The sequence below is a fragment of the Bubalus bubalis genome, chromosome 6 (assembly GCF_019923935.1).
Source record: "Bubalus bubalis isolate 160015118507 breed Murrah chromosome 6, NDDB_SH_1, whole genome shotgun sequence".
NCBI lineage: Eukaryota > Metazoa > Chordata > Mammalia > Artiodactyla > Bovidae > Bubalus > Bubalus bubalis.
The window spans coordinates 6,961,056-7,033,144 of NC_059162.1; the positions used below are offsets into that span (position 1 = coordinate 6,961,056).

At 39.6% G+C, this 72,089-nt stretch overlaps 1 protein-coding gene across 1 annotated transcript; it reads right to left on the reverse strand.

The window, feature by feature from the left end:
• Positions 1-4,896: 4,896 nt before the first annotated feature.
• UHMK1 (U2AF homology motif kinase 1) lies at positions 4,897-31,412 on the reverse strand. Its single transcript, XM_006054491.4, has 8 exons — positions 30,968-31,412; positions 29,412-29,704; positions 28,456-28,647; positions 26,465-26,559; positions 20,900-20,976; positions 20,653-20,751; positions 16,027-16,115; positions 4,897-11,996 (listed from the first exon to the last, which is right to left on the reverse strand). Exons 1-8 carry the CDS (start codon positions 31,233-31,235, stop codon positions 11,850-11,852), a joined length of 1,260 nt encoding a protein of 419 aa, XP_006054553.2. The 5' UTR covers positions 31,236-31,412; the 3' UTR covers positions 4,897-11,849.
• Positions 31,413-72,089: the final 40,677 nt, after the last annotated feature.

Below are 72,089 nucleotides of genomic sequence, written 5' to 3' on the forward strand. Positions count from 1 at the left end.
GTGGGAAGATTCACAGACTGGAATCAAGGTTGCCAGGAGAAATATCAACCTCAGGTATGCAGATGATACCACTCTAATGGCAGAAAGTGAAGAGAAACTAAAGGGCCTCTTGATGAAAGAGGAGAGTGAAAAAGTTGGCTTAAAATCCAACATTCAAAAAACAAAGATCATGGCATCCATGATCTTCAAAAAACGAAGATCATGGCATCCAGTCACATCACTTCATGGTAAACAGATGGGGAAAAAGTGGAAATAGTGACAGATTTTATTTTCTGTGGATGTTGACTACAGCCAGAAAATTAAAAACTCTTGCTTTCTGGAAGAAAAGCTATGACATACCTAGACAGTATATTGAAAAATAGAGACATCACTTTGCTGACAAAGTTCTGTACAGTCAAAGCTATGTTTTTTCCAGTAGTGATGTATGGATGTGAGAGTTGGACCATAAAGGCTGAGCACTGAAGAAATTGATGCTTTTGAACTGTGGTGCTGGAGAAGACTCTTGAGAGTCTCTTGGACAGCAAGGAGATCAAATCAGTCAATCCTAAAGGAAATCAACCCTGAATATTCACTGGAAGGACTGATGCTGAAGCTGAAGCTCTAATACTTTGGCCACCTGATGCAAGACCCAACTCATTGGAAAAGACCCTGATGCTGGAAAAGATTGAGGGCGAGAGGTGAAAGCGGCAACAGAGGATGAGATGGTGGATGGTATCACCAACTCAATGGACATGAGTTTGAGCAAACTCCGGGAGACAAGTGAAGGACAGGGAAGCCTGGCGTGCTGCAATCCATGGGGTCGCAAAGAGCTGGACACGACTGAGCAACTGAACAACAGGAACTGAACACAGAACACTGATTCTGGAGGAAAGTCAAAGACCTGCTATTTCTGAGGGCGTGAAAAACATCCTTTGGTTTCTGTGGTTAAAAACAGAATTTTCCCTAACTTTTCAAATTATTAAGTATGATTCAAGTCTAGAAACATTATTAACCTAATAATATTGTAAGTGATGAGTAATGGCATACAGTTAGAAAGAAACTTCTACATGCAAAATTGACATAGTAGCATTTATTTCAGACGAGCAAGAATGTTCATGCTATTTTCCATCTTCTTTCAGGAAAACCCAGCTACTAGTGGACAACTTTGATCCCCTGTCACCTAATTTACAGAATACAGAAAGTCAGGATGCAGTACAACTGATTTCACTAAAGAGTTTGGGAAGGATTTCTCCAGTTAGCTACAAATGATGACCAGAATGCCTCATGGAGTCAAAACTTTACCACACCTAGTAAATTAGCAGGGCCCCTGGGATGTTGTCTGGTATGATTCCCAAACATGTGTTAAGCATTATTTGTCATGGAACTTTGTGCAATAAAAGTTTATCTTTTTTGTTAAAGATCACTAAGACATCTGTCAATTAAGATGGTTCCTTGGATCTTACTTGTTCCCTCCTTTTCCTTTTAAAGTCATATATTCCATTAAAATATTTTTTTAAAGTTTAGTCCCTGAAGCATATGCCATTTTCAGCATGCCAATTCTTCTGCCCCAAAAATGACAAGAAACATATTTTAATTCTTCCAGGTTTTCTTTGACCATGGAATTTATGTCATTAGAAATAGAATGTAAAAAAATCTACTTGCCTGTAAATTTAAGAGGCAGAGGGCTTCCCTTGTGGCTCAGTGGTAAAGAATCTGCCTGCCAATGCAGGAGACACAGAGTTGATCCCTGTTCTGGGAAGATCCCGGAATTCCCTAGTAGCTCAGCTGGTAAAGAATCCACCTGCAATGCAGGAAACCCCTGTTTGATTCCTGGGTCAGGAAGATCTACTGGAGAAGGGATAAGCTACCCACTCAAGTATTCTTGGGCTTCCCAAGTGGCTCAGCTGGTAAAGAATCTGCCCACAATGCAGGAGACCTGGGTTTGATCCTTGGGTTGGGAAGATCCCCTGGAGAAGGGACTGTCTACCCACTCCAGTATTCTGGCCTGGAAAATTCCATGGACTATATAGCCTATGGCTGACTAAGAGTCAGACAGGATTGAGCAACTTTCACTTTCACTTTCTGGGAAGATCCCACAGGCCATGGAGCAACTAATAAGCCCATGTGCCACAACTACTGAGCCTGTGCTCCAGAGCCAGGGAGCACCAATGAAAGAATCTATGTGCACAGCTACTGAAGTCTGCATGCCCTCCAGTCTGTGCTCCACGAGAAGCCACTGCAATGAGAAGCCTGCACACCACAGCTAGAGAGCAGCCCCTGCTCACTGTAACCAGAGAAAAGCCCACAGAACAATAAAATCCCAGCACAGCCAAAAACGAATACTTTTTTTCAAAAATTAAAAGACATAGTCTTGAAAATAGTTAATTTTCTGTAGGATATTTACTATTTTGTCAGACATAGTCTTACTATAGTTCTCTACTTCCCCTGTGGATTGAGAAATCCACAAGATAAAAGATACAGTACAGGCAGTATCGTTTCCCCTAAAAACACACATTTTTAAATTTTTTAATTTTTTGGCCATGCTACATACCTTATGGGATCTTGATTTCCTGACTAGGGACTGAACCCATACCATGGCAGTGAAAGCAATGAGTCCTAACCACCGGACCACCAAGGAATTGCTGGAAAACACATTTTAAATGAAGCGTTAGCATTTATTACAAGAAAAGGGACAGATTTAAATATAAATCTAAGCAAGTGTTTTGCAAACTATTCTGCAGGACACTAACATCCCACAAATTCCCAATAGGCATTTTTAAACATAGAAGAATTTTGATTGGGTCTTGCTGCTGCTAAGTCGCGTCAGTCGTGTCCGACTCTGTGCGACCCCATAGACGGCAGTCCAACAGGCTCCTCTGTCCCTGGGATTCTCCAGGCAAGAACACTGGAGTGGGCTGCCATTTCCTTCTCCAATCATGAAAGTGAAAAGTGAAAGTGAAGTCGCTGAGTTGTGTCCAACTCTTAGCGACCCCATGGACTGCAGCCCACCAGGTTCCTCCATCCATGGGATTTTCCAACCAAGAATACTGGAGTGGGGTGCCATTGCCTTCTCCATGATTGGGTCTTAGGGAAGAGAAAAAAAAAAGGTTATAAAAGATATTGAGACAGTTGAGACAAACTGAATATAGACTGTGTATTGAATATTGCTGTATCGATGCTAAATTCCAAGTGTGTGATAAAGCTTTCATGGTTGTCGAAAGGTTGGGCAGACTTAGCTTCCACTGCAGGTCCAGGTGATGACGACAGCCGTCCCTGTGCCAACCTTAGCAGTTCTCCACCAATAGGTCTGCACTTGTATGCACGGTACCTGTCCTCAAATATAGGAAAAAGCATGGAATGTGTAACAAGATGGGTAGTTTAGTATAGACAAAGCATAAACACAGAAAGGGAGGAAATGCAGCACGATTTGTAGAAGCCAGATTGTGAAAAATCTTATGTGCCAATCCAAGGGAATTAGATATTATTTTGAAGGCAAATAGGCAGGAAAAGAGATAGGATATAATATGAAGAATTTTTGAAGTACAGAGTAGCATGATCAGGTTTATTTCTAAAAATTAAAACTGTCAACATTGCAAAGTAGAGGCTGGAGAGCATGAGACTGAAGATGAGGATCTTGTTAGAAGATAAAGTAAGGAGATCAAGGACTAAAATAAGTAGCATCAGAGGAAATGGAAAAGGGAAGATGGACCAGAGAGGAATTGTTGAGCTGCCTAGAAGGCAATCCAGCATAGTGGTGTTAAGAGCACTATTTTAGAGCCAGGCATTCATTTACCTACTGTGTAACCATCAGCAGTAAATCATCTAAATGAGCATTCCACCCCACCACAATGAAGTGAATACCAGTTATCTTCTTCACAGGCTTGTGATTAAGGATAAATGTGGGGTAAAAAATGATAACGTACAAACAAGTGTGAGCACAGTGCCAGGCACAAAAGAAGTTCTGTTAGTTAATATTATTACTGCAATTATCAGGGAGAAGAAGGGATTGAAAATGATTCCCAATTAGCTAGAATCTGGTCTGGCTTTTCAATCCTACAGCCCACACCCTTTGTTCAGACCAATGCTTCTCAAAGTATGGTCTCCAGAGCACCAGCAGCCGCATAACCCAACAACTTGGTAGAAATGCAAATTCTCAAACCCAGCGAAAACTATAGTTATAACTCTAGAGCTTAGGGTCCAACACTCTACATTTTAACAAGCCCTCCCTGGTGACTCTGTTATACACGGAGTGTGAGAATTACTCATTTAAATACTCCTTTTCTCTAGTCTGAGCTCTTAAAACAGTCTCTTAGGGTATCCTTCTCGGCAGTCTCTTTCCCTTGAATTCATCACACAGAACAGCCATGTTTTTTTCCTAAAAAACATGCCACACCAGGATATGATTACCATCTGTAAGTCACAGTAAATGTTGGCAAGTTTATTTATCCTATTTGGGCTTTAGTTTTCATAAACATAAAAGGGAACGTTAAACATGACATAATCTAAAATAGTACCATCATCTAGGAGATGCTCCACACTGATGGTTGAACCTACGATCTCACATTGTTGTCAGAAATTAAGTCACTTGATTAAAGCCATCCAACTTGATAAAAGATCCAAGATTAGAACACAAGTTTCTCAATTATGAATTCTGGTTCTTTTCATGAGATAAGGCTCTTTCTACATAATCAAAAACATTTATTCCAAAATAAAAAATTACATTTTGGTATTGTCAGTTTATGCACTATTTTCAAAAGTGAAAAATTATATTCTTTAGAAATGAATGAAACAAGCTACATGAAAAGTTTTCAATGGTAGCTCTCAGTAAAAATTAAATCATAAAATAAGTATACTTACCTGTTATCTAAACTTGAATATTTATACTAAACACAGAAATAGTTGAAATATAAAAAGCAATTCATTTGTTTTTAAGCTTTATTTTATCACCCTTATCAAACACACACACATCAAAAAGCATATCAACAGTGCATCTTATGGTAAGTCAGTTTACAACAAAACTGAACAAGGCAATCGTGTTTACAGATAAAGTTTTCAGCAAAAAAACTATATGCAATTCAGTTAATTGAAATGCTGTGTCCATACATTTTTAGCATATAGGAAAGTGGAAAATAAAAGTTTTTTGCTACTCAGCAAGAAAAAACATGTTTAAAAGACTTGAATAGAAATCAGAAATATAGAGATTTGAGAAAAGAATTTCTTGGTACTGATACACATCTACATTTATAGTCCCACTCAGTTATTTATTTATTTTTTTTAATCACAAAAAAGTAAGACATCACCGAGAACAGAGAACCATAGTGCCAAGAAATGCCAAGAAATACCACTGAAACAACTGGTAGAAATGTTACAGACAGCTGTTGTGTACTGTAATATTCTTGTAGTTCTGAGGTGAAGGTAAACCAACAGGAGAGAATACTCCTTATAACTGGCTTTGGTTTAAGTGATCGTTCACATTTTTCTAACCATACCTTCTAAGCAAGAACACAGCTATTACATGTTATTGAGGGAAAACAGTAGTAGGTTTTAATATTCACAACCAACCACTCCAGTGCCAATACAGGAAGCCATAAATTCTCAAAATCTATTGATCATAACTGGATTTCAAAGAGTGAACAAAAGAACAAAGATGGAGTCCTTTGGGGGGAAAAATCTGTTCTACCCCAGATTTGACACTGTTTGGAGGATATAAAGGAATGTTAAATTATTTAAGATTTTTTTTCAAAAAAAAAAAAGAACGAAGGAGTTAAATTCTGCTGGAAAGAGACATGACAGCTTTACACCCTGCAAAGTAGATATTCCCCAGAGATGCATCGTAACTTTTTCTTTACCGTACTTAACACGCCTTACTTCCGTGAGGCGCTGCAGCACTGCAGCGAGTGCATGCTAGGGCCACCCGCTGAACCCATGTGCAGGGACACGCAGGCGGCTGGTCCCCAGCTGCTTTCTGAGCCTTGACGTGCATAAGTGTTGATGTGTACCAAATACACAAAAGATCGAGTCCCATTTAAATATTTATTTTTAAAAATCTGACCAAACTGAATATGGATATTTAATCTGGTCTCATACACTCTTAAAATAATTTTTTGGGGAAACAATGATGAGGAATGTATAGAAAAGGCAATGTTTCTACGTTACAGGTACCAAAGTTGGATTTTTAAAAATAAATATCATTTTTAGGTCATAAACTATATGAACAATTAATAACACCTTAAAAAGGAAGCCATTTTCTTCCCCTCATCTCTTTGTTTATATTACTTTTCTCTTCTTTACTCTTAAATCTGGGAGATTTTTGACAACCCATGCTAATAAAATAGCTATAGACAATTCAAAAAACTGAAAAGATTTTGAGTCCATAAATGCATGATTTTGGATGTGTAATACAGAACACCTTACTACATTTTCTTTTACACACTCACTATCCTGACATCATGAATACTACTAAGGAAAGAGCTTAGAAAGGGAAGGGAATTCCAACTGGGACAGAACCAACTACATATAATTCTCTTGCTGACAATCAAGAGTTTATGATAAGAAATAGCTCTGATGTTATTACCTAAGAGTTTTGCAAATAGGAATAAAAATTCTGACAATTCCAGTTTGGGGTTTTTTCCTTCAGAGTGTGACTTATTCTCATCATACAAAGTAGTATAACAAAATAAGCTCTTTTACTTCACAACAAGGATCAACAGTCACATGGATCAATAGTCACATAAGGCAAGACGAGACAGAATGCTCTGTTCTCTCTGATCACAAAGCTAATCATAAAACATACATGACTTTCAAAAAAGCCCTCGGTTTCCTTTAGGATGCTGTGAAAGTTACTTTATTTAATGGGAAATAACTTGCAGTCATTTGATAAATTTCCCATGAATTCTGGCATTGATAGTGCCACAAACGTAACTGCCATGATTATGACAACTCTCTGAAAAGCACAAATAAAGCAAATAAAACATTAATCCTTCTAAATAGTGTAATGGACAACAAAAGTGCTGAGTTGTAGGAAAATGAATACAAACTTCACATCAGGAGAACAAAGGTTATGTAAACTATGTATCTCATATCCTGAAGATCACCTTCATGACCACCCATAAACAATTTTCTAAATGCTCTCTGGTTTTCAGGTACTTCTTTTACAGCCCATTTCTCCTATAAAAGCCCAAAATTGCAGCAAAAAGGTAAAACTGTATGCCTTCTTAAATGTCCATAAGTGCTTGTCAATCACATGTCACTGTGTTAATCTACTGGTCATTCACTGTGTGAATTAAAACATTTTTCACTGTGTTACCCAGTGAAAAACACTGGATAACAAACATGATATACATCCTGTGGTGTCAGAGAAGACGCTAACCTAAAACAAAACAAAATCTCTACAATTTTGGGTACTTCAGAAACTAAAACCATACTCCTCTATCACTAAGAAAATGTAACTTACCCAAATATACCACAAGAGGCTCAGATGAATTCCATTTCACAGAGATTCAACATTCTTTTATTCATTGAGAAAGCTAGAAAGGGATACTAACCTGAAAAGGCTAACATTTCAAAAGTAAAGGTGATTTATTGAGCACCTTAAGAAATGGAAATTCTTTTGAGCTGTGACCAAAGTTTGGTCTGTATTGTGACCACAATTAACAAGAAATTAATTTTATCAGAGAGCTAGAGTAGTAAGATTTGAAGAAGGAACATAGTATTAAAAATGGAACTACATCCAAGGAAGGATTAGATTCTGCTAGACAACTGTGACTTTCCATTATATGTAATACTGGGGAAAAAAACTAAATATGAACAGTTTTACACATACAAAAAAAAAAGGCAAACCAAGGATGTGTTGGAGTTTTATACTACATGACTCAAACTAAAAGCTATTCCAAGGAAAAGGCAAAGGAGCAGTAACTACTATCATCTGGGAAGGTTGCACCCAAATGAGTTTTAATATTTTCCAGGAAACACAAGGCACTTGCTTAAATCTTTGAGTGTCTACACATCCACCAGACTAAAGTCATGATGCGATTCCATCTGTACCCTAACCTGAATAAAGCCACCTAGCACGTACCCTTGCATGAAAGTCCAGGTAAAACATGTGGTTACTGAGTGTCTCCCCCACCCCAACCCAGTAACTATGTCAGTATAATTACCATCAGCTACTATGGTGCTGATTTTCATTAAATTATAAAAAATAAAATGTCACGCTGCCAAATATAACTAATAGCAGAAATTATGTAAGCTAGGCCTAATTTTATACGGTTAGGATAAAAGCCCAAGAAAATGATGCCAAAATGTCAGAACCTGCATTTGAGAAATAACTCAAATGAGTCATAACACAGCATCTGAGTATTGTAACTCTGACTATAATTTATTTCAGAAAGGTAACTGACTCCCTTACCAGCGTGAAGCACAGTGAACTAAGACAGAAACAAACCTTAGCCCATAGTTTCTCTTCAACTTCCTTTACACGGCAGCACTCTTTCTGGCAACATTCCTTATAATAAATTTGCAAGTACAAGTAACTGGATTCTAGAAAAGAAGTTAAATAATAATTCAGATTTTTTTTAAAGGCTAATTTAACATAGCTCAGCACTCTTTTATTTAGCAGCCAGAGTACCTTTAAAAAGAAGGCAATACCTGTTTCAATGAAAACAGGGAGAAGGATGAGAAAAACTGTACTTATGGTTTTGTTCTAAAAGCAGCCATAGCAGTGGCTCGAGGAGGCATAGCAGAGAATTTTCTTCCTAAAGATGTGCTATGCTGATGGCCACAAACAAGGAAGACATCCAGTAATAATAAATGCAACCAATCTCTTATTGCAAGAGGCTCATTTTGTTATTATGCCTTTAAAATGCAGCAAATAGTTTCTTTTGGCTAGTGCTATCTTTTACTGAGGCATCCAACCCCATTTATTCTTCTCTAAATACAGCATTAAAGTTTCGAAAGTGGCCAACTAGCCATCTCCTCCAAATATGTTTCCAAAGAACCAAAGATTTCCTACAGAATAATCAATTTACATGCCTTTTCTGGGACAAAAATGTACCAGGACAACATCATGGGACAATAAAGAAGAAACCTGAAGGCAAGAGGGAAGGAAGGAAGCACAGATATTAATTTAGGGAAAGAAAAATTACCTGAGATAAAATTTTCCCAAACTGGTAGGGGCTAAGTGAACATGAACCTTTGTTATGTTTACCCTACCTCTCCAAAAGAAAATTTTTTTAAAACTTCAAGAAATCAAAATCTCTGTGTACATATTTCATCCTAAACGATGATGAAAACTGCATCTTTTAATATTTGGTTCAGGTTTTAAAAAGTTAGCAAGATTAAACTTCTTATAATATTAGAAGAGGGAGAAAAATCTGCAAATGTCATCTTTGGTAGTAATGGGCTAAGAGCTATAAAATAACAATTTAAATCAAAGGAGGCATCTTTTTTCAATTTTGTGGCTCAAATATAAAACATTTAATTCAATGCATGATTACTTAGGCTCATCAGTTATTCCCTCAGCACACTTAAAATCTAGTTAGCATCTTCTGTAATAAAATTCTACAGTGTTAAACACTACATATACTCATGATGAATACATCAACAATAAGACGATCAAAGAATGCTGTGAAATTCAGCATCAAGATGTTAGCAGCACACTGCATCATTAAGCTTAGAAGCCCACCTGCAGTTTATTTGTAAGGACTTTTCTTTTTGGTGGTGGTGGGGAAGGGAAATGAGAAAGGTATACGTGCTAACCTAAAATACTTGCCCTTGAAAAGAACTCATTTGCACTGTGTTCATCAGTATGTATGGAAGGACCTGGTGCTTTTAATCACCACAGAAGCTGCTACCCATACAAACATTTATGTTTTAGGAAAGCTTAGGTCTCCATAATACTCTCTCAAATTCTCACCTGAAACCAAACCAGCTAATAAACCTCTGAAAGGGCCAAAATGAAAAAGAATAGCTCTTCCTCCTAAGGGCACATATTAGAAGCTACTTATACAATTTTCCCTCGGGCACCAGGCCACAAGGTCTTTTGGCAAGTCATTATTTATCCTCCTTATACCAAATTTGGCTTCATAATAAATATTAAGGAGAGTTCTGAAGAATTAGGTAACTATGATTAACTAAAATATCAAATAGTAACTGTGTGAACAGGGTAAAATAATTCATCTTCTAAGACGTAAATTCTTAACTGGGCTCTCAATAACCTGCATGGCACCCACAGGGAAAACTATGAGGAGCCTTCCAGCAGGGAAAGATATAAAAGTGTTTTCCTTAGGAAAATAAATAAATAAATAAATTTTTCATTTAGTTACGAAAACAAAAAATTCATAACCTGTATATAACTTTTTTTGTATAATCAGTGCTTTATAAAGATTTCCTAAGATTTAAACCTCTGAAGACAATCTACTGTAAAGTGAGAGGAATCCATAATTATAATTCCTAAGAGCATGTAATCAACCTGTGCCCATGAACTCATGAATACTAGTAGCTTCTACCTGGGGTCACGTTATATTGCTATAAATCTTTTTAAGAATTCTTCATGAGTTTTTCTTTCTTTCTACTTCCACCTTATTATAGCTACACCTTTCTTAACTTCCTTGCAGTCAAAAGTCAGACCACCCGACCAGCTAGGATGCTTTCCTCTAATTTCTCTTCAGCTAAGGATAGACATAAAGAATGGAGGAAGAGGAAAAGAAGGTGTGGGAGGGAGATGAGAGAAAAAGGAAGAAATACAGAATCCTTGATTATGCACCCTTCACCTATTGTTTTCTTTTCCCTTCACTGAACAACTAATTCTTTCTTTTTAATCAACATGAATTTTCCATCTTAGTAGGCAGAACACTATCTTGAGAAATCTTACAATGATCCTAGAAGAGTCAGTACAAAACAGATGAGCTAATACAGGGTCAAAATCAGACCCTGAAAGATGGGGCAATCTATGTATACCAAAACTCTTACAAGAGTTTTCTCACTTTAAGAGAGTTTCAATGTAATCCAGTCTAGACTTGTGTGTTCTGGGCCTCTCAGGAATGGACTATTTTCTCATTTCATTGTTTCAGACACACCAACTCCCAAAAAACCTGTATCCTAAATCTTATAGACATTAAACAGGTAGGGAAGAAATGGGCATAGACTGTATTAACCCACAAGATTCACACTATAAAGAATGCTACTCAAATATTCTCTAATCTTTCATACCTGCACACTCACTCGAGCATACATACTAGACATAAAAATTGTGCAAGATCAAGCATCAGCTTTCTATTTTAAAAGCCTTAATTAAAAAAAAATATATAGATAGGCTCACCGCAGTTTCTTTAAAGGAATATTCAGTACTACAGTACTCCTTTAAAAAAAATCATAACTCAGTGTTAAGAACACAGTAGGGAACTGCTGCTTGACAATTACTTAAAATTACCGAGAGCATCCAGTGCCAACTACGGATATCAATAAGGAAGAACCACCTAACAACATAAAGGAATAATCTGTAGGTGATGTCACCAACGCTAACAAATTTGTTAATATTCCTATGACAGGATAGTATTCATCCCTGCTTCATGATCACATGAAATAGTATCTTTTTAAGTTACATACTGAAGAGCAGCACTTGCCCTACTGCACAAATAAAAGATGCCCACATGGATGCTCTACAACCCCTCAATGAATAGCTAAGAGGGCTTGTCCTACGCAGTGCCTAATGTCTGCAACCCTGTCGCTGCTTGAGCAATGGCTGCACATTAGCAGGATTGAATAAAGATACAAAGTATTCCCTTAAAATGGTAAGGGGGGTACTCCTGCATTCAGATGTAGAATAACCCAGGAGATGGAAGAGGAGAAACAGGAAACAGTCCTCAGGTTACTGATTAAAGCAAAGTTTGATACAGATATCCCCTCTTGTAGGCACTCAGTGGGTAAAATGTAGCCACAACAAACTTTCCATCAAACATCCTTCCAGTCAGTAATTTCTGAGCAGCTTTGGAATCACCAGCATTGGCATACTCAACAAAGACCTGTAAGAGAATAGAGAAAACAAAGTAACTTCATTTTCATCAAAACTGTTTCAGAACAGTGCTTCTCCAAATTCGTGTGTGTGTGTGTGTGTGTGTGTGTGTGTGTGTGTGTGTGTTGTATGTGTCTCATAACTATTGTAAGGAAGAAATTTAAAACTAGGTAATTTCCTTTCCTGCTGCTGCTGCTAAGTCGCTTCAGTCGTGTCCAACTCTGTATGACCCCAGAGACGGCAGCCCACCAGGCTCCCCGGTCCCTGGGATTCTCCAGGCAAGAACACTGGAGTGGGTTGCCATTTCCTTCTCCAGTGCATGAAAGTGAAAAGTGAAAGTGAAGTCGCTCAGTTGTGTCCGACTCTTAGTGACCCCATGGACTGCAGCCTACCAGGCTCCTCCGTCCATGGGATTTTCCAGGCAAGAGTACTGGAGTGGGGTGCCATTGCCTTCTCCGAGGTAGCTGAAATACCTTACTTTATTAGTCTAATTTAATTTATTGTGACAATCTAAAGCAACAGTTACAAGCAAGTGAAATAACAATCTAAAGCAACAGTTACAAGCAAGTGAAATGACTGTTCCTCAGTTACTATGTAAGTATGTGAACCGGGATAGAACTGCCTCTCCCACCTCAGTTGGATGCCTCCTTTGTTACATCAATATTCTTCAAACTGAGGTGCGAGCATCCTAGGACACTCAGAGACTTTCAAAGTGGAGGCAAGAACAGACAGACATCAATCTCCAGATTCTTAACTTTCATTTGTACATTTCCCTAAAATTGGATCTACCGATAAGTTCAGGCAGGTTATCCCTTTTCATTTCCCCTCTCTTAGGAGCCCTTTTCCTAGCTGAAAAATCAAAGTATTTCCAAATCGCATAAAAATTTCCAGTATATAAAAAGAAACAACTTTAAATTCAATACTTTTTCTTTTTTTAATGAACTCTGCCTGCATTGGTAAACAAAGTTTCATGCCTTGCCTATGACTGGTCATGCAAATATTTCTGTTAAGGATAAAGTGTGACAAGGAGACCTAGGACATTTTGGCCTATGATGGGATTTTTCTAAATTCATTAATATTATAAAATGGACATGTAGAACTGATTTTGCCTCTTCCGTTCTATGCACTACTCTTAAAGACAAAGAGTAATTAGCATCAAGTGCTAAAAATTGATGCTCATTTTACTCATCTTAGATATAGCTGATATTTTATATCTGCTTTTCTTCCAAAAACCAATGTGTTTAGCTATAGTTTCTAGCAATAAATACTTCTTCATTAAATATAAAAGGAAGATTAGATGATGTCCAATGAGAATATGAAGCTCTTTCTGATTTTTTAAACTAATTAGTAATTACTCCTGACCAAAGTTTAAATGAGTAGACATGCACTCATAGAAGAAATACAATGCTTCCTATCTTACTCCTTGCTTCATAGATAACCTACAGTTTTACACATTGTATCACTGTAAACTAAATAAAAAGGAAACACATTTTATAACTTATTATGTAATTAACTACATAAGAGTTCTATCATTTTAATCTTGACTACTGTTTATAATTGTAGGAAGCATCCCATAATCTATTTTCCAGTATTTTTTGAATATTCCTTAAAAAATTAACATGATCGAACTGAAAAATTCATGCTGACTTTACCAACTAGGCAACATCTTCAATAACTGAAAGAAGTTAAATCTGTGATTTTAAGAATTTATCAAAAGTTACATTCACTCTCCACTTAGAAGCTTATTTCTTCTGCTCAGTCGTGTCAGTTCAGTTCAGTTGCTCAGTCGTGTTGAACTCTGTGACCCCATTGACTGCAGCATGCCAGGCTTTCCTGTCCATCACCAACTCCCAGAGCTTATGCAAACTCATGTCCATCAAGTCAGTGATGCCATCCAACCATCTCATCCTCTGTCGCCCCCTTCTCCTCCTGCCTTCAATCTTTCCCAGCATCAGGGTCTTTTCCCATGAGTCAGTTCTTCACATCAGGTGGCCAAAATATTGGGATTATCACTTTCAGCACCAGTCCTTTCAAGGAATATTCAGGACTGATTTCCTTTAGGGTGGACTGGTTGGATCTCCTTGCAGTCCAAGGGACTCTCAAGAGTCTTCTCCAACACCACAGTTCAAAAGCATCAATTCTTCAGCACTGATAAAGCCAGTGTCTTTTTGCTTATGAAAATAAAAGTGAAAGTTGCTCAGCCATGTTGGACTCTTTGCGACCCCGTGGAATGTGTAGGGATGAATTCTCCAGTCCAGAACACTGGAGTGGGTAATCATTCCCTTCCCCAGGGGATCTTACCAACCGAGGGATGGAACCCGGGTCCCCTGCTCTGCAGGCGGATTCTTTACCAGCTGAGCCTCCAGGGAAGCCCAAAGCCACACTGACAGCAGAGGATGGTCTGGCCCATGGACCTTCGGTCACAGGCCCAGCACGCTTCAGGGCACCATGCTGCTGTTACTCTTTTTGGTCAAACTTATTTTTTTCATGACCCGGGTTCAATCCCTAGGTCAGCAGGATCTCCTGGAGAAGGTAATGGCAACCCACTCCAATATTCTTGCCTGGGAAATTCCATGGATGGAGGAGCCTGGTAGGCTACAAGATGGACACTTTTGCCCTGAAAAGACTTTTCCTGTTTCTCTATTTTGCCACTCAGATTGAGTCCGATCATGTTAATTCTTAATTCAAAATCTTCCAATACCTTTCCTTCTCATTCCTTGATCTGTCCTATAGTCCCATACTTCCTTGATCTAATCTCCCATTATTCTCCATTCTTCTCATTTTGCATAGCCACACTGCCCTCCTCAAACCTACCAGGAATACTCAGGGTCTTGAAATTTGCTGTTCTCTTTGCTAGAATTCTCTTCCTTACCTCCTTCAAATTTTGACTCAAGTGTAATCCATTATGTTCTTCCTCACCTGCTTATTTAAAACTGCCATCCACCCCTCCACAGCACTCTTTATATCTCTGCTCCAATCTCTTTTTCTCCATAACACTTATTATTATACATTCTTTTGTCTGCTTCATTCACTGTTGTATCCTACCTGTTGTGCTCAATAAATACTGGTTGAAAAAATAAACAGCAAGGATGCAGTTATTAGTATGCTCCTGACACTGAACGAGGTAAATGCTGTTATCAGTAGACTGGCAATAATAACTTTTCACTAAGACGAGAGTGAAATTTCTTTCACTTTTTTTCAGTTGCCAAGAATTTTCCTAATATTTAACCATGAAAGACAAAATCCACAACCAGAAGTGATTTCACCAGGGGACACTTGGCACTGTCTAGAGACATTTCCGGTGTCACAACTGAGAAGGAGTGTGGAAAGAGGCTAATCCAGTGAGCAGAGGCCAAGGACATGTTACACATCCTGTCATGTACATGACAGCTCCCCAAACAAAGAATTACGCAGCTCAAATGTCAGTGATGTTAAGATTAAGAAACAGAATCAAACAATATTCTATTTTCTGAGGGAAAAAAAAAACACCTACAGATAAAAGAAGGACTTAATTTAGGATCACAGAGTTTTCTTCAGAAACTGTGATCATACTTTTAGCCTATACATTCTATAGATGAAAAAACTAAGGTCCCTCATAAAACAAGCCAAGTTGAAACTTGAACTCAGCTTTCAGGATTCTCAGTCCAGTACATTTTCCTTGTTTAAATTATCACTGATAATTCTATTACAATCAGAACCTAACCTAAATGGTTTTCCTACTGTGCTTAATTAGAGAAAACTGGGCCAAATATTTCTGTAGCTGACCCTGACCTAAATTAGCATATGATTCAGCTGGCTGTATACAATGGCTTAAAAAGTAGATTAACACTTAAAAAAATTTTTTTTAACTGATAAAAAGTACATGCATATTATAGAACTTTTGGAAAAAGAAAGGAGTACAAAAAAGTAAAAACCGTGATAATGCAAATTCTTAATTTCCAGCAACATTTTGTGTGTATCTTTCTTTAAAATTAAAACATTTTGTACAGGATTTTAATAACCACTGAATCATTTTCAAATTATGAAAAATATTCACTTACTTGCCCTCTGCCAGGATTTTCTTTTGGAACAAGCAGAGATACCACTGGTCCATATTTTTGACATTCTTCTTTTACATCTTCTACAACATCTGGTTATTAATAAATACAGAAGTAATCACTTTGATGTAATTTGCAAGCATTCATTATTTTCAGATTTTAAATTCAAGAATCCATAACTAGGTAATGAAATCATTTTCTGTAACTTTTTAAAATTATACTTAAGTTAAGACTAATATAAATGTAATGCATTTAATAATTTTTTTATATTTTAAATCTGTTTTAGTTAATACATTCAAATAATTTGAAATCCAAAAGAAAAGTCTTCTTGCAACTTTCCAAAATGTCATTCTGTCCCCCCCCCGAAGACAATAAGCATTATTAGCTTCTTCTGTAACCTTCCATAAACTTTATAAGCTTACACAAGCAAACATAATCATATATGCTTTAAATAAAAAGTCCCAATCTTTTTTAAAACTACATTTTTAGACCTTTCAATATCATTACACAAAATTTTTTCATTTATTTTTATGGTGATTTAATATTTCATTCTATAAATTCTCTAATGTGTCCTACTGATGAATAATTAAACTATTCCGAAACTGCTTGCCATTATAAACAATACTGTAATAGATAAACTTGTATATACATCTCATTTCACTTGTGTACTTCTAAATTAACTTTTTGGAAATGGAACTGCTAGGTCAAAATTCATATGAATTTGTAATTGCTAGAGTTACCAATTGGCTTTTCATATAGGTTCCAGTGACATACAAGAATATGTTTTCCTATACCTTACCCACATCTTCACTGTCAATGTGACAAGTGACAGAGATATCAAGAGTATAGTATTAACATTTCAACAAATGAGAATGAAATATGTGTGTGAGATATATTGTACATCCTTTCATATAAATTGTTTGTGTCCTTTACCCACTATCTACTGGCTTGCTTTACAGGGGTTCTTCCTGTGGTAAGAACTGTCAATATTTTGTCTATGGTGGTTCATGTCATGGTAAAATTTGCTGAATCATTATGTTGAATTCTGTGCACACTAGTGCACACTGTGCCCTCTCCACTCCAGGAATATATGTATTTTAATCTCCTATGATTTTTTAGCTAATTTTTTTTCCTTTACTCTCTCCTGCCTGCCTGTCCTTTTTCCTTCCCTCCCCACCCTCTCCCTATTTCCTTGTTTTAATACTCTAATATATACAAAACTTGCAATTCATTTTGGTCTCAGTGGAAGGTTCGAATCTAACTTCTTCCCCACTGCCAACAAGATTACAAAACAGCTGTCCTCACACATGATTTCCAGCAAGGCACGCTTACCTAAAACTAGTGTAATCTGAAGCTGACCTTGCTAATCAGAACTGACAAAGGTATTTAATGCTACTAAAAAGTCTGTTGCACTTTAGTTCATGTAAGACTCTTAAATATTAAGACTTAATAGCATGGACTGCAAGGAGATCCAACCAGTCCATTCTGAAGGAGATCAGCCCTGGGATTTCTTTGGAAGGAATGATGCTAAAGCTGAAACTCCAGTACTTTGGCCACCTCATGCGAAGAGTTGACTCATTGGAAAAGACTCTGATGCTGGGAGGGATCAGGGGCAGGAGAAGGGGACGACAGAGGATGAGATGGCTGGATGGCATCACTGACTTGATGGACATGAGTCTGAGTGAACTCCGGGAGTTGGTGATGGACAGGGAGGCCTGGCGTGCTGCGATTCATGGGGTCGCAAAGAGTCGGACACGACTGAGCGACTGAACTGAACTAAACTGAAGCATTTAAATGTTTAAATGCCATTAAATGTTTAAATTAACATGTCAGCATTTAAATGCTTAATGTATTTAGAAGTAGAAAAAAAGGTGTTACACAGCAAGATACACAGGAAAGAACAGATACAGTCTACCCTAAGGTTTACTCAAGAAAGTTGATGCCTGAATTTTATAGCAATCAAAATGATTAGGAGACAATTAAATACAGTAGGTAGATACTTAAAAGACTTAATAATTTGAAATAGATGTCAAGAGATTATTTAGAACTTTTGTACCATAATGACCTAATTAAAACAATGCTGTTGTTGTTTAATTGCTAAGCTGTATCCAACTCTTTTGCAACCCCATGGACTGCAGCCCGCCAGGCTCCTCTGTCCATGGGACTTCCCAGGCAAGAATACTGGAGTGGGTTGCCATTTCCTTCTCCAAGGAATCTTCCCAGCATAGGAATTGAACCCACATTTCCTGAATTGCGCATGGGAGGTTCAGTGGTAGAATTCTCGCCTGTCATGAGGGAGGCCCAGGTTTATTTCCTGGCCCATGCAGCCACAGTGACCCCTTTTTGGGCTTCCCTGGTGGCTCAGCTGGTAAAGAAACTGCCTGCAATGCGGGAGACCTGTGCTTGATCCCTGGGGTGGGAAGATCCCCTGGAGAAGGGAAAGGCTACCCACTCCAGTATTCTTGCCTGGAAAATTCCATGGATGGAGGAGCCTGGTAGGCTACAGTCCCTGGGGTCACAAAGAGTCGGACACGACTGAGTGACTTCACTTTACTTCACCCACTCCAGTATTCCGACCTGGAGAATTCCATGGACTATACAGTCCATTGGGTTGCAAAGAGTCAGACATGACTGAGTGACTTTCACTTCACTCCTGCACTACAGGGGGATTCTTTACAACTGAGCCACCTGGGAATTCCAAAACAATAATGAGGGTAAGAATATTATTTCAAATAAAAAGGCATCCTAAAAAGTATAGATTGGAGATTCCTACAACTGTCACAGATTCAGAGAAATTAGGTTTGTTTCATTTATTAGGTAACTATATTAAGCTGAGGTACATAAAATGATTTACCCTTACAAGAAACAGCGTGGTAAAACTAGCTCCATCAGTAACGGTTTAATTTTCCACAAAGAAAATGTTCAGTGCTAAGCAACTGATATTTCTGAACTTCCCGAGCAGGGGAAGTGGTAAGAACGCACCTGCCAATGCAGGAGACGCAGAAGACCTAGGAGACCTGGCTTCAATCTCTGGGTCGGGAAGATCCCCTGGAAGAGGGATGGCTACCTACTCCAGTATTCTTGCCTGGAGAATCCCATGGACAGAGGAGCCTGGAGGGCTGCAGTCCACAGAGTTGCAAAGAGTCAGACTGAAGCGACTTAGCATGCGCACAATTGATATTTCTAAGTTTGGTCCTGACTTTTAGTCCATTCACCACTCTGCTTCCAGAATTCTCTTATTAAACCCAAGTTTGACTATAACACTCTCCTAGTTTAAATTTTAACGGCTCTTTATTGCATTTTACAATGGACAAATATTTATTGAATACTTATCAGAAGCCAGGAACTTTTCTACCCCTGATACAAAGTTCTTTTGTGTAATTTACATTCTAGTGTTACTATCTCTGGGATTAAAGTCCAAATTCTCAAACGTATCAAACAAGTCTATTAGATACCTGTATTCTGGCTACCTTTTTAGCTTTAACTGACTGTTAAATATCCTAAGATACAGCCATCCCAAACAATTTACTGTTCTCTGAATATGCCACATTTTCTCTCATCTCTGTGTCTCTGAGCTACTTTTAGCTCAACCCCTCAACTTTTAGTTAAGCAACTTCAATTACTAACAGAACTCAGATATTACATGTCTGTAGAGATGCCTATTCATGCATCACTCAGACTGAGTTAAATAGCCCTCCTCTCTGCCTCAGTACTTTACCATAAGCTTCAGATTTATATAAGTAATCATTTATATACTTGTAGTTGTTTATATAACTGTCTCCCCTATTACACTAAAGACAGGAAATAAATCCACAGTGGCAAGTGCATACTCAGTAAATATGTTTTGAGGCAATGAATTGTTAAAAGCAAAATAAATAAATAAGAGCTAAAAAGAAGTGAAAGCGTAGTGCAGATTAGCACAGACAGAAAGAAAGAAGCTGCTGGGAAAGATAATCTTCTTTATTTATTTAGTAAAGGTTTATCAGATGTAAAAGAGTTGAAAGGACCTTAGGAATTGTTCCAGTCTGCTGGGACTGCTGTAACAAAATGCCACACACTGAGTGGCTTAAACAACAATCATTTGTTTCTCACAGTTCTGAAGGCTGGAATTCAAACATCAAGGTGCAGGCAGATTTGCTGCCTGGGTGTGGACAGCTGCCTTCCTGCTGTATACTCTCATGGGCAGAGAAAGAAAGAGAAAGACTGCTCTCCTGTCTATTCTGTTTTAAAGGCCGCTAGTAACCCACTCCAGTATTCCTGCCTGGAGAATCCCATGGACGGAGGAGCCTGGGCGGCTACAGTCCAAGGGGTCACAAAGAGTCGGACACGACTGAGCGACTTCACTCACTCACTCAGTTCCATTAGAAGGGCCCCAGCTTCATGACCTAATCTAACCCTATTACCTCCTAAAGTCTCCAACTCTATCACACTGGGGCTTAGAGCTTTCTCATAGGAAATTGGTGGGGGACACATTAAATATACAGCAGGAGTCAAAAGTAAGTGTACTTTAGAGATGATATAGTTCAATATCCTCACTATACAAACTAGCAAAATATGAGAATGCTATGAAATGGTATGTCTACTCTACACAGGAAAGACACATTAAAATAAAATTTAGGAAGCCCTGACCTTCATATTCTTCTTCATTCTCAAGATAATCATCGTCCAGCACATTCAGCAGTCTTAGCACTGGCGTAGGAAGCATCACCAAATCTTCAATATGAGGGGCTGTTAAATTCATTACAACATGGTTAAATGCAAACTCCTCCAATAAACTGATGAATATTAGACAAAGGAGCTTGGGAATATAAATTAGTTCTGATATCTTATTTGATTACAAAATAACCAAGAAAAAATAAAGATGTATACAACTTACCAAAAGGAATGCTAAAGAATGGGCTGCACAATGCCATTTCAGCAGGAATTCTTCTGCTTGGATCATCATGAAGCATGCTAAAACACAAAAATAGGTATCTTTACATCAAATCTTTTGAAAATATAACCAATAAAGAAAATAAAAACGTCTAAATATTCATCACAACATTAATTATATTAGCATGACTTTCTGAATCATTCAACTACAAAAAATATTAATGCCATGTATGAGTAAACAGTTCAGTAAATTCTTATACATACCTAAGACATAATACTATATTTTAATGTAAAATGTTTTTGATTAATAAATACAACATAGGAAAATGATCCACATTCTGTAACACTAACCGAAAAAAAGCTAGACACAGATTTACGGTAATTGAATTAAAAAAAAAAAGAGGTGAGATGACTTTTGTTTTATTAAAGCCTCCTAATAATAAAGCAACTTGATAGCAAAATAAAAACAATCTATGGACAGCATCTCTAACAAAAGTAAGTAATCTCACTAGACAACAAAATCCGAGTGGCTAGGGGCAAACCATCAATAGCAGTAAGACTTGCACCATAAGGGCATCTATGAAGACGGAACTTCTTCCGTGGTTTGTTTCTTTCTCTGAGAAACAACAGTTAATCTGATGACCCAGAGAAAAAATAATCCCCCAAAACAGGTATTCACTAGAAAGCACAAAAAACCAATTTGAGAAAAGCAGTTTAAACTAAACTAGGGGTTGTACATTACAAATGAATACAAGGGGTCCTCTAAAGATTTGAGGGGGCTGAAATAATCTAGACACTGCTGCTGCTGCTAAGTCACTTCAGTCGTGTCTGACTCTGTGCGACCCCATAGAGGGCAGCCCACCAGGCTCCCCCGTCCCTGGGATTGTCTAGGCAAGAATACTGGAGTGGGTTGCCATTTCCTTCTCCAATGCATTAGAATCTCTCAAAACCAATTGGCTGAAGCTCCCTTCTAAAGCAGAGTCCTTCCTGCAGAGAAAAGAAATCTTGGGACGAGAACCCATATTGATGGGGTAAATGAAAATTGAGAGAGAAAGAGACAAAGACATCAGGAAAAAGCAAGGAAAGGGAAGAGCCAAGAGGATCGCAAGGAAAAAAAAAAACCACTACATAAAACAACAGAAGAAGGAGCTATGCATAGTTAGAAAAGCTACTGCTGCTGCTGCTGCTAAGTCACGTCTGACTCTGTGTGACCCCATGGACGGCGGCCCACAAGGCTCCCCAGTCCCTGGGATTCTCCAGGCAAGAACACTGGAGTGGGTTGCCATTTCCTTCTCCAATGCATGAAAGTGAGAAGTGAAAGTGAAGTCGCTCAGTCATGTCAGACTCTTAGCGACCCCATGGACTGCAGCCCACCAGGCTCCTCCATCCATTGGATTTTCCAGGCAAGAGTACTGGAGTGGGGTGCCATTGCCTTCTCAGAGTTAGAAAAGCTACACCTTCCTAAATTTAGGAAAATGAATTTCACATAAAAATGAGCCACATACAAAGTATTATAACAAAGTTACTAGACAAGGAAAGAGGACTGCAAAATAACCTGCCCTCAGACAACAAATGCATGCAAGAAAGACATGACCACAACACACAGGAACACCATAACCAACCATCTGAAAATGAGGCCAAGGCATTTTTTACAGATACAAGATATTAAAGAGTAACATAAATCAAAATTAGAAAATATCAAAAATCAGGTAACAAAACTCAGGAAAGAATTAGGAATAAAAGGAAAAAAATCATTACATAAACTAAGCTTAAGCTAGAAGTAACATAAGGATGAATAAAAACAAAAGATGATGTCCAGAAAGGAGAAAAAATTGTTAAATCAAAAAGAAATAATAAAATAAATAAAAAACTATTCAAGAGAGTGATAATACTGAATAGTCAGAGAAAATCTATTAATAATGCATATAGAATGGGAGTGCCTGAAGGAAAAAAAAGCAAAGTAATGGAACAAACACTAAGAATTGTAACTTAAGAATACTTTCATACAACAAACAAAAAGATCTAAAACTACATATTTCCTGAGAATTCAGACCCAAAGCAATCAAAATCTATTATTCTGGTAAAATCACTAGACTTTTAACAAAAACATGAAATCCTCGCAGCATTTAGACCAAAAGACCAAATTACTTGAAAACAAAGTGTCATCAGCACTCTGCTTTCAACAGCAACACTATTTGCTACAAGAAAATCGACTACAGTTGACCCCTGAACAACTTCAGGTTAGGAGTACACCCTCTCCCCAGTTGAAAATCCATTTAACTTACAGCTAGCCCTCCATATCCAGTTTCTCTGTATCCACAGTTCTGCACCGCAGATTCAACCAACTGCACATCATGTAGTAACAAATCTGTGTATAAATGGACTCATGTAGTTCAAATCCATGTTATTCAAGGATCAACTGTAATATGTTTAACATGTTCAAGAAAAATGTCTACCAAGGATATTTATACTCAGCTAAACAGAGGCTTAGAGGGTAAAGCATTGCCTGCAATGTGGGAGACCCGGGTTCAATTCAATTCTTGAGTCAGGAAGATCCCCTAGATAAGGAAATGGCACCCCACTCCAGTACTCTTGCCTGGAAAATCCCATGGACAGAGGAGCCTGGGAGGCTGCAGTCCATGGGGTCGCAGAGTCAGACACGACTGAGCGACTTCACTAAACAGACTTTCAAGTGTAATAACATAACAAGCACGAACTCAGAGAATATTAATCCTACAATCAAAAGAACAAGCTTAAGTACACTAAAATGATTAGAATACAAGGACCAGTGATGAACATTAAATATCTAGTTACATACAGAACTAAGACTAAATCAGAGTGTTTGAAAAATAAAGACTGCATAGCATGTAATAGCCATATAATCTGACAACACAGTTATAACTATTTTTCAAATGGGAGAACAGGAAGAGCATATGTAAAACCAACTGTTTTTAGTAATCTTACTATAGCTCTATTATTGAGACTGTTTTAGTGTAATGTGGAATAAAGCAAATGAGTAACAACGAAATATTCTAATCTGGCATTCTCTTTGTCCTTAAGAACCAGAATTCTTGACATAAAAGCAAAGAGATATATAACAGAAGTAAAAACACTGTGGTATTGAATTTAAATGAGAAATATCAGTGTGAACTCCACCCACTTAACAGGCCTAGAATCAATGATCACCCCATAGCAATGTGTATTCTTAATACCCAGACTGTAGTTTTGAGAGCTTGTTTGGGCTTCCCTGGTGGCTGAGCTGGTAAAGAATCCACCTGCAATGTGGGAGACCTGAGTTCGATCCCTGGGTTGGGACGATCCCCTGGAGAAGGGAACGGCTACCCACTCCAATATTCTGGCCTGGAGAATTCCATGGACTGTATAGTCCATGGGGTCGCAAAGACTCAGACACGATTGAGTGCCTTTTACTTGAAGGTTCTAGCAGAGAGCACAGCTACTCATATACCCTTGACCAAAGACTGGTTCTCTTCTATCAGGGATGGTCATCCACTTCGACCAAGCGCACAGCTTCGGGAGGGCCACACATGGAGCTGTGCGGGAGGGAGGAGACACCTGCCCAGTCAGCCAGTTTAGCTGAACAGCGTGACAGATGTCACAACCAGATCGCCTCACATCCCAGACTGCGGGAAATACTACTTCCTACTAAAAGAAACCAGGCTTCTTGAAGAAATGGCTACTTCCAAGTCTGGAGCAGGAAATGTATACTTTGAACTGGAAACATCTTCTCATACCAGATAGTGATGAAGCTATTAAAGATAGCAAGGTATGCCAAAGCTAACCTGCAGAGCCTCAAATTCATCAAAGATGAGATAATTTCAGTTTCAATTAGGATAAGAACTGCAACGGATTGAACTATACCAAATGTATTTAGATTCATTAGTTAATAATGATATTGTGACCTTTCAAAAAGGAAATGATCCACTTTGAAAGATAAGGAATCAATTCATTATGAAAACAAGCTAATTAAGAGAACCAAGCGCTTATTTCATCTTTAGTTAACTAAACGAGGAGACTAAGAACATCACTGTTCTACAATTCCTAACAAAGTAATGGATATAGGCATTGAGTATTAACAGCTGTTAACACATCAAATGGAGATAGCCACCTTATGTGCTAACCTAAAAAAACACAGTACCATATATACAACCACCAATTTACAGAAAATAGGGCAATATGTTAAACTATACTACAATAACACCATCTGTAAAATTCAGACTGTGGACAACTATACTGAGTCAGCAATCCAGGCTGTTCAACAAATAAACAAGGGAAAAGGAGGGTAGGAGATGGAAAGGGACCTTTTAAAGTAAATGAAACTTAAAAGTGTTCTTAATAGAAGAGCAACATTAAACTATAGTATTTAGGGATGCACACTTAGGTAACAGAACTATAATAAAAACAAGGAAGTAATAACCATGAAATCAGGGCAGTGGTTCTTTGAGGAGGAAGAAGGGGCTTGCGATTGGGATGGAGTACACAGAGGACTTCTAGAGTGGCTGGTAAAGTTCTATTTCTCAACCTAAATGGTAGATATAATAATATTCCTAAGTATTCACTAAGCTATGCATTTTTTTCAGTATTTATGTTTCAGTCTAAAAAAAAAAGGTCCGAATGATTTGCATGCATACACAACAAAATACGAAGGAAAATACTGAAAAGAAATAGAGCAAAGTGCTAACACTAGAAAATGAGCTTATAATTTCTCATGACAATTTTTTATAGCTTCCAAATCTAGTATTAGTTGCAGAAAGAAAAAGAATAAAGTTATCATTAAAAACAAAAAAACTCTCAAGCTAAATAACAAAGTCAATGCTAGAACTGAGACTTCTATCTTAGACTCCATGATATAATTTGACTTCTATCCTAGAATCTATTATGTAATTTTACACCGCCTTTTTTCAATGTAAAATGCAACATGCAATATCTAGTATCAATCAGCTACTAGCAGCTGCTTAAAACTACTGTAATTTGTAAAACATACACACAGACACACAAATATGTGCACGTAAAACTGGTGAGATCTGAGTTCCATGGACTGTAATATCAATTTCCCAGTCTTGACATTGTACTCAGATTTTTAAGATGTTACCACTAAGGGGAATGGGTGAAAGCGAAACACTCTATCTGTCCCCAAAGTTTTCAATGGTAATTATTTAAAGTATAATATATAATTACTTTACATGAAACATTATTTTGGCATTCCAAAGTAAACTTGGTCTTTAGTTAGTAAAGACTCTTTAAACACCTATTCTCCATTTACAGAACTGGCAGCATTACAGAAGACCCAACATACAGTGACTCGTCATCTATCTTCCACTGAACAGCGTAAGAGCCTAATACCTGGTACTTGCCATGAAAAAAAGAACACTTTTGAAAATAAATTTACTACAATGACTTGACTACTTTGTTTCTTATTAGAAACCAGTCTGTATAGAATATCTAAAGATTTTTAATTCTAAGGAAGCAAAACCTCTACATGATGAAGCAAACCAGAAAATAATATAAATCCATTCAGGAAAAAAGCAAGTTTAAAGTACATGGAATGTACCTTTTGATAAGGTCTCTTAGGTGATAGGCTGGAATTGCGGCATTCACCACTGCTTTACTGGCAAATATGTGATCAATAATAGCAGAACTATTTGCCTAAAAAGACAGAAAAGTCCTTCTTTGGTTATCCAGTTCAGTCCTTATTTGTTGAGTACTAGGCACACAGCACTGAACAGTTTGATAAGTTAAATACAACAGAAAACACTCTCATCTAAAAGTTTATAACCTTAATGAAGGAGATTACATAACATTATTATAAAACTTCTAGAGAAGAGAAATTTTTTCTCTATTCTCAGTATCTAACACTGTGTGAACATTTACTAGGTGAATGAATAAAGAAACAAATACCAAGGCAACCACACAGAAATGTAACTTAATGCAAACTGAGAAAATAAAAGTGTGCTAGGTGAGTCAGAGTGTCCTCATAATGAGTCCTCAATTGGTTTTCAGATGGAATAAAATCAACTATCAAGGAGAAACCAGGGCAGAATTTAAAAATTGCACCTGTCACATTATTCATACCTTAAATCCTTGTGGAACATAACATTTTCTCCAGGAGTACTATGGAAGTGTGTACATGAGTAAAAATACTCAATTTATCATCATCACCAAATAGCAATACTTACCACAGGCCACACACGATGCTAAGAATTAGATACCATTTCAACACTCTTATCATCATTTTACTGAAAGTAAACCACAGTTTAGTAAACCTAAATAAGTAACTTAGAGGTGAAGGGAAGATATAAACCCTAGAGATTTAACTTCAGAGCCTAAGCTCATATTTGGTAATTGTGCCTCCACAGAAAGTGATAAAATACAGAATGATACTTTTATCTAGGGGGCAAATAGTGGGGACTGCTTTAATACACATCAGCCTCTAAATTTCACCAAAAAAGAAAAAAAATTAAATGCCTAAGTTAATAATTAACTAGATCACTGAATGTGATCTAATTCTAACTGGCCCTGTCCTAAGCAGAAAAGTTCAAAGAATTCAAAGTGAGTCAAGCCTAATGCAGGAAATTGATGTGTTTATCTGTATAAGCACTAGAGAAAGTACCCCCAAAGTACACTGGACTGTGTGCAGGTACTAATGACAAAGAGTGATACTGGTTTTACTCCCATAGCAGCATTTTTTTTTGCCAAATGTAAGGTACAACTACTAGGCTATTAAAGTATTCCTTCCAAGAACTGTTTCAACAGACCTAGATGACTAAGGGTTTAAGAGAAATAAAACTCTGTAACAGCCACACACTAAGTATTATATGCTCAAAAAAATACTTGCTTCTTATCAAAATCAGTAATTCCTAAACACTGTAAGCTTTTCAAACACCTAGTATAAAAGAGATTGATACCACCACAACATTCAAGCCCCAATACGTTTGAAAAAATTCTTAACTCACAAATATGCACAAAGTAAATTCCTATGTCAGCTGGAACTTAGAACCCATGTTCCCAAGCAAACAATGTTATAAGCAGCAGTCACTTTCTCAGGACAGTTCACATACAGAGCACAAACAGGAAGCAGTGTGAACTGTGGACAGAACACTGAACTTCTGACTACGAGGGGCAGAACATCCAGTTGTATGACCTTGAGCTACTGGTTTTACATATTCGTGCCCCCAGGTTTTCACGTGTAAATAACCAATATCTATTCTAACAATCCTCACAGAATACTACTGTATTAGTAATATTTTAGAATGTAATACAATTACTTTACTAAACAAACCACTTTTGCTTCCTCAGGAAAAGGCATTCATTCAAACACTTTATTAAGCACTTACAACATGCCAGGCCTCAGCTAAAAACAGTGAGCATGCAATGCTCCCTAGCGCATCTGTAGCTATGGGACTGAGGAGTAAGTAGCATTAAAGGTAGTAAGGGGAATATGGAGGCGATAAAGCAATCAGAGTCCTCAACGAAAATCATTATAAATTGAGTACTCTTACACTGGGATTACGGACCTGAAAGCAAAACACGGGTTCAGTTTACCTTCCATTCCTGAGATCTGACTGTATGTTTCAATTTCATTCCTGAGAACATTTCCAGTAAAATGATTCCTAGGCTCCACAGATCAACAGCTGAGGTACATTCTGTATCACTCTGCAGGCCAGCCTGGGCCAAGCAATTCTGCAGTTCTGCTTCCGGAGCCCGATACCCGTCTGTCTGAATATACTTTACATCCTAAAGAAAATGAGTAAGTATTATAACCAATCAAAAACTGCCCACCTTCCAGACATCTCTACAGTGTATTTACCTCTCAGAATGTGTGATAAGCCAATGTCACACTGAATGCCAGAATTTTTAGTCCTTGGCGATTATAATTCTTTCGTTCATTAACTGGATAGTTCTCAAAGGCAAGCTGCACACTTTCCATACAACTGCTCATTTCTTTAGATACTCTCTTGCCTATGAGGCACTGCTGAAAAATAAGGACACTCTGCAAAGAGCAGATAAACTATGGAGAATGGGCCATTTGCCAGAACTGTCATGTGAGTTCTTCCATTAGAGTCCCAAGACTGAAGACGCCAGTAACAGTAATTCAACAATTAACCAAACGCTCAAAGAAAAATTGTGTTCTGTGTAAAGTACTTTTAAAAATTTCAGAGCCCTCTTGTATTAGCTCTCTCCTACCTGACTCAAACATGTGTATTAGACACTCAGTTGTGTCCACCTCTTTGCAACCCCATGGACTGTAGCCTGCCAGCCTCCTCTGTGCATAGAATTCTCCAGACAAGAATACTGAAGTGGGTAGCCATTCCCTTCTCCAGGGGATCTTCCTGACCCAGGAATTGAACCTGGGTCTTCTGCATTGCAGGCAGGTGCTTTACCGTCTGAGCCATCAGGGAAGCCCCAAATATCTCTTAAGTCTCTACTAAATCACCTCTGTTATTTAAAAATATTTGTTTTAGACCATTGAGGGGCTCGGGAGAGAAAGTATGTCTTACCTGATTGCCTTCTTTGAAGCTAAGTCCAAAGTCAATGAGTTTAAAACATTCATTCTCGGCACTCCACAATATGTTACGTGGCTTGAGGTCTGCATGGACATAACCCTCATGATGAAGAAAAGCAAGGGCCTCTAGAACATCTCTGGCACAATGCTGTATCATCCACATGGAACAACCCTGGTGACTGGAATATAAAAGCAATTCCGAAACACTGACATCCAGGAGTTCAAGCAACAGACAGCGTGATGGCACATTTGGAGAGAAGTGGATTGTGAAGACTCCATACAAAGTCACTAGAAAAGAAATTAATTACAATACTTTAAAAACCAGACTCAGAATGAGTGACTATTAAAGTAGATAAAAATCGGGGGAAGTCTAGAGAAGGGTAACTTTAATGAGCAAGCCGCTGTAATTTATTTTTCCCATGAGTAAGATTTTTGGGCAACTCGGTTATTTTAACAAAATAAGATGAGATGACCTTCAGCAGCAGATTACTACTAAAAGATATTAAATATGACACAATAATTCAAACTGTTTCCCAAGCACTCAGTGATGGGTGAATATGCACTTAGGGTGCCAAGCCAAACTGATCAGAAGAAAAATCCAAATACTAAGTACTCTTAACCTAAATGTCACAACATGCAAAATCAAAACTGAAAATCCTTTCCTGATTCAGAATAGCGCTCTATTATCTAAATATTAAAAGGAGAGATTAAGACACTCAAGATGACATTTTAACAATCTTGTAGAGATTTATCAAGTCCTTAGGCCAAAAAAATTCCCTCCTAAATAGCCAGGTTATATACACCATTTAGCAACCCCTGAAAAAGAAAAGGGAAAAAAAAGCAACACTAATATTCAGGCATTCTTCTTTAAATGGTGGTATTAAAGAGGTCACTCTTCAAATTAAATATGGATCATGTCTGCCGGGAAGTAAGACATTTATAAAGCCATAACTAATTACAAGCTCTCTGTTGGTATAATAAGAATGAAAACTGTTTTCGTAGATCAATCACCAGTAATCATTACATATCTTACATTCTAAATATCTGAATGATGAAACATGGTCTTACCTGGCTAAAAGTATAAAGTTCACATGTATAATTTTCACACTTCCATACGAACGTCTATGTAAAATTTAGGAGTCATTTCTCCCAAATCCATACCAAATATGTATCAAGAACAACCTATACGAGTTATTAGTATTGACGTCACAAGTACGAGAAATATTTCCCATTTTTCAATGGTGTGCAAAGATTCAAAACTTTCCGTACAAGAGATGACAATCTACCAAAGATACACCTTCTTTCACTTGAGAAGACAATTCTCCGTGCAACATTCTCTAATGAGAACTGAAGCAAAACAGAATTTACTGAGCATCTACTACGAGCAAAGCAGACAATCTTCCCCGTACTGCAGAGTGAAAGGGGGATGGGAAACGGCCTTGTACCCGGTGATGAGTACAGGGCGAGACCCACTTCTCCAGCCTAAAAGACGGAAGACGGAACGCCAGGCTGAGACCTGGGCAAGACAAGAAGGGAGACAGCGGCAATTACCGATGTTCCTGTGACCCTGCAACTGCTCCAGCGCCGCCCTCTCTTTGCGGAAACCATACTCGGCGGCCGAGGCCGCAGCCCCGGTGGTTCCTGGCGGTAGGAACTGCTTCAGCGCTCCTGGGGGCGAGCCGGGTGTGCCGCAGCAGCGCACCCGATACACCGAGGCCGAGGAGCCGCTACCCAGGCGGCTCTGTACCTGCCACAGCCGCCCGAAGGCTTCCAGAAACCGCGGCGGCTCCGCGCCCCACGCGCAGCCGGATCCCGCCATCGGTGCGGACTGAGGGGGCTGACACGGAGCTGACTCGACGCCCGGGGCAGGCCGGCAGGGCCTGCGGTCACATCCCCGCCCGCCGGACCAGCGGCTCCGCAGGGACGGGCCTGCAGCCGCCTCACCGACTGCCTGGACCTCACGCCGCCATGACACCGGAAACCGTCTCCTGGGGCGGGGTGGGGAGGGAGGTCCCAGAAGCCGGAAATAGGGGAAGAGCCAATCCTGCCGGCTGAAGGAGGCGGGCCTAGCGGGGGCAGGCTTCCTACTGGCTCAGACGATAAAGCATCTGCTTACCTGGGATGCAGGAAACCTGAGTTCGATCCCTGCGTCGGGAAGATCCCTTGGAGAAGAAAATGGCAAACCACCCCAGTACTCTTGCCTGGAAAATCCCATGGACAGAGGAGTCTAGTAGGCTACAGTCCATGGGGTCGCAAAGAGTCGGACACGACTGAGCGACTTCACTTTCACTAAGAAGAAATGCAGGAAAGCTTGCTTTTGATAGGGACAGAGTAAAGGGACAAAGGAGGTGATTAAATAGTGACTCTCACTAGGGGATTGTAAGTAGAAAAAATATGGGTTCAGTTCAGTTCAGTTCAGTCGCTCAGTCGTGACCGACTCTTTGCGACCCCATGAATCGCAGCACACCAGGCCTCCCTGTCCATCACCAACTCCCGGAGTTCACTCAGACTCACGTCCATCGAGTCAGTGATGCCATCCAGCCATCTCATCCTCTGTCGGCCCCTTCTCCTCCTGCCCCCAATCCCTCCCAGCATCAGAGTCTTTTCCAATGAGTCAACTCTTCGCATGAGGTGGCCAAAGTTACTGGAGTTTCAGCTTCAACATCATTCCCTCCAAAGAAATCCCAGGGCTGATCTCCTTCAGAATGGACTGGTTGGATCTCCTTGCAGTCCAAGGGACTCTCAAGAGTCTTCTCCAACACCACAGTTCAAAAGCATCAATTCTTTGACGCTCAGCCTTCTTCACAGTCCAACTCTCACATCCATACATGACCACAGGAAAAACCATAGCCTTGACTAGACGGAATTAAAGATTATCCAAAAAAACAGGTTTACTTAGAGCAGGCTTGCTTAGCAACAAAACCATGCAACAGAAGCGTGAGACGTGCCCCCAAGCAATAAAACAATGGTGGCATGAGACCCACATCCTGCCCAATGAGCTCAGTAAGTTAATGATCTCTAGGCTATGCTCTCTGAACACATGAAAAACACTAATTTGTGGACCTAACTTGACCATGTAGGGACAAGAAAACCCCCCTGCTGAACCTGGAGGAGAAGCTGCTGATAGAAGCATGACATCTACTCAAGAATGAACAAGAAGTTCTCCCCATCCCTGCTTTTCCTTTCATTATAAAGTTGTAGTGCAGTAAGTTCTTGGGGCGAAGCATTTCTCGCCTGTCTGCTTGTAAGCCTTACAAGCGTCCTGTTCTAATCAATCATTTCTTATCTCTCACCTTGCCTCTCACTGAATTCTTGAGACATAAACGACTGTGTTACCAGAACTCTTTGGAGCCCTGGAAATGGCACCAAATGGTTTTACCTTCTCCTTCTGCTCTCCATTGTGTGAGGGCACAACAAGAATTTGGCAGTTTGTAAACCAAGAAGAGAGTTTCATTAAGAATCGGACTATGCTGGTATCCTGATCTCAGACTTCCAGCTCCCAGAATCATGAGAATATAAATTGTTATTTAAGCCACCCAGTCTCAGGTAATTTGTTATAGCAGCTTGAGCTAAGGCACAATGATTATCATAAACTTTGGGCCACCCAAGTATTCCTGTAATAGAACCCATTTGTTCCGGTATTTCAAGAGACTTTGTTCTCATTGCCTTGTTCTATACCTAAGGTAGGTGGACCATTTTGGTGGTCTGTTGTGACATTTACCATCTTTTCAATACCCACATCCTCTCTAATGTCAGAAGCATCTCTAGAAGGAGGCTGAGCCAGGGCCTTTGGTGCTTTTCCTGTGGGTCTGGAGACCACACCCTGGCTTCAGAGTCAGACTTAATTTCAATCTACCATTTAACTGTCTATGCAACTCTAAGTAGACTAACTGAACTCTCTTAGACATAGTTTCTTTGGCTAATTTGAAGACAGGATGAAATATCTGCCTTGCTTTACCATCTGAGCCAGCAGGGAAATCCATCTGCCTTGCTATAATTAAATAAAATAACAAATATAGATTATCTCATGGAGTAGTTGACACACAGTAGGTGGGATCTCAGTAAGATTTGCTTATTTTTATAATTCTACACTTGGACTTAGAGTGACCACTAGAACCTTTCTCATCATCACTCCTCCTCAGTGGACTGAAAAGTTCCTACAGATGACTTTGTATCTTGACACTACCTCTAAATATTTCCTCTATGTATTCTGTCCCCTTGTGGTATCTAAAGGACCTGAATCACACTTCTTTTCCTGTCAAGGTTACTGCCCCTCAGATGGAGGAGGATAATGTGGTGCAGGATTCATTCTGCAGATACTTTTTGGAAAGTCGTTGTGAGCCAGCTATGACAGAGGATACTGTCACCTCCAAAAGTTTGAAATGTTAATGTCCTGGAGGCTACTGGTGACTCACAAGATCTGGGAGAAACTTAAATTTAGAGGGTGCATTGGTGCCCTCTGTAGTTACAATGGAGAAATTACAGCCTCTGAGGCCCTAGAGCTATGTCACAAAACTTGCAGAAATAGTCTCCCAAACTCAGAGTAAAACAGAGATACAGAGTTTTGGGGTTTTTTTTTTTTCGTTTTTTTATCCCCCCAGGTTGTAAAACAGGTGGCTGAGAGGGACAACTGATTCACCCACTGGGTCTGATCCCAGGAGCGCTGTCCTTGGCCAAATGGCACAGAGAGCTAGGCAGGTTCACTGACGCTGGAGCTGCAGCCACAGAGCCCAGGGAGGGATAGTATGACTTGGGGAAAAAAACTAATCTGTGATCAAAAAGGAGAGATTGTTTTGAGAAAATATGGAAACTAAACTTTATAGAGGACTTATCGTGAGCTGTTACATCGTGAGGGCTCTTTGATAAACAATAGCTCTTCAAAAACTGTACAAAATTACTGCTTCCTATCTGCAACCCTTTATCACCCTTTGCAGTTATCTTCTCAAAGGAAGCATGGCAAAACTTAACAGACATGGTTTTTCCTTCAAACTAGTTTGGGATAGAAAATCCAAAAGAATAAACTGAAGGGATATAAAAGGAGAGAGAGTAACTCAGCTATGCCTATGGTTAGGTATGCCTTTTCCAACTGTCATTCTTGTCAGGATAAAACAAAGTACTATGCTTGAAAAGAGTTTGAAAGCTATAGAACATGGTATTATCATTATTTTCCCTTAGAGATGAAGGCAGCAAAAGTGGAGAAGTCACAAATAGAAGATCATGTAAGTCTCCAACCAACATTTGTATGAAAAGTCAATGCTTAATAATACAGGTGGGTCTAAATAACGGAGACACTTATTCCTCAAGCATTAATGAAAATCTATCTAGTCTTGGCCTGAAGACCAAGAGAGATAGAATATTCTAGAGAGAGGACTGTGAGCCCAAATGCAGAAAGGCAGAAAAGCCAGGCAGCTTGAAACCATTCATTCATTTATTCCTGACTTCAATAAATATTTATAAAGAACTACTACAATTTCTGGGCAAAGAACTCAGAGTTTGGTGAAGGAAACAGATAAGATTAAAGAAAAATAAACACAAGTGATGAACTATGCTTAGAGCATAAGAAAAAGCTCATTATTTAAGACTGGAGAAAGTTGAGATAATGATCGTGAGAAAGTGATATAGTAAACTGAGAAATGCAGATGACCCCAGCTTTCCCATTAAGGTGGTGTGATACCATCATCCCAAGAGGGAAGGGAAGAGGTGGAAATTGAAAGAGAAAATAATTTCAGTGAAATGTATTGAGGAGGAGGGTGGCACCAAACTTCTCGAGATTCCAAAGTAGGTTTAAATGCAATGGTACATAGTTGTCCTGCAGTGATCAGAGCAGGGCAGAGAAATTGGCTCCAGGTAGATACAAAATTCATGGATACTTAAGTACCTTATAAAAAATTCTATACCCCAGAGGACCCTCCGTATTGCAGATTCCCCATTCTTAGATTCAACCAAAGCCAGAGAAGACTGAAAATCCTGAATATGAAACTGTGAATATGGAGGGTACAGTGTATTTTGAAATTAGATTTGAGACTGGATTTTAGATAATGTTTAGGAGGCAGTTCTGCATTATATACGCCGTTGAGGAAAAGGCCAAGTAAGAGGTGGGGGTATGCCTCAATGTCACTCTTGTCAGCTGGCCCCAGCAACTAATTGTCTTGAAAAAAAATTTTGACCTGGGAATGCCAAATCAACACTTTACTAATATCTCAAGCTTTGTATATTTAAAACTGTAGTTCTGATCTTTCTCCCCAGTCAGCTCCCAAACCCTGGAGTTATCCTTTGATTTTTATCTTTCTCCCATCTTCAAAATACTCATGGAGTTCTCCAGGCCAGAATCCTGGAGTGGGTGACCATTTCCTTCTCCAGGGGATCCTCCCAACCCAGGGATTGAACCCAGGTCTCCTGCATTGCAGGCGGATTCCTTACCAGCTGAGCCACAAGGGAAGCCCGAGAACACTGCAGTGGGTAGCCCATCCCTTCTCCAGTGCATCTTCCCAACCCAGGAACTGAACCAGGGTCTCCTGCATTGCAGGTGGATTCTTTACCAACTGAGCTATCAAGCAAATCCCTTCAAAATATACTCAACCACTTTTTTTAAAAGCCAACTTCCAATTACCAGCCTGATCTAAGCTTCCATCACTTCTTGCCTAGATTATTGAAATAACCTACTGACTGGTCTTCCTGCTTCCACTCTTGTCTTCCTCTAGTCTCCTCTCAACACTCTCAGGCCATTCATTTCTCTATCTTCCTTTCCTCCCTTTCTCTCCCAGCTCCAACTCTTACAAAAGCCATCTTTGCAGACAGTGACATTTATGTGATGCAGATTTCTGGTGGGAGTGTTAAGCAGTGAAAAGAGAATCAGCTAAACCAAGGAAAATCAAAGGCCTTGATGATCCAGAAGTTTCATGAACAGTTACATATAATTAAGAATTGTCTCTAGATTCAAAAGTACTGTGTTTGTATTCTTGATCCTGAAATAATAAAAATCATAAAAGAGAGAGATAAATCATCACTTGTCACTGTTTTACTTAGTATTACAAATTGCCTTAATTACTAATTTCACTGAGCTGCATTATTATTGCTTCAAGTGCTAACAGTTTTCCTCTAAAATTTTAAGACTTTACTTATGAATTATTACCCTGGTTCTTACAGTTTGAGCAAATTTCATTAAACTTTTTATTTCATGGGTTCATATCTGATATTAAGCTGCTGATCCTTGCTAAATTACCGTATCTGTATATGGGTACTATATATTTTAATATAATTTTATATCATATTTATTCTTTGGGAGAGAAATGGATGCAGAGTGAGAGTTAGCAGTTTGAAGTTTCTTTATTTCTTCTCCCTGCCCTCCTTGGTTAATCTGGAACTGTATTATAACATGAAACACATTGATGAGATATTGGCAAAGAAGCATAATTGGTGTCTAGTGGAAAAAGATAGATTCTATTCTATTAATATCTACACCCATCTCTTCCCTGATAGCTCAGTTGGTAAAGAATCCACCTGCAATGTAGGAGACCCTGGTTGGATTCCTGGGCCAGGAAGACCTGTTGGAGAAGGGATAGGCTACCAACTAATATTCTTGGGCTTGCCTTGTAGCTCAGCTGGTAAAGAATCTGCCTGCAATGCAGGAGATCTGGGTTCAATCCCTGGGTTGGGACCCCTGGGTTGGGACACGACTGACTGACTTTCACTTCACTGCACACCTACCTCAATCCTAACAAGTCAATCCAGTTCAGTTCAGTCACTCAGTCATGTCCGACTCTGCGACCCCACGAATCGCAGCATGCCAGGCCTCCCTGTCCATCACCATCTCCCGGAGTTCACTCAAACTCGATGTCCATCGAGTCGGTGATGCCATCCAACCATCTCATCCTCTGTCGTCCCCTTCTCCTCCTGTCCCCAGTCCCTCCCAGCATCAGAGTCTTTTCCAATGAGTCAACCCTTCGCATGAGGAGGCCAAAGTACTGGAGTTTCAGCTTTAGCATCATTCCTTCCAAAGAACACCTAAGGCTGATCTCCTTTAGAATGGACTGGTTGGATCTCCTTGCAGTCCAAGGGACTCTCAAGAGTCTTCTCCAACACCACAGTTCAAACATATCAATTCTTTGGTGCTCAGCCTTCTTCACAGTCCAACTCTCACATCCATACATGACTACTTGAAAAACCATAGCCTTGACTAGATGGACCTTTGTTGGCAAAGTAATGTCTCTGCTTTTCAATATGCTATCTAGGTTGGTCATAACTTTCCTTCCAAGGTGTAAGTGTCTTTTAATTTCATGGCTGCAGTCACCATCTGCAGTGATTTTGGAGCCCAAAAAGATAAAGTCTGACACTGTTTCCACTGTTTCCCCATCTAATTCCCATGAAGTGATGGGACCAGATGCCATGATCTTCGTTTTCTGAATGTTGAGCTTTAAGCCAACTTTTTCACTCTCCTCTTTCACTTTCATCAAGAGGCTTTTTAGTTCCTCTTCACTTTCTGCCATAAGGGTGGTGTCATCTGCATATCTGAGGTTATTGATATTTCCCCTGGCAATCTTGATTCCAGCTTGTGCTTCTTCCAGCCCAGCGTTTCTCATGATTTACTCTGCATATAAGTTAAATAAGCAGGGTGACAATATACAGCCTTGAAGTACTCCTTTTCCTATTTGGAACCAGTCTGTTGTTCCATGTCCAGTTCTAACTGTTGCTTCCCGACCTGCATATGGGTTTCTCAAGAGGCAGGTCAGGTGGTCTAGTATTCCCATCTCTTTCAGAATTTTCCACAGTTTATTGTGATCCACACAGTCAAAGGCTTTGGCATAGTCAATAAAGCAGAAATAGATGTTTTTCTGGAACTCTCTTGCTTTTTCAATGATCCAGCGGATGTTGGCAATTTGATCTCTGGTTCCTCTGCCTTTTCTAAATCCAGCTTGAACATCTGGAAGTTCATGGTTCACATATTACTGAAGCCTGGCTTGGAGAATTTTGAGCATTACTTTCCTAGCATGTGAGATGAGTGCAACTGTGCCATAGTTTGAGCATTCTTTGGCATTGCCTTTCTTTGGGAATTTCTTTCCACATCCAAGGTAAGAGAAACCCACGTCCAAGGAAAGATTGCCCACGTCCAAGGTAAGAGAAACCCAAATAACACGGTAGGTGTTGCAAGAGGGCATCAGAGGGAAGACACACTGAAACCACACTCACAGAAAACTAGTCAATATAATCACACTAGGACCACAGCCTTGTCTAACTCAGTGAAACTAAGCTATGCCCTGTGGGGCCACCCAAGACGGCCAGGTCATGGTGGAGAGGTCTGATGGAATGTGGTCCACTGGAGAAGGGAATGGCAAACCACTTCAGTATTCTTGCCTTGAGAACCCCATGAACAGTATGAAAAGGCAAAATGATAGGATACTGAAAGAGGAACTCCCCAGGTCAGTAGGTGCCCAATATGCTACTGGAGATCAGTGGAGAAATAACTCCAGAAAGAATGAAGGGATGGAGCCAAAGCAAAAACAATACCCAGCTGTGGATGTGACTGGTGAGAGAAGCAAGGTCCGATGCTGTAAAGAGCAATATTGCATAGGAACCTGGAATGTCAGGTCCATGAATCAAGGCAAATTGGAAGTGGTCAAACAAGAGATGGCAAGAGTGAACGTCGACATTCTAGGAATCAGCGAACTCAAATGGACTGGAATGGGTGACTTTAACTCAGATGACCATTATACCTACTACCGTGGGCAGGAATCCCTCAGAAGAAATGGAGTGGCCATCATGGTCAACGAAAGAGTCCGAAATGCAGTACTTGAATGCAATCTCAAAAACGACAGAATGATCTCTGTTCGTTTCCAAGGCAAACCATTCAATATCACAGTAATCCAAGTCTATGCCCCAACCAGTAACGCTGAAGAAGCTGAAGTTGAATGGTTCTATGAAGACCTACAAGACCTTTTAGAACTAACACCCAAAAAAGATGTCCTTTTCATTATAGGGGACTGGAATGCAAAAGTAGGAAGTCAAGAAACACCTGGAGTAACAGGCAAATTTGGCCTTGGAATACGGAATGAAGCAGGGCAAAGACTAATAGAGTTTTGCCAAGAAAATGCACTGGTCGTAGCAAACACCCTCTTCCAACAACACAAGAGAAGACTCTACACATGGACATCACCAGATGGTCAGCACCGAAATCAGATTGATTATATTCTTGGCAGCCAAAGATGGAGAAGCTCTATACAGTCAGCAAAAACAAGACTGGGAGCTGACTGTGGCTCAGATCATAAGCTCCTTATTGCCAAATTCAGACTGAAATGAAGAAAGTAGGGAAAACCACTAGACCATTCAGGTATGACCTAAATCAAATCCCTTATGATTATACAGTGGAAGTGAGAAATAGATTTAAGGGACTAAATCTGATAGATAGAGTGCCTGATGAACTATGGAAGGGGTTCGTGACATTGTACAGGAGACAAGGATCAAGACCATCCCCATGGAAAAGAAATGCAAAAAAGTGAAATGGCTGTCTGGGGAGGCCTTACAAATAGCTGTGAAAAGAAGAGAAGTGAAAAGCAAAGGAGAAAAGGAAAGATATAAGCATCTGAATGTAGAGTTCCAAAGAATAGCAAGAAGAGATAAGAAAGCCTTCCTCAGCGATCAATGCAAAGAAATAGAGGAAAACAATAGAATGGGAAAGACTAGATATCTCTTCAAGAAAATTAGAGATACCAAGGGAACATTTCATGCAAAAATGGGCTCGATAAAGGACAGAAATGGTATGCAACTAACAGAAGCAGAAGATATTAAGAAGAGGTGGCAGGAATACACAGAAGAACTCTACAAAAAAGATCTTCACGACCCAGATAATCATGATGGTATGATCACTGACCTAGAGCCAGACATCCTGGAATGTGAAGTCAAGTGGGCCTTAGAAAGCATCACTACAAACAAAGCTAGTAGAGGTGATGGAATTCCAGTTGAGCTATTCCAAATCCTGAAAGATGATGCTGTGAAAGTGCTGCACTCAATATGCCAGCAAATTTGGAAAACTCAGCAGTGGCCACAGGACTGGAAAAGATCAGTTTTCATTCCAATCCCAAAGAAAGGCAATGCCAAAGAATGCTCAAACTACTGCATAATTGCTGTTCCTAAGAAGGAACAGCAACAATTCTTCAATGTGGTAAGGCTGGGTGAAGAACAAGGAGAACATTTTCCTTTTCCCCAAAGTGGATCTTGCTCCTTTCTTACTAAAGTGTTCAACCTCTCTCCACATGGCAGCAGGGCATGATGCTCAGTCCATTACATAGGGCATTAACAGAGCCTACCTTAGAAAGTCAGAAAGGAAAACACTAAACTTTTCTAGATGGAGGATGTGGGGTTGGAGGAAGTGTAGATTTAGCAAATTCTTAAAAATAAAAATCCATAAATTAGCAAATGAAATTTCTCAAGAAGATAGTGTCTCTAATACGTTTAGTATTCATTATCTAAAGTCTCTGTCCTGCAAATATGTAGCAAGCCTCAGCAGAATTCCCGGTTGGGTAATACCATTTCTTTGTAGATGATATATTAAGACATCCAGGGTGATGGTTGAAAGCATAACTTTGGAGTTGAATTATCTGGCTCCTAACTCTGGATTCACTACTTTGCCATCACGTGTGTGATCTCAGTCAAGTGACTCCTCCTGACTAAACTTTCAATTCTTCAACTGTAAAACATCATTTGGTTACTATGGAGACTGAAAGAAATACTGTGTTTAAAGTGGTTGCCACAGAAAAAGCACTCAGTAGATGTTAGCTATTTGTCTCTGGGTTTTGACTTATTTACCACGTGACCCCTCAGAATGCCTCGGAGAATCAGATTGAAGAACTCAAACTGCCTTACTGGTTGGGGACCTACAGATGGTGCTATGACCTCATCTGCTGTATTTTTAGGATAGTGGTAAGCATTGACCAGGAACCCCTCAGCGAGATCCAGTGAGTAAGGATGCGAGCCAGAGCAGCAGATGGAGTAGAAGGCAGGAAACTGAACTGATGCAGTGGAAAATTCTTCTCTTTTATCTTTGAATCCCATCTTGGACAGTTTTCTCTGAAATTTAGCCCATGTGTTTTATTGAATGAGTAGACTTGATGCCTCCAAACTCCTCTCCTCCCCAAGTGATCATGAACCCAAGACATTACCCTTAAAACTATCCTCTTTTTAATGCTAGTGGTAAATAATCTGCCTATCAATGCAGGAGATGCAGGTTCAATCCCTGGGTCAGGAAGATCCCCTGGAGAAGGAAATGGCAACCCACTCCAGTGTTCTTGCCTGTAAAGTTCCATGGACAAAGGAGCCCTACAAGCTACAGTCCATGGGATTGCAATGAGTTGGACATGACTGAGTGCAAACACACACACACACACACACACACACACACACACACACAATGATTTTAACTTGATACATTGGCCCTGTCAGAAAACTATGTTCTCCAACAAATTTTTCAAGACATGAAATCTTCATTAGTTGCTGAATGCGTGCATGCCAAGTCCCTTCAGTCATGTCCAACTCTTTGCAACCCTATGGACAGTAGCCTGCCAGGTTTCTCTGTCCCTGGGATTCTCCAGGCAGGAATACTAGTTGGTTGCCATAGCCACTTTCCACACCTTTACCAAAAGCAAGAATTATTCTTAGTCTTCTGGTTGTTGTTACTACCAAGACTAGACAAAATTCAATGACAGGGGCTTGCCTGGTGGCTCAGTGGTAAAGAATCTGCCTGCCAATGCAGGAGACACATGTTCCATCCCTGGTCAGGAAGATCCCACATGTCCTGGAGCAACTAAGCCCATATGCCACAGCTACCAAGCCTGTGCTCTAGAGTCAGGGAGCTGCAACTACAGAGCCCGTGTGATGCAACTGACTAATGAAGCCCGGGCATGTGTATACAGCCTGTGCTCCACAACAGGAGAAGCCACCTCAGTGAGAAGCCTGTGCACGGAAACTACAGAGTAGCCCCCACTTGCCTCAAATAGAGAAAAGCCTGCACAGTATCAAAGACCCAGCACGGCCAAAAATAAATAAATAAATCAAATTATTAAAAATTTCAAAGACAAAAATGATTTTAGTGAATTTTAAAAATTGGTAAAACTGATGATTCTGAAATGAACATCATATATAATGTTCATATAGGACGAAACGAACATCATATAGAATTCAGTTAGGCAACTTTCTATAAGTTTTTACTTTTATATCAAAACACCTTAAACTTTTAGACATAGGGTTTTCGCATCTAAGATTTTCTGTATTAGTCTTCTGTATAAAGAGAAAACCAAAGGGAAGATATTTTCTGTATGTGTATTAACTTTGTACATGTAGTATTGGAGACAAATGATATAATACACCTATACATAAATTAGGCAAAGGATCATGAATATCTAAAATGGGATGAGAGAAATATGCTAGTGAATCAGCTTCTTATTAAAGAAGAAAATATAAAGTGGGAGAGTCGTGTGAGTTACGAGTTAGTCAGTTCAGGCTTCACAAGAAACCCCTTGGTGAAACTACTGAACAGTAGTGGATCATAGAGCACTAATGGTCAATGTAGACTAGAATGATTCTTTTGGAACTCAGTGCTCCCTAGCTTTTCTATTTCACACGCAAAAAATATCTCAAGCCATCAGATATTTAAAGTATCATCTTACTACTTGAAAGATGAAAGTGAAAATTTTAAGCTATTGTAGCTGTATCATTTGCAACATCATATGGCTTTAAAAGCTTGAAAATGACATTCCCATAAAGCCATCAACTTAAACTGTTGATGAAAAGTACAATCTACTTAATACAGTTTTCACTGATCAGAATAGAAATACATTAAGAGGATGGGAAATGTATTCGATTAAGGAACAATTACACTCAATATGTTCAGTTAGAAAGTTTATAAAGATATAATTATGTGATGATATATGCTTGGAAATATTCCCCATGCTCTGTTAACAGAAATAGAACATCCTAAGTAGAACACTTGGGAGATAGATGTCTTGGTTAGCAGGAAGATGCAATGTGCCAGTTATCAATTTATTGCCTTTGATACAAATCCATCTTTTTTGACCTGCTTTGGGATACTATGAACATTTCTCCATTGCCAGCTGTCTCTGTTAATAATATTGAGGGCACTTGGATGACCCTACCAGAGGAGGGGGCTTCTTGCCCTGCTTCTGGAGTGCTTTGTTTTCCACCTCCATTGTGGCTGCAAGAGACATGAGAGAGGCCTGACAGAAGCACTGTACAGTGAGTTTGTCCAGCGAGTTTCTCTTTTTCCCTGTAGACTAAGCTGTGGTGGATACTGACCAGGTTCTTGGCCTCCCCCAGTTCAGTTCAGTTCAGTCCAGTTGCTCAGTCGTGTCCAACTTTTTGCAACCATGGACAGCAGCACGTCAGGCTTCCCTGTCCATCACCAACTCCCAGAGCTTGCTCAAATTCATGTCCATCAAGTCAGTGATGCCATCCAACCACCTTACGCTCTGTCATCCCCTTCTCCTCCCACCTCCCATCTTTCCCAGTGTCAGGGTCTTTTCCAATGAGTCAGTTGCAAAGGGTCCCAATCCCCAGCCTGTCCCATGGCCACACTGTCTCCAACAGGATCTGAACCTCAGCCTTGTGTGGTGGGTACCCTCTGCTAAAGTCTTTGCTTCTTCTTTGGACATTCTTTCTCTCAACCCTGGAGGTGGAAGCTGCTGCTTCTGTTTCCTCTTCTTGTGCTCCTTTGTGTCCTCTCTTAGCCCTTTTAGTTAACTACTTTTTACCACAAAAATTCTTATATTAAATTTTGCCTGCTCAAATTACTAGTGTGGTGTCCGACCCCTAACTGGATCCTGATTAATAAATGAGATAAGAAGAGGCCAATTGACTGTTGAGGCCAGCCTTTCTCAATCTACTTACCCTGGGAAAAAACCCAGAAATAATTTTCAGGTCCCAAGGAAGCCTTACTTAGAAACTATTAAATCTCTGGTTTATATTATCAGGAAGGTATAGATAATAATGGTCAATGTTCTGTTTAGAAGAAAATGATGATTTTCTGCAGATTTACTTATTTTGATCCACCTACTACTGTATTTTTTAATGTGGTTCTCCCTCCCTACAAAGAATCACAACTCTACTGCAAATCATTAGTATAGATAGAGAAAACTTTCCTAATTTTCCAAAGTTTTCCCTCTGTTACCTTGACTTTTTACCTTATCCAAAGAGGCCTTAAAGTCTTATAATAAATTCCTACTGTGTGAGATACTAATGAGGTATACCATGTGGACTATTTCCTAGGGAAGAGTAATTTTCTCCTATTCAAAACTAAAAATTACTTTTTAGCTAGACTTTCTTTGAAAATTTTGGAATTAAGTTGAACTTATCTTTTTTGAAATCAATCTTTCTTTCTTTTCATAATTTTTTAAAATTCATAAGGAAACAATGAATTTTTGTTGGATAACTGACTTAAACTGAATAAGACTTAATTTTTCTTAAGGTAGGCTTAGGCCATTTAAATTAAATAACAGCTATATATTTATCTTAATTAATGCTATCTACATGACATCTTAACACTTATTGAATAGTTAATCTATTAAAATCATAAGCCAAACAATCTGAATAAAAATCTAGTTAAGATACATATTTATATAAGAATTAAAAAATATTTTCTTGCTGTTTGCTGTGATCCATCTCAAAAATAAATGCAGCAGTAACAAAATTAATATATATATATGATTTTTTGTTTTAAAGCATTATTTTAGAAACTACAAGTGCAGAAAAACTTTCTTTAAAAATTTTTTTTAAGTTGAAGTATAGTTGATTTAAAATGTTGTGCTAGTTTCAAGCATAAAATTTAATGTGTAATCTGTGCTAGTTTTGTTTTTTTTTTTTGCCACACAAATATTTAATTCTCAGTTGAACTCGGAATGAATTTCATTTTCATTTCATTAAAATCCATTTAAATGGATTTCATTTGAATTTCATTTTAAAATGAAATAAGATCATTTTTTGATCTGTGGTGACCTAAATTGAAAGGAAATCTAAAATGAGTGGATACATGTATACAAAAAAAGATTCAATTTTCTATGCAGCAGAAACTAACACAACACTGTAAGGCAACAATACTTCAATAAAAATTTATTTAAAAAATTAAATGAAATAAGAACATTTTTGTCTGTCCTCTTGATGCTTGGTATACCAGAAAAAATATTCTTACCCATGTAAATAGTTGAATACTGCAGCAAAATGTTTATTGTTTTTCTTTCTTTCTTTTTATTCTTTTGCATTTTTTTTTTTTTTTTACTTTACAATATTGTATTGATTTTGCCATACATTGACATGAATCTGCCACGGGTTTACATGTGTTCCTCATCCTGAGCCCCCCTCCCATCTCCATCCCCATACCATCCCTCTGGGTCATCCCAAGGCACCAGCCCAGAGCGCCCTGTATCATGCATCGAACGTGGACTGGAGATTCGTTTCATATATGATGATATACATGTTTCAATGCCATTATCCCAAATCATCCCACCCTCGCCCTCTCCTACAGAGTCCAAAGGACTATTCTATACATCTGTGTCTCTTTTGCTGTCTTGCAAACAGGGTTATCATTACCATCTTTCTAAATTCCATAAGGAGATCCAACCAGTCCATTCTGAAGGAGATCAGCCCTGGGATTTCTTTGGAAGGAATGATGCTAAAGCTGAAACTCCAGTACTTTGGCCGCCTCATGTGAAGAGTTCACTCATTGGAAAAGACTCTGATGCTGGGAGGGATTGGGGACAGGAGGAGAAGGGGCCGACAGAGGATGAGATGGCTGGATGGCATCACTGACTCGATGGATGTGAGTCTGAGTGAACTCCGGGAGTTGATGATGGACAGGGAGGCCTGGTGTGCTGCGATTCATGGGGTCACAAAGAGTTGGACACAACTGAGCGACTGATCTGATCTGATACTGTATTGGTGATTTTCTTTCTGGCTTACTTCACTCTGTATAATAGGCTCCAGTTTCATCCACCTCATTAGAACTGATTCAAATGTATTCTTTTTAATGGCTAATATTCCATTGTGTATATGTACCACAGCTTTCTTATCCATTCGTCTGCTGATGGACATCTAGGTTGCTTCCATATCCTGGTTATTATAAATAGTGCTGCAATGAACATTGGGGTACACATGTCTCTTTCAATTCTGGTTTTCTCGGTGTGTAAGCCCAGCAGTGGGATTGCTGGGTCATATGGCAGTTATATTTCCAGTTTTTTAAGGAATCTCCACGCTGTTCTCCATATTGGCTGTACTACTTTGCTTTCCTACCAACAGTGTAAGAGGGTTCCCTTTTTTCCACACCCTCTCTAGCATTTATTGCTTGTAGACTTTTGGATAGCAGCCATTCTGACTGGCGTGAAAAGGTACCTCATTGTGGTTTTGATTTGTATTTCTCTGATAATGAGTGATGTTGAGCATCTTTTCATATGTTTGTTAGCAATCTGTATGTCTTCTTTGGAGAAATGTCTGTTTAGTTCTTTGGCCCATTTTTTGATTGGGTCATTTATTTTTCTGGAATTGAGCTACAGGAGTTTCTTGTATATTTTTGAGATTAATTATTTGTCCATTGCTTTGTTTGCTACTATTTTCTCCCATTCTGAAGACTGTCTTTTCACCTTGCTTATAGTTTCTTTTGTTGTGCAAAAGCTTTTAATTTTAATTAGGTCCCATTTGTTTATTTTTGCTTTTATTTCCAATATTCTGGGAGGTGGGTCATAGAGGATCCTGCTGTGATTTATGTCAGAGAGTGTTTTGCCTATGTTTTCCTCTAGGAGTTTTATAGTTTCTGGTCTTATGATTAGATCTTTAATCCATTTTGAGTTTACTTTTGTGTATGTTGGACTTCCCTGGTAGCTCAGACAGTAAAGCGTCTGTCTACAATGCAGGAGACCTGGGTTCCATCGCTGGGTCGGGAAGATCCGCTGGAGAAGGAAATGGCAATCCACTCCAGTACTATTGCCTGGAAAATCCCATGAACAGAGGAGCCTGGTAGGCTACAGTCCATGGGGTCGCAAAGAGTTGAACACGACTGAGTGACTTCACTTTCCTTTCACTTATGGTGTTAGAAGGTGATCTAGTTTCATTCTTCTACAAGTGGTTGATCAGTTTTCCCAGCATCACTTGTTAAAGAGATTGTCTTTTCTCCATTGTACATTCTTGCCTCCTTTGTCAAAGATAAGGTGTCCATAGGTGCGTGGATTTATCTCTGGGCTTTCTATTTTGTTCCATTGATCTATATTTCTGTCTTTGTGCCAGTACCATACTGTCTTGATGACTGTGGCTTTGTAGTAGAGACTGAAGTCAGGCAGGTTGATTCCTCCAGTTCCATTCTTCTTTCTCAAGATTGCTTTGGCTCTTCGAGGTTTTTTGTATTTCCATACAAATTGTGAAATTATTTGTTCTAGTTCTCTGAAAAATACCATTGGTAGCTTGATAGGGATTGCATTGAATCTATACTCATTTTCACTATATTGATTCTTCTGATCCATGAACATGGTATATTTCTCCATCTATTTGTGTCCTCTTTGATTTCTTTCATCAGTGTCTCATAGTTTTCTATATATAGGTCTTTTGTTTCTTTAAGTAGATATATTCCTAAATATTTTATTCTTTTCATTACAATGGAAAATGGAATTGTTTCCTTAATTTCTCTTTCTATTTTTTCATTGTTAGTGTATAAAAATGCAAGGAATTTCAGTGTGTTGATTTTATATCCTGCAACTTTACTATATTCATTGATTAACTTTAGTAATTTTCTGGTGGAGTCTTTAGGGTTTTCTATGTAGAGGATCATGTCATCTGCAAACAGTGAGAGTTTTACTTCTTTTCCAATCTGGATTCCTTTTATTTCTTTTTCTTCTCTGATTGCTGTGGCTGAAACTTCAAAAACTATGTTGAATAGTAGTGGTGAGAGTGGGCACCCTTGTCTTGTTCCTGACTTTATGGGAAATGCTTTCAATTTTTCACCATTGAGGATAATGTTTGCTGTGGTTTGTCATATATAGCTTTTCTTATGTTGAGGTATGTTCCTTCTATTCCTGCTTTCTGGAGGGTTTTTATCATAAATGGATATTGAATTTTGTCAAAGGCTTTCTCTGCATCTATTGAGATAATCGTCTGGTTTTTATCTTTCAATTTGTTAATGTGCTGTATTACATTGATTGATTTGCAGATATTGAAGAATCCTTGCATCCCTGGGATAAAACCCACTTAGTCATGATGTATGATCTTTTTAGTATGTTGTTGGATTCTGTTTGCTAGAATTTTGTTAAGGATTTTGCACGTATGTTCATCAGTGACATTGGCCTGTAGTTTTCTTTTTTTGTGGCATCGTTGTCAGGTTTTGGTATTAGGGTGATGGTGGTCTCATAGAATGAGTTTGGAAGTTTACCTTCCTCTGCAATTTTCTGGAAGAGTTTGAGTAGGATAGGTGTTACCTCTTCTCTGAATTTTTGGTAGAATTCAGCTGTGAGGCCGTCTGGTCCTGGGCTTTTGTTTGTTGGAAGATTTCTGATTACAGTTTCCATTTCTGTGCTTGTGATGAGTCTGTTAAGATTTTCTATTTCTTCCTGGTTCAGTTTTGGAAAATTGTACTTTTCTAAGAATTTGTCCATTTCTTCCATGTTGTCCATTTTATTTGCATATGGTTCCTGATAGTAGTCTCTTATGATCCTTTGTATTTCTGTGTTGTCTGTTGTGATCTCTGCATTTTCATCTCTAATTTTGTTGATTTGATTCTTCTCCCTTTGTTTCTTGATGAGTCTGGCTAATGGTTTGTCAATTTTATTTATCTTCTCAAAGAACCAGCTTTTAGCTTTGTTGATTTTTGCTATGGTCTCTTTTGTTTCTTTTGCATTTATTTTCTCCGTTATTTTTAAGATTTCTTTCCTTCTACTAACCCTGGGGTTCTTCATTTCTTCCTTTTCTAGTTGCTTTAGGTGTAGAGTTAGGTTATTTATTTGACTTTTTCCTTGTTTCTCGAGGTAAGCCTGTATTGCTATGAATGTTCCCGTTAGTACTGCTTTTACAGTGTCCCATAGGTTTGGGGTTGTTGTGTTTTCATTTTCATTTGTTTCTATGCACATTTTGATTTCTTTTTGATTTCTTCTGTGATTTGTTGGTTATTCAGCAGCGTGTTTTTCAGCCTCCATATGCTCGAATTTTTAATAGTTTTTCTGCTGTAATTGACATCTAATCTTACTGCATTGTGGTCAGAAAAGATGCTTGGAATGATTTCAGTTTTTTTGAATTTACCAAGGCTAGATTTCTGGCCCAGGATGTGATCTCTCCTGGAGGAGGTTCCATGTGCACTTGAGACAAAGTTGAAATTCATTGTTTTGGTGTGAAATGTCCTATAGATATAAACTGGCCTATTGTATTGTTTTCTTTTTAAATTTTATTTTATTTTTAAACTTTACATAATTGTATTAGTTTTGCCAAATATCAAAATGAATCCGCCACAGGTATACATGTGTTCCCCATCCTGAACCCTCCTCCCTCCTCCCTCCCCTTGTTAAATTTTCTGTTTAGTTGATCTATCCGTAGCTGTGAGTGGGGTATTAAAGTCTCCCACTATTACTGTGTTATTGTTAATTTCCCCTTTCATACTTGTTAGCATTTGTCTTACATATTGCAGTGCTCCTATGTTGGGTGCATATATAATTGTTATATCTTCTTCTTGGATTGATCCTTTGATCATTATGTAGTGTCCTTCTTTGTCTCTTTTCACAGCCTTTGTTTTAAAGTCTATTTTATTTGACATGAGTATTGCTACTCCTTGGAGAAGGCCCTGGCACCCCACTCCAGTACTCTTACCTAGAAACTCCCATGGACGGAGGAACCTGGTGGGCTACGGTCCATGGGGTCGCTAGGAGTCAGACACGACTGAGCAACTTCACTTTCACTTTTCACTTTTATGCATTGGAGGAGGAAATGGCAACCCACTCAAGTGTTCTTGCCTGGAGAATCCCAGGGATGGTGGAGCCTTGTGGGCTGCTGTCTATGGGGTCGCACAGAGTTGGACGTGACTGAAGTGACTTAGCATTGCTAGTCCTGCTTTCTTTTGGTCTCCATTTGCATGGAATATCTTTTTCCAGACCTTCACTTTCAGTCTGTATGTGTCCCTTGTTTCGAGGTGGGTCTCTTGTAGACAACATATATAGGGGGTCTTGTTTTTGTATCCATTCAGCCAGTCTTTGTCTTTTGGTTGGGGTATTCAACCCATTGACATTTAAGGTAATTATTGATAAGTATGATCCCATTGCTATTCACTTTATCATTTTGGGTTCGAGTTTATACACCCTTTCTGTGTTTCCTGTCTAGAGGAATCCTTTAGCATTTGTTGAAGAGCTGGTTTGGTGGTGCTGAATTCTCTCAGCTTTTGCTTGTCTGTAAAGCTTTTGATTTCTTCTTCATCTTTGAATGAGATCCTTGCTGGGTACAGTAATCTTGGCTGTAGGTTATTTTCTTTCATCACTTTAAGTATGTCCTGCCATTCCCTCTGGCCTGAAGAGTTTCTATTGAAAGATCAGCAGTTATCCTTATGGGAATCCTCTTGTGTGCTATTTGTTGTTTTTCCCTTGCTGCTTTTAATATTGTTCTTTGTGTTTGACCTTGTTAATTTGATTAATATGTGTTTGGGGATATTTTGCCTTGGGTTTATCCTGTTTGGGACTCTCTGGGTTACTTGGACTTGGTTGATTATTTCCTTCCCCATTTTAGGGAAGTATTCAACTATTATCTCCTCAAGCATTTTCTCATGGGTTTTTTTTTTTTTTTTTTTTTTTGTCTTCTTCTTCTGGGACCCCTATGATTTGAATGTTGGGGTGTTTAACATTGTCCCAGAGGTCTCTGAGGTTGTCCTCATTTCTTTTCATTCTTTTTTCTTTTTTCCTCTCTGCCTCATTTATTTTTATCATTCTATCTTCTATCTCACTCATCCTATCTTCTGCCTCTGTTATTCTCCTATTGGTTCCCTCCAGAGTGTTTTTGATCTCATTTAATGCATTATTCATTATTGATTGACCCTTTTTTTTATTTTTTCTAGGTCCTTGTTAAACCTTTCTTGCATCTTCTCTATCCTTGTCTCCAGGCTATTTATCTGTAACTCCAATTTGTTTTCAAGGTTTTGTATCATTTTCACTATCATTATTTGGAATTCTTTATCAGGTAGATTCCCTATTTCTTCCTTGTTTGGTTTGGTGGGCATTTATCCTGTTCCTTTGCCTGCTGGGTATTTCTCTGCCTTTTCATCTTGTTTAGATTGCTGTGTTTGGTGTGGCCTTTCTGTATTCTGGCAATTTGTGGTTCCTCTTTATTGTGGAGGTTGCTTTCTATGGGTGGGGTTGTACGGGTGGCTTGTCAAGGTTTCCTGGTTGGGGAACTTGTGTCAATGTTCTGGTGGGTGGAACTGGATTTCTTCTCTCTGGAGTGCAATGAAGTGTCCAGTAATGAGTTTTGAGATGTCAGTAGGTTTGGTGTGACTTTGGGCAGCCTGTATATTGAAGCTCAGGTCTATGTTCCTGTGTTGCTGGAGAATTTGTATGGTATATCTTTCTCTGGAACTTGTTGGCAGTTGGGTGGTGCTTGGTTTCAGTGTAAGTATGGAGGCATTTGATAAGCTCCTATCGATTAATGTTCCCTGGAGTCAGGAGTTCTCTGGTGTTCTCAGGATTTGGACTTAAGCCTCCTGCCTCTGGTTTTCAGTCTCATCCTTACAGTAACCTCAAGACTTCTCCATCTATACAGCATCAATGATAAAACATCTAGGTTAATGATGAAAAGCTCCTCCACAGTGAGGAACACCTGGAGAGGTTCACAGAATTACATGGAGAAGAGAAGAGGGAGGAGGGAGATAGAGGTAATCAGGAGGAGAAGAGGGGGAATCAAAAGGAGTGAGAACAAGCTAGCCAGTAATCACTCCCCTATGTGTTCTCCACAGTCTGGATCCCTCAGAAATGTTCACAGAGTTATACAGAGAAGAGGGAGGAAGGAGACAGAGGTGGCCAGGGGGATAAAGGGGGAATCAAAAGGAGAGAGACAGATCCAGCCAGTAATCAGTTCCCTAAGTGTTCTCCACTTCTCCATTGGAGAAGGCAACGGCCACCCACTCCAGTACTCTTGCCTGGAAAATCCCATGGATGGAGGAGCCTGGAGGGCTGCAGTCCATGGGGTCGCAAAGAGTCAGACACAACTGAGTGACTTCACTTTCACTTTTCCCTTTCATGCCTTGGAGAAGGAAATGGTAACCCACTCCAGTGTTCTTGCCTGGAGAGTCCCAGGGATGGCAGAGCCTGGTGGGCTGCCGTCTATGGGGTCACACAGAGTCGGACATGACTGAAGTGACTTAGCAGCAGCGAGTGTTCTCTACAGCCTGGAACACACAGAGAGATTCACAGAGTTGGGTAGAGAAGAGAAGGGGGAGGAAGGAGATAGAGGCGACCTGGTGGAGAAAAAGGAGAGTCCAAAGGAGGAGAGAGCAGTCAAGCCAGTAATCTCACTCCCAAGTAAAAATGGGTAGGTACTGAAGATTGGGTTTGTAAAGGTACGAAGTTGATAACAAATACCAAAAAGCAAAGATAAAAAATCTAGAGGTTAGATTCTCAAAAATACATATTAAAAAAAGTCACAAAAATTAAAAAATATATATATGAAGTTTGCTTTAAAATAGTTTTTTTTTTTTTTGGCAAGGTAATAGTAGGTTGTAAAAATGAAAATTAAAGGAGTAATAGGGGACTTAATTTTTTTTTTAATTTAAAAAATGATAATAGTAAAATATATCTAGGACTTTCTCTGGAGCTGTTGCGAACAGTGTGGGGTCAGTTCATTTTCAGATAGTTCCTTGGTCCACCTTGTACTTCTCAAGGTCTATAGGCCCCTTCCTATGTAGTCAGTGCTAACTGCAGGGTTTTAATCTATTGCACCTGTCACTTCCAAAGCGGCTCCCTCTGTTTATTTTGGCTTCTTCTGTTTGCTGGTCTCTTCAGTGTCTAATTTCTGCCTTGACACAAGGGGGGCGGTGGTGGTCACTTTTTTTAGGCTCACTTGTTCAGTCGTGCTGTGGGGAGGGAGGAACACTGCAAACATATATCACTGGCATGTGCTCACAGTGATTCAGCCACACTGGGTTTGCCTCTGCTCACAGCAAGTGTGCTTGCCCAGTCTACACTACTCAGGCTCTAGGTTGCTCTGCCAGGAGCTGTCTGATGCTGGCCCTGGGTTGTATGCACTCCCCAGGTCTAAGCCGCTCAGGTTCAGGTTCTCAGGTACTCCACAAAAGTGCAGACTTTGTTGGGCCTGCGTTTTGTGCCCGTTCCAGGTCCGAGTAGCTCAGGTGAGGTGCTTGGTGAGCACAGTCACCCCCAGTTGAAAGCTGCAACTTATCATCTCCCCCATCCCTGCCGCTTGGTTTTCTGGATGTACAACCGGTGTGCCTTCTCAGGTGTGCCATGTGTCTCTTCTTGGGAGCTGATCTCTGGCTGCGACCCTCCCAGTGGATGTCGACCATCCAGAATCCCAAGAAGTCTTGGTTAGCAACAAAGCCTGCTTGCAGTTTGGTAGAGGATGCCTCTCTGGGGCCACAATTGCCTCCTTCTGGCTCTGGCTGCCCTCACCTGCCTATCTCCGTTGGGGGATGGGCCGGTCCACAGCCGGTTAGCTGTGCTCAGTCCTTTGTTCTGTGAGCAGGCCTGGTGATGTCTTGCTGCTGCTACTGCTGCTAAGTCACTTCAGTCGTGTCCGATTCTGTGCAACCCCAGAGATGGCAGCCCACTAGGCTTCCCCGCCCCTGGGATTCTCTAGGCAAGAACACTGGAGTGGGTGATGTCTTAGGTTAGGGCTTTTTGAGGGATAGCTATCCCACAGTCTGGGTTGCTATCACAAGCTAGTTCCCTCAGATTGCCCTCGGGGCATTCAGGCCCAGTCCTTACCCTAAGCAAAATCTGGCCTTCTATTTTCTTGAAAGCAGTCCTGCAATTCACCTTTCAGTTCAAACCCCTGTTAAGAAGTCTTCCTTTGCCAGTCACCAGATATCTGTGGGTAGCAGGACACTTGTGCTCTTTGTCCAGTTTTTTTCATAGACTTTTAAACATTTTTGAATGAATAGGTCTCTGTTTAATAAAGTTAAGCATTTTTTGTAGCATCACCATAAGTTTTTTTAATCATTTCCCAGAGTTTTTCAATAGCACCTCTCTTTGAAGAAGTCAGTCTGCTGTGATAATATCAGGATTTTTTTTTTTTAATAAATCATGGTGAAACCTCTCATGGAACCAGCCATTAATGGAACATTGTTATTTATACTTGCCCCCAGGATAGCCATCTTTTCTAGAAATGAAGACACATTTCCTGTGTTTTTCTTGCTTTGCTCTACCCTTTGCCACAGAAAAGGTTTTTTTTTAATATTATCATCATTAAAAAAAACTTACAAATGCTACAGAATATTTACTTCTGAGGTCTGTTAACTCATCAACCTGGGTAAAGAAATTCTGCTTCTTCAGTTTTTTATACAAAGCCTCTTCAGTATCATGTGACTTGTCATTGCTATGTTGATTTATTGTACTTTTGAGAGTGGAACATTCTCAGTGTCTCATATTACATGCAGTAGACTAAACAATGCCCCCCAAAGATATCCCTGGAAACTGTGAATGTTAACTCTGCTCTGTCTTCACATCACCTTCTTCTCTATGTCAACTGCCCTTCTCGTCTCCCTCTTATAAGAACATGTGACTGCATCACCATACAATACGAGATAATATCCTCATCTTAAAACCATTCGCCACATCTGCAAAGACCATTTCTTCCAAATAAAGTAACATTCACAGGTTCTGGGGAACAATAATGGACTTGGCTATAGGAGTCATCATGAGCCTCCCAAAATGGACTAGGACAACTTCAAATACCAGCCCATGTAAAAGCCATTGATAATCAGCCTTCACTGTAAAAATGGACTTCTTTTATGTCTTGTATTTTATCAGTGCAGTGAAATTATTCAAATGACTGTCATTTCATCATTAACCTCAACAGAACTTTCCACAGCCTAGGTCTAAACTTTTTCTCTTTCATCTTATGACTCATCTTTGAAAATCATCACAGGTGATCATTGGTCATGTAAAATATAATTATTAATATAAAATGACAAGGTATAAAAACATAACCAAATGAGAAGATTGCAAGGAATGTGAAGACTTTACAATACAATTTAAAATTTACATACAACAAATAATCCATGTTCTGCAATGTTTACAATAATAGCAAAGCTACATAAACAGCTGAGTTGTGGCACACCAAATTTCCTTCTTTAGAGTAAAAATTTCCCTGGGATTTTTCCATTACACTAGTTAAGTTTACTCACCACTTTTAAGGCAGCTGGTGGCTTGGTGGCTTACAAGAGGAGGTTTGGGGAGACAAATGGAAAAAAGAGGCTGATGTCATCAGCTTATAATCACCCCATCCATGCAGTACAGTCCTCAGCAATTGTCACATTGAAAACTGAGAATGTGCTAACTTAACGAACATAGTCCTACTGTGTGTCACACAGTGGGGCTAAAGACCTCTGAATGAAATTGCTAGCAGGGCTGTTGGGTCACCATCCCCCACTGTAAGCACTAGCACTGAGCAGCACATAACATATAAAAATGGTAAGTTTTCATTCACAATTTCTCACTGAACTCACATGTGAAGTTTCCATGGAACCTGACTGTAAACTCTGATTTAGATATTTTGTGACTACAAGAGTGAAGTAAGCCAAGAACATCTGCGTTTTATTTTTCTTTCTTTAAAATACTTATGGGGGCGGTCCTAAGATGGCGGAAGAATAGGACGGGGTGACCACTTTCTCTCCCACAAATTCATCCAAAGAACATTTGAACGCCAAGCAAATGCCACAAAACAACATCTGAACGCTGGCAGAGGACATTAGGCACCCAGAAAGGCAGCCCATTGTCTTTGAAAGGAGGTAGGACAAAATATAAAAGATAAAAAGAGAGACAAAAGAGTTAGGGATGGAGACCCATCCCAGGAACGGGAAGAGAAGTTTCCAAACACCAGGGAATCCCCTCACCGGCGGGTCTGTGGGGAGTTTTGGAATCTCAGAGGGCGACATAACCAAGAGGAAAAATAAATTACCCACAGATTTCGGGCCTAATGGCAACTCCCAGAGAAGTAGCCCAGAGACTTGCATCCACCACCAGCAAGTGGGGGCTGAACAGGGAGGCACAGGCTGCATTGCTTAGGGTAAGGACCGGCCCTGAACACCCTGAGGGCAATCTGAGGGAACTAACGTGAGATAGCAACCGAAACTGTGGGAGAGCCAGAGAGAGAGAGAGAGAAAAAAAAAACTATCCCGCAAAATGCCCTAACCTAAGGCTTTTCTTGACCCTAACTGCAGGCAGCACACAGAACAAAGGACTGAGCGAATACCAGAGGAGAGCTAGCCATCTTTGGACCGGCCCATCCCCTGTCGGAGGCAGGGAGGCAGGCGGGTGGCAGCCGGAGCCAGAAAGGGACAATCTCGGCCCCAGAGATGGCATCCTCTACCAAACTTCATGCAGCCTCCCAGTTGCTAACCAAGACTTCCTGGGACTCTGGATGGCTGACATCCACCGAGGGTCGCAGCCAGAGATCAGCTCCCCAGAAGACACACAGCACGCCTGAGACGAACCAAGTGGCTGGGATGGAGGCGGCGATAAGATGCACCCCCTACCTGGGGAAAGTGCGTTCACAAAGCACCTGGTCACCTGAGCTGCTCGGGCCTGGGAAGGGCACAAAACGTAGGCCCAACCGAGTCTGTGCCTTTGTGGAGTACCCGAGAACCTGAACCTGAGTGGCTTAGACCTGGGACATACACGCAACCCAGGGCCCCCTTTAGACAGTCCCCCTGCAGAGCAACCTGGAGCCTGAGTAGTGTAGACCAGGAAAGCACACACACCACGAGCGGGGGCAGAGCCAGTGTGGCCCAGACACTGTGAGCACTCCCCACACACGCCAGTGATATTTGTTTGCAGTGTTCCTCCCTCCCCACAGCACGACTGAACAAGTGAGCCTAAACAAGAGACCACCTTCGCCCCCTTGTGTCAGGGTGGAAATTAGACACCGAAGAGACTTGCAAACAGAAGAAGCCAAAATAAACAGAGGGAACCGCTTTGGAAGTGACAGGTGCAACAGATTAAAACCCTGTAGTTAGCACTGACTACGTTGAAAGGGGCCTATAGATCTTGAGAAGTATAAGCTGAAACAAGGAACTATCTGAAACTGAACTGACCCCACACTGGCCACAACAGATCCAGAGAAAGTCCTAGATATATTTTTACTATTATCGTTTTTTAAACTTTTAAAATGTTTTTTATATTTAAGTCCTCTATTACTCCTTTAATTTTCATTTTTATAACCTACAGAAACATTACTTTGCCAACAAAGGTCCGTCTAGCCAATGCTATGGTTTTTCCAGTGGTCATATATGGTTGTGAGAGTTGGACTGTGAAGAAAGCTGAGCGCCAAAGAATTGATGCTTTTGAACTGCGGTGCTGGAGAAGACTCTTGAGAGTCCCTTGGACTGCAAGGAGATCCAACCAGTCCATTCTGAAGGAGATCAGTCCTGGGTGTTCATTGGAAGGACTGATGCTGAAGCTGAAATTCCAATATTTTGGCCACCTCATGCGAAGCGTTGACTCATTGGAAAAGACCCTGATGCTGAAAGGGATTGAGAGCAGGAAGAGAAGGGGACGACAGAGGATGAGATGGCTGGATGGCATCACCGACTCAATGAACATGAGTTTGGGTAAACTCCGGGACTGGTGATGGACAGGGAGACCTGGCATGCTGCGATTCATGGGGTTGCAAAGAGTTGGACACGACTGAGTGACTGAACTGAACTGAACTGATTACCTTGCAAAAAAGCCCCCTATTTTAAAGCAAACTTCATATATATATATATTTTTTAATTTTTGTGATTTTGTTTTGTTTTTTTGATATTGTATTTTTGAGAGTCTAACATCTACTCTAGATTTTTAATCCTTACTTTTTGGTATTTGTTATCAATTTTGTACCTTTAAGAATCCAATCTTCAGTACCCATTTTTACGTAGGAGTGTGATTACTGCTTGATTACTCTCTCCCCCTTTTGACTCTCCTTTTTCTCCCCCAGGTCACCTCTATCTCCTCCCACCCCCTTCTCTTCTCTACAAAACTCTGTGAATCTCTTTGTGTGTCCCAGGCTGTGGAGAACACTTAGGAACTGGTTACTGGCTAGATCTGTCTCTCTCCTTTTGATTCCCTCTTTTCTCCTCCTGATCACCTCTATCTCCTTCCTCCCTCTTCTCTTCTCTATGTAACTCTTGAAGCTCTCTGAGGGCTCCAGACTGTGGAGAGCGCATAGGGAATTGATTAGTGGCTAGACTGCTTTCTCCCCTTTTGATTCCCCCTCTTCTCCTCCTGGTTACATCTATCTCCCTCCTCCCACTTCTCTTCTCCATGTAACTCTGTGAACCTCTCTGGGTGTCCCTCACTGTGGAGAATCTTTTCACCATTAACCTAAATGTTTTATCATCAGTGCAGTATGGATGGAGAAGTCTTGAGGCTACTGTAAGAATAAGACTGAAAACCAGAGGCAGGAGGCTTAAGTCCAAAACCTGAAAACACCAGAAAACTCCTCACACCAGGGAACATAATCGATAGAAGCTCATCCAAAAGCCTCCACCTACACTGAAATCAAGCACCATCCAAGAGCCAACAAGTTCCAGAGCAAGACATGTCATACCAATTCTCCAGCAACACAGGAATATAGCCCTGAGCTTCAATATACGGGCTGCCCAAATTCACACCGAACCCATAGATATCTCAAAACTCATTACTGGACACTTCATTGCACTCCAGAGAGAAGAAATCCAGTTCCACCCACCAGAACACTGACGCAGGCTTCCCCAACCAGGAAACCTTGACAAGCCACTTGTCCAACCCCACTCACAGCAAGCAACCTCCACAATAAAGAGGAACCACAAACTGCCAGAATACAGAAAGGCCACCCCAAACACAGCAATCTAAACAAGATGAAGAGGCAGAGAAATACCCAGCAGGCAAAGGAACAGGATAAATGCCCACCAAACTAAACAAGGAAGAAATGGGGAATCCACCTGATAAAGAATTCCAAATAATGATAGTGAAAATGATACAAAATCTTGAAAACAAATTGGAGTTACAGATAAATAGCCTGGAGACAAGGATCAAGAAGATGCAAGAAAGGTTTAACAAGGACCTAGAAGAAATAAAAAAGTCAATAAATAATGAATAATGCAATAAATGAGATCAAAAACACTCTGGAGGGAACCAACAGGAGAACAATGGAGGCAGAAGATAGGATAAGTGAGATAGAAGATAGAATCGTAGAAATAAATAAAGCAGAGAGGAAAAAAGAAAAAAGAATTAAAAGAAACGAGGACAACCTCAGAGACCTCTGGGACAATGTGAAACGCCCCAACATTCAAATCATAGGGGTCCCAGAAGAAGAAGACCAAAAAAAAAAAAAAAAAAAAAAGACCATGAGAAAATACTTGAGGAGATAATAGTTGAAAAATTCCCTAAAAGAGGAAGGAAATAGTCACCCAAGTTCAAGAAACCCAGAGAGTCCCAAACAGGTAAACCCAAGGCAAACACCCCAAGATACATATTAATCAAATTAACAAAGATCAAACACAAAGAACCATATTAAAAGCAGCAGGGGAAAAACAACAAATAACACACAAGAGGATTCCCATAAGGATAACTGCTGATCTTTCAATAGAAACTCTTCAGGCCAGAGGGAATGGCAGGACATACTTAAAGTGATGAAAGAAAATAACCTACAGCCAAGATTACTGTACCCAGCAAGGATCTCATTCAAAGATGAAGAAGAAATCAAAAGCTTTACAGACAAGCAAAAGCTGAGAGAATTCAGCACCAGCAAACCAGCTCTTCAACAAATGCTAAAGGATCTTCTCTAGACAGGAAACACAGAAAGGGTGTATAAACTCAAACCCAAAGTGATAAAGTAAATGGCAATGGGATCATACTTATCAATAATTACATTAAATGGAAATGGGTAGAATGCCCCAACCAAAAGACAAAGACTGGCTGAATGGATACAAAAACAAGACCCCCTATATATGTTGTCTACAAGAGACCCACCTCGAAACAAGGGACACATACAGACTGAAAGTGAAGGGCTGGAAAAAGATATTCCATGCAAATGGAGACCAAAAGAAAGCAGGACTAGCAATACTTATATCAGACAAAATAGACTTTAAAACAAAGGCTGTGAAAAGAGACAAAGAAGGACACTACACAATTATCAAAGGATCAATCCAAGAAGAAGATATAACAATTATATATGCACCCAACATAGGAGTACTGCAGTATGTAATACAAATGCTAATAAGTATGAAAGGGGAAATTAACAATAACACAATAATAGTGGGAGACTTTAATACCCCACTCACAGCTATGGATAGATCAACTAAACAGAAAATTAACAAGGAAACACAAACTTTAAACAATACAATAGACCAGTTAGACCTAATTTATATCTATAGGACATTTCACCCCAAAACAATGAATTTCACCTTTTTCTAAAGTGCACATGGAACCTTCTCCAGGATAGATCACATCCTGGGCCATAAAGCTAGCCTTGGTAAATTCAAAAAAACTGAAATCATTCCAAGCATCTTTTCTGACCACAATGCAGTAAGATTAGATGTCAATTACAGCAGAAAAACTATTTAAAATTCCAACATATGGAGGTTGAAAAACACGCTGCTGAATAACCAACAAGTCACAGAAGAAATCAAAAAAAGAAATCAAAATATGCATAGAAACAAATGAAAATGAAAACACAACAACCCAAACCCTATGGGACACTGTAAAAGCAGTGCTAAAGGGAAGGTTCATAGCAATACAGGCTTACCTCAAGAAACAAGGAAAAAGTCAAATAAATAACCTAACTCTACACCTAAAGCAACTAGAAAAGGAAGAAATGAAGAGCCCCATGGTTAGTATAAGGAAAGAAATCTTAAAAATTATGGAAGAAATAAATGCAAAAGAAACAAAAGAGACCATAGCAAAAATCAACAAAGCTAAAAGCTGGTTCTTTGAGAAGATAAATAAAATTGACAAACCATTAGCCAGACTCATCAAGAAACAAAGGGAGAAGAATCAAATCAACAAAATTAGAAATGAAAATGCAGAGATCACAACAGACAACACAGAAATACAAAGGATCATAAGAGACTACTATCAGGAACCATATGCAAATAAAATGGACAACGTGGAAGAAATGGACAAATTCTTAGAAAAGTACAACTTTCCAAAACTGAACCAGGAAGAAATAGAAAATCTTAACAGACCCATCACAAGCACAGAAATGGAAACTGTAATCAGAAATCTTCCAACAAACAAAAGCCCAGGACCAGATGGCTTCACAGCTGAATTCTACCAAAAATTCAGAGAAGAGGTAACACCTATCCTACTCAAACTCTTCCAGAAAATTGCAGAGGAAGGTAAACTTCCAAACTCATTCTATGAAGCCACCATCACCCTAATACCAAAACCTGACAACGATGCCACAAAAAAAAAAAAACAAAAAACTACAGGCCAATGTCACTGATGAACATACATGTAAAATTCCTTAACAAAATTCTAGTAAACAGAACCCAACAACATACTAAAAAGATCATACATCATGACTAAGTGGGCTTTATCCCAGGGATGCAAGGATTCTTCAATATCCGCAAATCAATCAATGTAATACAGCACATTAACAAATTGAAAGATAAAAACCATACGATTGTCTCAATAGATGCAGAGAAAGCCTTTGACAAAATTCAACATCCATTTATGATAAAAACCCTCCAGAATGCAGGAATAGAAGGAACATACCTCAACATAAGAAAAGCTATATATGACAAACCCACAGCAAACATTATCCTCAATGGTGAAAAATTGAAAGCATTTCCCGTAAAGTCAGGAACAAGACAAGGGTGCCCACTCTCACCACTACTATTCAACATAGTTTTGGAAGTTTCAGCCACAGCAATCAGAGAAGAAAAAGAAATAAAAGGAATCCAGATTGGAAAAGAAGAAGTAAAACTCTCACTGTTTGCAGATGACATGATCCTCTACATAGAAAACCCTAAAGACTCCACCACAAAATTACTAAAGTTAATCAATGAATATAGTAAAGTTTCAGGATATAAAATTAACCCACAGAAATCCCTTTCATTTCTATGCACTGAGAAAAAGAGAAAGAGAAATTAAGGAAACAATTCCATTCACCATTGCAACAAAAAGAATAAAATACTTAGGAATATATCTACCTAAAGAAACAAAAGACCTATATATAGAAAACTATAAAATACTGATGAAAGAAATCAAAGAGGACACAAATAGATGGAGAAATATACCATGTTTTGTATTGGAAGAATCAATATAGTGAAAATGAGTATACTATCCAAAGCAATCTATAGATTCAATGCAATCCCTATCAAGCTACCAATGGTATTCTTCACAGAACTAGAACAAATAATTTCACAATTTGTATGGAAATACAAAAAACCTCGAATAGCCAAAGCAATATTGAGAAAGAAGAATGGAAATGGAGGAATCAACCTGCCTGACTTCAGGCTATACTACAAAGCTACAGTCATCAAGACAGTATGGTACTGCCATAAAGTCAGAAATATAGATCAATGGAACAAAATAGAAAGCCCAGAGATAAACCCACGCACCTATGGACACCTTACTTTGACAAAGGAGGCAAGAATATACAATGGAGAAAAGATACTTTCTTTAACAAGAAGTGCTGGGAAAACTGGTCAACCACTTGTAAAAGACTGAAACTAGAACACTTTCTAACACTATACACAAAAATAAACTCAAAATGGATTAAAGATCTAATCATAAGGCCAGAAACTATAAAACTCCTAGAGGAAAACATAGGCAAAACACTCTCTGACATAAATCACAGCAGGATCCTCTATGACCCACCTCCCAGAGTAATGGAAATAAAAGCAAAAATAAACAAATGGGACCTAATTAAACTTAAAATCTTTTGCGCAACGAAGGAAACTATAAGCAAGGTGAAAAGACAGCCTTCAGAATGGGAAAAAAATAATAGCAAATGAAGCAACAGACTAAGAATTAATCTCAAAAATATACAAGCAACTCCTGCAGCTCAATTCCAGAAAAATAAATGACCCAATCAAAAAATCGGCTAAAGAACTAAACAGACATTTCTCCAAAGAAGACATACAGATGACTAATAAACACATGAAAAGATGCCCAACATCACTCATTATCAGAGAAATGCAAATCAAAAGCACAATGAGGTACCATCTCAAGCCGGTCAGAATAGCTGCTATCCCAAAGTCTACAAGCAAAAAATGCTGGAGAGGGTGCGGAAAAAAGGGAACCCTCTTACACTGTTGATAGGAATGCCAAATAGTACAGCCACTATGGAGAACAATGTGGAGATTCCTTAAAAAACTGGAAATAAAACTGCCAAATGACCCAGCAATCCCACTGCTAGGCATACACACAGAGGAAACCAGAATTGAAAGAGACACATGTACCCCAATGTTCATCGCAGCACTGTTTATAATAGCCAGGACATGGAAGCAACATAGACATCCATCAGTAAAGATGAATGGATAAGAAAGCTGTGGTACATATACACAATCAAATATTACTCAGCCATTAAAAAGAATACATTTAAATCAGTTCTAATGAGGTGGATAAAACTGGAGCCTATTATTCAGAGTGAAGTAAGTCAGAAAGGAAAACACCAATACAGTATACTAACGCATATATATGGAATTTTAGAAAGATGGTAATGATAACCCTGTACATGAGACAGCACAGATGTATAGAACAATCTTTTGGACTCTGGGAGACGCAAAGGGTGGGATGATTTGAAAGAAGAGCATTGAAACATGTATATTGTCATATGTTAAACAGATCACCAGTCCAGGTTCCATGCATGAGACAGGGTGCTCAGAGCTGGTACACTGGGATGACCCAGAGGGATGGGATGGGGAGGGAGTTGGGAGGGGGATTCAGGATGCAGAACACATGTACACCCATGGCTGATTCATGTCAATGTGTGGCAAAAACCACTACAATGTTGTAAAGTAATTAGCCTCCAATTAAAATAAATAAATAAAAAATAAAATACATGTGTCAGGCATTGCTCTACACACCTTACATACATTAACTAGTTTAATCTTCAGATCCACCCCTGAGGTGCATATACTATTACTGTCTTAATTTTACAGAAGAGGAAACTGTGGTCATTAAGAAGCTAAGTAATTTGTCCAAGGTCATACAGCTAGCTTTGCTTCTGCTAGGTCTCTACCACTTCTGTCCTTTATTGTGCCCATCTTTGGGTGAAATGTTCCCTTGATATTTCCAATTTTCCTGAAGAGATCTCTATTCTTCCCCCTTCTATTGTTTTCCTTTGTTTTTATGTATTGTTCACTGAAGAAGACCTTCTTGTCTCTCCTTGCTCTGCTTTAGAACTCTGCATTTAGTTGGATATAACTTTCCCTTTCTCCCTTGCTTTTCACTTATCCCAAATCCCAAGAAGGGCAGTACTAAAGAATGTTCTAACCATTGGACAATTGCTCTCATCTCTCGTAAGGTCATGCTTAAAATCTTGCATGCTAGGCTTCAGTATCATGTGTACCAGAAACTTCCAGGTGTCCAAGCTGGGTTGAGAAAAGGCAGAAGAACCAGAAGTCAAATTACAAACATTTGCTGGATCATAGAGAAAACAAGGGAATCCCAGAAAAACATCTACCTCTGTTTCACTGAGTATGCTAAAGCCTTTGGCTTTGTGGATCATGACAAACTATGGAAAGCTCTTAGAGAGGTGGGAATACCAGACCATCTTACCTGTCTCTGGGGAAATCTGTGTGCAGGTCAAGAAGCAACAGTTAGAACCCTGTATGGAACAACTGATTGGTTTAGGATTGAGAAGGAAAATGACAGGATTGTCTATTGTTTCCCTGTTTATTTAACTTATACGCTGAGCACATCATGAGAAATGCCAGGCTGGATGAGTCACAAGTTGGAATCAAGATAGGCAGTAGAAAGACCAACAGCCTCAGACATGAGGATGATACCACTCTACTAGCAGAAAGTGAAGAGGAACTAAAGAATCTTTTGATGAGGGTGAAGGAGGAGAGTGAAAAAGCTGGCTTAAAACTCAACATTCAAAAAACTAAGATCATGGCATCTGGGCCCATTACTTCATGGTAATTAGGAGGCGGAAAGGTGGAAGGAGTGACATTTCCTCTTCTTGAACTTGAAAATCAATGAGGATGGTGACTACAGTCATGAAATCAGAGGATGTTTGCTTCTTGGCTGAAACACTATGACAAATCTAGACAGTGTTGAAAAGCAGAGACAACAGTCTGCCAACAAAGTATAGTCAAGGCTTTGGGCTTCCTCATGGTCATGTACAGTTGTGAGAGCTGGACCATAAGGAAAGTAGAGTGCCAAGGAATTGATGCCTTTGAACTGTGGTTCCAGAGAAGACTCCTGAATCCCTCGGGCAGCAAGGAGCTCAAACCAGTCAATCTTAAAGAAAATCAACCCTGAATACTCGTTGGAAAGACTGATGCTGAAGCTGAAGCTCCAGTATTTTGGTCAATTGATGTGAAGAGCCAACTCATTGGAAAAGTCCCTGATGCTGGGAAAGATCAAGGGTAGAAGAAAAAGAGGGCATCAGAGGAAGAGATGGCTGGATGACATCATTGATGCAATGGACATGAACTTGAACAAACTCTGGGAGATGGTGAGGGACAGGAAGGCCTGGTGTGCTGCAGTCCATGGAGTTGCAAAGAGTCAGACATGACTGGGAAACCGAACAACTACACAGCTACCTTACACTGGGCACTGGTAACACTAATGATAAACCAATTTATCCCAATTTGTTAATGACCAACCCTCTTAAGTTTTCTAGAGATGTTAAGATGATTTTTTAGTATTTAAATTAAATGAAGAAGTATTTTGAAGTGAAATTATAGATTAAAATATAACATATATAGAAATGCATCCAAGTTGTGGGTATATGGCTAAATTTCACAAAGTGAAAACACCCAGGTAAGTAGCACTCAGATGAAGAAAATTGACAGTCTGTTGATTTAACAGGCACTTATATTCTTTTATTCCTTACACTTGGAACAAAGTCTAATTCATTCCAGCTTTTCAGCCCATGGGTCAGGTAGCCAAGGTAGAAGCCACTGGTCTTTATGGTAATGAAATCTACCTCACAGGTCTGTGGATGAGAGTGCTTTGTAATCTGTGTGATCTTCAGAACCTTCTGTGTAGCACAAAAGTTTAAGCACTTTCTGAAGTCTCAGCTCCAGGTTCTTCTCCACCACAAAAGTTGCTGTGGTCTCTGATAATGCCATCCTGCCATGTTCTCTCTTTAATCTTTTGTAGGACTCATGCTGATATTATTCCACTGATAGTCATTCTATGTTGCTTTTTATATCTCTGCTCACATGAATTGTCAGGGAAGAAAATATTTCTTATAGCTGACAATAATAGATACTCAAGAAGTTTCTGTGGGCTTGTCCGCTAAATATTCACCACTCACTTTGCTTTGGTATACAGAGAGTGAATGAGTGTTCAGATGGACTGAATGTTTGTGTCCTACTCCCAGATTCATATGTTGAAACTCTAATCCCTGGTATGATGGCATTACGAGGCAGGCATTTAAAAGTAATTAGGATTAAATCCTGTCATAAGGATAGAGCCCTCACACATGAGATTAGTGCCTTTACCAGAGTCACAAGAGCCAGCTTCCTATGTTCTGTTCTCTGTCATGTGAGGATACACCTAGAAGCTGCAGTCTACAACCCAGAAGAGGACTCTCATCAGATCTTGACCATGCTGCACACTGATCTCAGATTTCTAGCCTCCATAACTGGCAGGAATAAATTTCTGTTTTTATAAGCCATTCAGTTTATGGTATTTCATTATGGAAGTCCGAACTGACTAAGACTAAGTCAGGAAGGGCTGGGACACCAGATAGATGTTTGCATGAGTTTTATAGAATAAGATTATTAACTGGAATATCATTCAGTTCAGTTCAGTTCAGTCGCTCAGTCGTGTCTGACTCTTTGCAACCCCATGAACCGTGCACGCCAGGCCTCCCTGTCCATCACCAACTCCCGGAGTTCACTCAGACTCACGTCCATCCAGTCAGTGACGTCATCCAGCCATCTCATCCTCTGTCGTCCCCTTCTCCTCCTGCCCCCAATCCCTCCCAGCATCAGAGTCTTTTCCAATGAGTGAACTCTTCACATGAGGCGGCCAAAGTACTGGAGTTTCAGCTTTAGCATCATTCCTTCCAAAGAAATCCCAGGGCTGATCTCCTTCAGAATGGACTGGTTGGATCTCCTTGCAGTCCAAGGGACTCTCAAGAGTCTTCTCCAACACCACAGTTCAAAAGCATCAATTCTTCGGTGCTCAGCCTTCTTCACAGTCCAACTCTCACATCCATACATGACCACAGGAAAAACTATAGCCTTGACTAGACGGACCTTTGTTGGCAAAGTAATGTCTCTGCTTTTGAATATGCTATCTAGGTTGGTCATAACTTTCTTTCCAAGGAGTAAGTGTCTTTTAACTGGAGTTATTAACAAGATTATTGAATGGACTAACATTTCAGAATCCACTTGTGACTTCTGCCTGACATTGTCCATGTGCAGTGATTTACAGTCTCAGACGTTACCAAGCAGTAATGGGACTGAATGGGAGGTTGTTTTTTAGGTATAATTGACATATTACATTAGTTTCAGATGTACAATGCAATGATTCAATGTTTGTATATCATTGAGAAATGATCACCACCAATGTCTAGTTAACATTGTCAGCACACATAGTTACAAAAAATGTTCTTCACTCTCTTATGAAGAAGAGCTAAAGAGCCTCTTGATGAAAGTGAAAGAGGACAGTGAAAAATTTGGCTTAAAGCTCAACATTCAGAAAACTAAGATCATGGCATCCGATCCCATCACTTCAAAGCAAATAGACTGGGAAACAGTGGAAACAGTGGCTGACTTTATTTTGCGGGGTGGAGGGGGGGCTCCAAAATCACTGCAGATGGTGATTGCAGCCATGAAATTAAAAGAAGCTTACTCCTTGGAAGGAAAGTTATGACCAACCTAGACAGCATATTAAAAAGCAGAGACATTACTTTGCCAACAAAGGTCCATCTAGTCAAGGCTATAGTTTTTCCAGTAGTCATGTATGGATGTGAGAGTTGGACTATAAAGAAAGCTGAGTGCTGAAGAATTGATGCTTTTGAACTGTGGTGTTGGAGAAGACTCTTAAGAGTCCCTTGGACTGCAAGAAGATCCAACCAGTCCATCCTAAAGATCATCAGTCCTGGGTGTTCATTGGAAGGACTGATGTTGAAGCTGAAACTCCAATACTTTGGCCACCTAATGCAAAGAGCTGACTCATTTGGAAAGACCCTGATGCTGGGAAAGATTGAGGGTAGGAGGAGAAGGTGATGACAGAGGATGAGATGGTTGGATGGCATCACTGACTCAATGGACATAAGTTTGGGTGAACTCCAGGAGTTGGTGATGGACAGGGAGGCCTGGCATGCTGCGATTCATTCATGGGGTCACAAAGAGTTGGATATGACTGAGCGACTGAACTGAACTGATGAGGGTGATATATTTAATCTGAATATATCTGTTTTGCCATTGTTAAAATGTTAAAATGCACTTCAGAGTAGCTTTTAAGGTGTAAACAGTAGAGTTCTTACCTTTGAGAAGTTGTTCTTAAGCTAAAGGTTCTCAGCAGATGCCCTTGGGAGCTAAAAAATATCATAGAACCAGGCTGAATATAAATACAGCAAAAATACAGTTATTTAAAATGGTTATTAAAAAAGCAGAAGTTGGATTGCAAAGTTAAACAGAGATGAAGAAATGGATGCAGTGGGTGTAGAATATATATGAACGGTTTGATGAAACATACTTTCCAATCCAGAGAATTTTATAGATAACAGGAACAATTGCAAAATATTTATTTTTAGCACTGCTCAAATGATACATTTCTAAGCTTCTACTGAGTTTGGGAAATAAAATATGAGTGGCTTATTTTTGAGCTTTTTTCTGGGAACATAACTCCTTATAGTGAGTATCAAAAATGTATTCTACCACTGCATTCTGCAAACCTGTGTCCTATATGTTCTCAGGAAGACAACTGTAAAAAAGATGTCTGAAGAAAAGAGGTGTCTGGCTAATCCTTTTGTTCATTCTTTATTCATTCCACATACATTTATGACATGCCCATGGAACAGACACTCTTCTAGGCACTCTGGATATATCAGTGAACAAAATAAAGATCCCTGACTTTTTTTTCAGCTTATATTTTTACCCTACTCAGACAAAAACAGTGTGCGATGCCATGGACTGTAGCCTACCAGGCTCCTCCCTCCATGGGATTCTCCAGGCAAGAATAGTGGAGTGGGTTGCCATTTCCTTCTCCAGGGGATCATCCTGACCCAGGGATTGAACCCAGGTCTCCTGCATTCCAGGCAGATGTTTTAACCTCTGAGCCACCAGGGAAGCCAAAACATAATAAATAAATTAGTAAACTACAGAGTACACAGGAAAGGTATAAATGCAATGGTAAAAATGAAAAAGAAAAAGCAGAATAAGGAGAACCAAGAGTTCATAGAGGTGGTGTGCAGGAAGCTGCAGTTTTACAAAGAGCATAACAGGGTTGAGAAGACATTTGAACAAAAACTTGAGAGGTGGTGAAGTAATTATCCACATGAATGAAGAAGAAGAGCAGCAAAGAGAATAACCAGTACAAAGGTTTTGGTTCAGAGGCATGCTTGGCACATTCAGGAGCGATTGGGAGGCCAGTGTGGCTGGAGCAGAGTGAGCAGGAGGCAGAGTAAGAAATGAGACCAGAGTGGTGAGGTACAGGAGAACAGGTCATGCAGGACTCTAGCCCTGCAGGGTCCTTGATGCTTATTGTGAGTGAAAGGAAAGCCCATTTGCCAAATTTTGAGCAACAGAAAGACATGAATCTGACTAAACTTTTAAAAGAGCACTGCAATGAATGTATTGAGAATAGACTGAAAAGGGGCTAAACCAGAAGCAGAGAAATAGTAGGAGGCTATCCCAATAATTCAATGATATACCCAAATCTATCCTCCAGCCTGATACCAATGCCCATTAGAGACATTCAAAGGGTGGGTAAAGAAGCAGAGACATTATCACTGAAGGGCCTGGTGAAAGAAATAAGCACAAATCTGGGATGGGTCTTTACCACTAGCATATATAAGTGGACAAACCTGATGAGTTACCCCACTAAAGAAATAACCGCTCCTTGGAGTTACACAGTACAGGTCTTACGCCTAAAGTGAAAAATCAGGATCTCAGGACCAGCGAGGCAGCATTGGGTAGCCTGGCTAGGACTAAGAAAACTAAGCAAGGGGAGCCTATAAAGTGAGGGGAAACACTGATGCTGAGAGCAAGCTTCATTCATCCACAAGGTATTTACGAGTATCTCGTATGTGCTGGGAATTCAACTAGGCAGGAGAGAGAGAGAAACAGAGAAGACATAGACACTGCCTTCAGGAAGTTCACAGTCGTATTGAGGAGATGAAAAAGAAAACAAATAATTGCAAACCAGTGAGCAATATTTACAGGATGAACTAGGTACAGTTATACCCACAGAGGAGTCATTGGTCAAACTTGACCAAAGAAATCAAGGAAGGCTTCATATGGGAGAAGGTATTTAAGTTTGATTTTGAAGACTATGTTTGTCAGTTAATCAAAGGGACTGGTATCACAGGAACTAGAAAGTGTAAGAAATAAATATAGACATAGATATAAATATAAATATATAAAAATGGGGTCATTGGAAAGACCCTGTTCTCCTGGGGAAGTGCAAGTAGTTCCATATGACTGGATCTCATGTATGCAAAGAAAGGCAGAAGGAAAATAGTCCTGAGAGACAAGCAGAGGCCAAAACTCAAAGGGTTTTGGCTATTCTAAGGAATTTGCATCATATCCGTTCAGTGCTCTCTTGATTTTCTACTAAATATCAATTTTGTACCACCTTCATCATGCACCATCCAAGTGACATGACTCCTGGCTCTGGGAGTAGGCCATGATTACTCTGGGCTTCCCTGGTAGCCTGACAATGCAGGAGACACAGGAGTCGGGGCTTCGGTCCCTGGGTCAGGAAGATCTCCAGGGGAAGGAAATGGCAACCCATTCCAATATTGTTGGCTGGGAAATCCCAGGAACAGAGAAACCTGATGGGCTACAGTCCATGGAGTCTCAAAAGTGTCGAGCACAACTTAGCGACTAAAAACAACAATGTGAATAAGCTATTTTTAATAACCCCATAGACCTTGACAGTTGTTGGTTCAGGATCTCTAAACCAATCTGTGGATGAATTTCCTTAACCAGAGAGACAGGTTCAGGAGTTGTACACATGATGAAAATGATCTAACGAAATTTGAGAAGTTTGCTAGAAGCTTCTGGGTAAAGTTTTCTCCCTCCTAAGAAAGGAAGGAAGAGGCAGTTTATTCCTCTCTCCACTATTGTAATTGTGAGTACCAAAACTGCTGCAGTCCCCTTGCAACCTACCTG

Bases quoted from the DNA above. Each gene is read 5' to 3' on its own strand.
- UHMK1 (XM_006054491.4), bottom strand. From the start codon at position 31,235: ATGGCGGGATCCGGCTGCGCGTGGGGCGCGGAGCCGCCGCGGTTTCTG. The intron at 28,648-29,411 runs GTAAGACATACT...CATTTTCTTTAG, and splicing joins GCTTCAAAGAAGGCAATCAG to GATGTAAAGTATATTCAGAC. The intron at 11,997-16,026 runs GTAAGTGAATAT...ATTCTCTTACAG, and splicing joins AAAATCCTGGCAGAGGGCAA to GTCTTTGTTGAGTATGCCAA.